The following is a 55,324-nucleotide window of genomic DNA, read 5'->3' as shown; positions in this document are numbered from 1 at the left end:
TATTTACCAAGTTAAAAGACGTGTATGCTAAATATATGGAATAAATTAGTATTATTTACTAAGGATATGTTTAAACATATTATGGTCGATTAAATCTATTTTTGATATTATAAAATGAATTGAAATTTGATTTCCTAAAAGTTGGCCGTTAAATTTAGATAATATATTATAATCGTGGCATATTTTAAGGAGTAGATGCGTTTCAGTTATGATAATTATGGTATAAGATATTGTATTTAAAATTGAACGCAAAAGTCAATCATTAAATATAAAGTATGATGTAATTGTAGCAAATTTTAGGGGTGGATCGGTCTGATTTATGTTTGATTAAAGATAATTATGTTATTTGATCATGTATTTAAAATTAAATATATAAAACAAAACCATAAATTGTAGATTGTATGATATAATCTCACAATTCAAGTCTAACAAAAAGTTGATAAATTCAAACAAAACAATTTATTAGATAATTATACATTTTTTATTATATTCTTTTATTATTTTATATCGTATTAAATATATATTATTATATAAAAAATGAATATTGTTTTTGGGGACGAAGGTAGAAACAAATGAAAATAATTTGCTATTTCATTTGAAATACATTAAGTAATTTACATCAGTGAAATTGTATACAAATGGGGTCAAAATATATGAAATGAATATGTGTTGGTATATATGTAGGCATTTTGATGGCCTAATGGCTAATAATCCTCAAGGCCGAATCATGGCCTACTTATGGCCCAATTTTACAAATTGGGCCGAAGCCTTTCTAATGGGTATTATCTTGAAGCCCAATAATTTTCCTTGGTCCATAAATATGTTCCCAATTGGCCTAAAAAGGCCCACAACAACTTAGTCAAGTAAATAACCCAACAAGCATCCATACCCAATAGAAAGACCCAAGTGAAATTAGGGTTCCACATGAAATAACGATTATGGTTAAGTGTTTCTTACTTAACCGATTAAGGACTTAATCGGTTAAGTACATCACTCTACTAGATAAGTCATATGGTGATTAGGTGTAATTTATAATCTCATTCCAATGGTCCAAATGTGGGTCCCGATAAGTCCAAGGCCTATAAATCTAATATTAGGGTTTTCTAAACCCTAATTATTAGCCCAATAGGCCCAATAGCTAGGTCTTTTGATAAATTAAGGTTCATTAAGCCCATTAGGGTTTTAGTCCATTTGCCTAAACATCCCAAATGAGTCACAATACAAATGAGGCACACCGCCCCCGACACGGCAGTCGGTGGTGGCAGCCACCACTCATGGTGGTGGTTAGAGTTTCTTTTCATTATTCACATTTATAATTACATTTTACAATGTTAATCTCCAAAATAACAAACACATACACAGTCACCCTTGTGGTGGCTGGCGGTGGCACCTGGTGGCAGCCATCATGGCTGGCGGCCATAGTGGTTTTCTTCTCCATTTTCCGGCCAACAAAACACATACATACACTTCATGTGACAATATACACTCTAGCCACCCACCTGGTGACCCACGACGGCGTCAACAATGGTTTTGGGATGGCAACCACCACCTGTCGGTGGTGGTGGTGGCTTTTTTCGGTTCCCCGTCAAGCAGCAACACACCCCGCCAAGTCTTTGCTCGAAATCTGGACGCAACCACCCCCGGTGGTGCACGGCGACAGCAGCAGCATCACCAACGACGATAGCAGCGACTCTTACGGCAGCAGCAACGGCGGCGTCGATGTAACGGTACCAGTGGCAACAGCCACGGTTAGCGGCGACATTCGACGACCCTAGCGACATCAGTGGCGTTGGCTGAAGGCGGAGCAGGAGAAGAAAGAGGAAAAGGAGCATCTAAGAACGCTATTACACCACCCTAAAGTCACTCTCGGTGGTTTCTTCGTTCGTGCAAGGCGTCTGGCAGCAAGGTGTGACGGCATCTCGATGGCAAGGCAGCAGGCGGCGGTCGTCGGAGCTCCATCTGGTCGGAATACATGAGAGAAAATCGGGTGATGGCAGCTGGTGAACTTGAGTGGCGGTTGTTCATATTAGGGTTAGGGTTAGGAGGAGATGACGAGTTTATAGTCCCCTAACCAATCAAACTTTTTTCCATGTTTACGAGTTCGACCCCTCTTCCACCAAAACTTTTCAAGTTAATTCCAAAACTTACCACACAGACCCTGCCCTCATAAATCTTTTCATACTAAGTCCATAATTTACCAAATATACCCTGATTCCTAACATCCTTTTCAAATTCAACCCATAAATTACTAAACAGCCCTCGACATTAAAATCCATTGCAATTTAGGTAAAATATTTTCCAATTACACCCTTGCCTTCATAAATACTTACAAAGCCAACCTGGAACTTACACTATTAACCCCCAACTTCTAAATTACATCAGATAAATCCTCGAAATCAACACCTTGCTATATAATTATTGATTTTAATAAACGGGGTGTTACACGCCGTTATAGGAAGTACCAGTTATATCCAAAAACTAGAAAAATAAACTTGTACATTTTCTACCCTTCATACAATTAATGAAAAAGAATGTTGATTACAAAAGAAAAAAATAAGAAGACAACACTACCCTTGTAATTGACATGCATTATATAAGTAAAGACATAATATCTCAAACAAAATTGGCATGCATTACAGTGAAATAGTGAATCAGTTCAATAGAATATGCTTCAAATTTCGTAGTTTTTGGATATGAAAATCCCACCAAAGAGATTAAATAAACTTCCACAAAATATCTCAGACCAAAGTAAAAATTCATCTTGGCATATCTCTGATGTTAGTTTCTTCCGACATCTTCAGTTCAAACGTTATGTTGGTTAAATCGGTTAAAATCAAAACATTTACTGCAAATAAAATAATAATTTATGAACGGTGTTAATTACTTAAATTTATATTACTTTAAGGAGAAAATATTAAAAAATATATATATATACTACTTACTTGGTCAAATGAACCAACTTTTTTCGAAAAGCATATATTATATACTTTCTCTTCAACGCATAATAGAGCATCACAATTTGGTGGCATGTGCGCTGCCGTTATATGTAGCTTAACCTTTATTATATTCGCACTGTGTATTAACAAATAGGGTCAAAATATGTAAATGAATATGTGTTGGTAAATAACTAAATATATGTTTTATGTGCATATATAAAACTTACGATCTGTCTTGGAGAAAGAAAGTGAACGAAGTTAATGTTCTTGGATGGCCAAACATACGCGAGTAGTTTAGTTTTTTCCCAACGATTTTTCCAACAACATTTAAAAATCAAGTTTTTTCCAACAAAGTGAACAAAGTTAATGTCATTGGATAACAAAGTTAACTTTTTTATTTTTAGAATATAGAATATGCTTATAAAAAAATTGGTAATAAAATATACCAATCATAATTTTTCTTGATGTCCTATCCTCTTGTAAAGATTTGATGTTGGAAATCAATGGATAAACCGGAAACCATAAATTAGTAGTACTAGAACACCGATTAAACTGTGTGCTAGTGCTTATTCGGGTAATCCAAAGGTCACAGCTAAAGCTGTATCCTTGATATATCGGAAACTGATAGTATGTTGGTTTAATTTGGAAATGGGCAAACAGAACACACCTTCCAATAAATGGTCTTCATTGAAAAAATGCATCAATTTTGGAGTAACAACTGCCACTATCTTATCTATCTAATAGAACGCCACTATCTTTACATTTCTGTCGATAAGGGTTATGATCAATTGAGTCGATCTAACTTCTCTCCAACAGAACTCCACTTGCACGGTTCTTAATGTATACCATAAATGAGGGCTTTGAAGGAATGAAAAATCAGTGATGCAAGTGTGTCCATCCACGATTATAAGAAAACCAATATTTTTTATGATATTATATAATGAAGTTGTAGTAGGAAGATAACGAAACGTGGTTGCTTACACATTTTCCCATAGAGTGGGAGCAATATAATCATTTTCTCTATATATGTAGCATTTGAAGATAAAGTAGTTTCTTATATAACCTTTCAAGTAATTTCAGTTACGTAGATAAGATGATTTACAAACTACGTAATCATTCAAAACAAAAAGGATTGATTATCTGTTGTAATAAATGTTGGCAAATTAATCTTTGAATGATGAATTTGATGATGTAAACTCAATCTCGCAAGAAAAAAAATACAGTTGAAGTAACAACAGAAACATGAATATTACAACTATAGAATTGATAAGTTGTGAAAGAGGATGATACCTGCAGAAACGACAAGTACCAAGTGAAATAACATTAACATCTTTGTGATTCACCTACAAAATAGGACTTAATTGATCCAGGGAAGATCAATTTAACACTTAATACAATTCAGATTTTCAGAATTGGCTACTATATGAATTAAAAGGAGTTCGTTTCAAGCTTATAGAACAATTGCATAAAGAAACAATCACAATCGATTGTATTTCAGCCGGTTGAAACCTAGAAATCAAAGGAAGAATAGACAGAGATGAAGCAGTCATTATACAAAATCAAGAAAGAAGACATATGAGAAATAGAACTGAATTGGTTTGGGGAAGATAAATTTAACACATAATACAATTCCGATTTTCAGAATTGACTAATACATGGATTAAAAGGAGTTCGTTTCAAATTTATAGATCAATTGCATAAAGAAACAATCACAATCGATTGTATTTCAGACGGCTGGAAAATCAAAAGAAATAGTAACAGAACACAAACATCAATGAGAATTTGACGTTGCTTACTCGATTTTTAAGAGAAATTAATAACATTTGATTACCGTAAATATCAAATCCATGAAGTAGCAACAGAACACGAACATCAATGAGTTATTTAATTTGGAAAGACGATGATACCTGCAGAACCACCATCGACTTTTCAATCGAATTTCTGAGACAACGATAGTATAAGGGAGAGATAAATGTTAGAACGATATATAAGGTCACGATAATGATAGTAACAAAGACGTATTTTTAATTCCTTTTTGTTATGATGACATCAGCGAAAGAGATCCAATAGTTTAAAATAATCAATGAAAAACATTTAGGGGTCATATTGTTTTAGGTGATGTAATTAATTAATATATATATATATATATATATATATATATATATATATATATATATATATATATATATATATATATATAGAGAGAGAGAGAGAGAGAGATATGCTTATTTTGGTTTTGTTAATTGTACTATGGTCCTTAGGAGTGGTTGCGGATAGGACAAGAGAGGATGAAAAAAGAGAATATGTAAATAGGGATAACAATGGAGTTTAAAGATTTTTTTATTTCAATGGATACTTATCTAGTTCATAAAAGAATTGAGAATTTTATATCATTTATTAAAATTACAAGTTATATGTATTTTATCTAATGCATGATATTTTAGTCATTTCCAACTAAGTCATATGTTCATTTGGCCGTACCAAACAACAAGCATTATATTCCAATATAGTAACCAAACATAACAAATAAGTAGTCTAACGATCTTTTTTCATTATGTTACTAGGCTTATTCTACTTTCGACCAAACATACCATGAATGATTGAAGATACGTATTACTAATAAAATAAACGATAAATAAATAAATATGAAGCCGTTATTCATTGTTTAGACTATTCTGTTTTCATTTTACTAACCAAAATCGATCTTAAATCTAAAATAATAATTTGGTTTGATCAAAACCAATCCGAATATCCAAACCATATTATCCGATCCAGATCCAAATCCAAATCCAAATCACCCAGTTACCGCTACTCAAGATCACTATTTAACTGCTACTGGATGTGCTCGTGGAGGATGACGAATCAGATGTAGTGGATGTGGAGGATGATGAGTCAGATGTAGTGGATGTGCTCGTGGAGGATGATGCATCAGATGTAGAGCTGCTCAACTGCAAAGGAAGAGTGTTTGAAATCACTTGTCATGATTTGTTCAATATCAATGTAACTTCAAATTTAATCACAGTAGTAATCAAATATATAAATACATCATCATCTGTCATATGATTCACCAAATTGAGTGGAAAATTCAGGTACGAAACAGAAATTAGGTCTTTGTTCCAACAGTTGCTTTATGAGAATGGCACTACACAAGAGAAGACAAGACAAGTGGTAAGAAAAAAAAAAATTTACACAGAAAGGGCAAGGCAGCAAGGAATAATCCAACGCACCTCGCACCCTCCAAGTGACCATTATATGCTATATCTTCATCATTCGATATGTCCTGTGTTGAAGAGACACATGATAAATATTATTCAGTTTGAAGAATTTGGAAAAAAGAAATTACATAAACTAATTCAAAAAAAAAAAAAAAAAGACGCACAAGATGCTTTAGGAGCCTGAACTTTCCTGCAAGAAGAGCTTTCATCAACTTCTTAACCTCCACCTGCCCATGAGACCATGACACGTGTGTTAGGGGATAGGGATGAAAGATATAGACAAAAAAGTTATTTTAAAAATAAAAAAAAAAGGACAAATATTCTTACTTTTTTGAGTCTTGAACAGTTGCGTAAAATCATCACCTCCAAACTATTTCCATCACCTTTGCTGCCATGGAAAACTACGTAAGTAAGGTAGGAAAAAAATATATATAACAATGAATAGAAAATAATCAAATATCGCCAGTGAAGGAGAAGATGGAGATAAATTAATACGAGTTGAAGGTTTTTCTCACTTTAAAAAGGAACCAGAGAAGAAACAAGATGTTGAAAAGTCGACATATTTCAACTCGTGAAACCCCTGCAGCATAATAAGAAAGACATGAGCAAATAATTGTGTTTGTTTATATGGTAAGAATCAAATAACAGAGACACGTGTAGATGAATACCTTCAACAGCTTGTGAGCATTGTAATCACTCAATCTACATCCTTTCAGTGCCAAAGTGGTTATCTTAGGGCAATTAAGCACAAGTTCTTTGCATGCGGAGTTTCCTATAAAATTTCCTTCACCTGCATTACAGATCTCACTAAAATGATACTACGCCCTTTCCAAATATTAAGAAAAAATCATCAACCAAATTTAGACAGAACCATCAAAAAGGCGACGCTTTAACATGAGATAATGTCTACCCATGGAGTCCTTTGACTTTGAAAGGTCAAAGACAAAACGCTCTATCAAGCAACAATGTCTACTCACAAACTTCAGTGTAGGACTCGCATCAACATCCCTATTTGTCAAGAAAGGTTTTTAGTACTTGACAATAAACAAGTGCATTGAAGGAAGTGATATCAGCTTATTTAATGAGTAATGACCATGATGCAAACTGACAATGATGCAAAAAGAACTTACAAACCCACAATTTCGAGATCAACGAGAGAGGGGCAAACTGACAATGATGCAAAAAGTGCTGTGTTATCCATCATTTTGATATTGTGAAGATGCAACCTTCTCAAGTGAGACCTTGAAATTACAATATAGAGTGGAGTCAATAGATACTCTATACTTGTACAATAATAATTCATTCATTCCAAAAGAATGAAAACATACCCAGGTACACCACCATTGGCACCCAAAGAACCCAAGCAAGACCTTGTCAAGATAGATGATTTCTTTCCTTGCTTGTTTAATGATGGCTGAGGTGGTAGTTCAACAAGCTTAATAGACCTAAAGTTGGCGTATATGTAAGTTTGTGCATATTGTAGTGCATTATTGGTACTAATGAAAGTTTAATGTCATCAGTTGTATGATCCTATACACATTAAACCCAATTCATAGATATCTTTAACCTTTAAGCTTTAAAAAGAAGGTGCTACTTAACACACTTACAAGTTCATTGTGGAATAAGCATGTATGCAAATTGTAAATCATACATTATAGTTTGAGAGCCAATGGAGTAAGTGCTTTTCCCTACAAAGTAAAATAATGTTTTCTTGCCCTCTCTCTTACTGCAACATGCAAGCAAATTTTGATGAATTTATATTCTTCATCATATTTACTCCTTATAGTTATCGGCATTGATGTTATTTTATAATTACAGAGGGCGAGTGAAATGGGATTTCTGAAGATACTTAGAAACCCTAATTTATTCAAATCGGCATAAAATTGGGATGGTTTTACCCAACCAACATAACTCTACCAAAAATTACAAGTAAACAGCACCCCATACTACATTCAGGAGGAAAGAGATATTACCGAAGCGCATTTCTAGCTCGTTGAATCATTGTAGTTACCACAACAACATTGACCTTGGGTATAGCCAACTCAATATTAGCAAAACACAAAGGATCTTTAGCACAATTCTGAAAAAACAAGCATGTAGCCGAGGCAGAGCAAACGCTTGGCGTATCAAGCATGGAAAAAACCTACAAATCATCATTCACAAGTATGAACAAGCATAAGGAATCCATTGTGCCTAACAACTTCAGTTGAGCGTTAATTAATCAAAAATCAACAGACCACGATAGAAATAGAAATACCTTGATTGTGAGGTCAGGAGGGAGAGGCCAGAAGGATGCATTATGGATGGAAGAAAGTTTACGACCATATCTCTTGCCAGCTTCGAGCAGGACGGATCCGATATGGAGAGCACGTTGTATAAATTCGTTTTGATCGGAATAGGCAGACCTAGATTCAACGAGGCCATCGAATGAGGCCTCGATTAAAGCGGAATCGGAGACAGCAAGCAAGGACTCCAACAGCGAATCGATATTTAAGTGATAGTAATCACGCTTTGAAACCCTAAGGGAATGATCGGAAAGGCAAGAGCGTTTAGCCATGGAAGAGCAGTGATGAGACGGATGGTGCGTGGGAGAGAAAAAATTTACACTATCCTATGCTATATAATTTACAAAGACCTTATGAACAGTTGCATTTTTCCATTTTATTTTATAGTATTATATTTTGGCAGATTTAATCCCTTCAACAAAAAATTTATATTTTTGAAGATTTAGTTCTTTCTACAAATGTTTTATATTTTGGCAGATTTAGTCCTTTCAACAAAAGGTTTTATATTTTGACGGATTTAGTTTCGCAACAAAAGTCTTACATACAAATAAAGGTTTTACATTTTGATAGATTTAGTCCCTACAATAAAGGTTTTACATTTTAGCAGATTTAGTTCCTGCAAAAAAAAATTTCATTTTGGCAAATTTAGTCCCTACAACAAAGGTTTTACATTTTGATAATTTTAATCCCTTCAATTTACTCCATGCAACAAAGATTTTATATTTAAACTAATTTAGTCCTTGTAATTATTTAGTTTACAAAAAAGGTCCTTATAAAGTTTCTACGTAAAAGGGGGAATTTCTATTGAAATTTAATACAAATTTAAATTTTATATTAAAAGCAAAATTCACAATTATATATATGGTTACTGGTGGTTAGTGAAAAACTAATGTTAAAATCTCGGCATTTCAAATTCATCAAGTTTTAATTTGGATTGTAATAACTAATAAGCTTGTATTGCAATTATGGGAGGCCATCAGGGCCAGGGCCATTGTGCCAAGTGCGGGAGGACCCATGAGGGAGGATGACAGGAGACAGGTTGGAGATGTTTCAGTTGTTGTCAGATGGGTCATTTAGTAGAGATTATCCCTATGGATCATTTCCAATGTGTTTTCACTACAACTAGGTGGGCCACAAGAAGGACAATTGTCCGATGTTGAGGGATGGAGCAGTGAGTGCACCTGTTCCGGTTACTTTGAGGATGACTGACGGTCGTGAGGGTTAAGCAGGAGCCCCGGCAACAAGGAGCCGAACATTGCAGTGTCAGTCAGGGGAGGCCATAGTTTCATCATATATGATATAGTGGGTACATTATATTTAGTTTTTTCATGCCTTATTTGTTGAGTTTTAATCATAACATCATTCCTATGATGTACATGCAACCCTGATTACTTTGAATCTAGGTTTTTCTAATTTGAACATACAACATTGAATACTAAAGCAATAACCCTATGACTAGCATACATATTTCGAAAATCACGTATGATTAGGGTTAGAATCTTTACCTCTCTTGTTATATAGAAATAACAAGTTTAATCTTCTTGATTTTAACTTCTGAAAGCCTAGTGCCCCAAGTGTTGCACCTCTAATGGAGTCACAAACACCCAATGCAAGAAGATGACTTATGAGAGAGGTGAAATCGGCTAGGGAAACTCAAAGAAGACATAGGGATGAATTCCACCTGCTAAGGAGTTTATTTATAGTTGAGGCTATTAGGATTTCAAGGTGGAAACCCTAATTTCATTGCTTAGGTCCTAAGCAATATATGGACTCCTATTAGACAAGCCTTGGACTAAATCTTTATGGACTCTCATAGAGATTTTGTCCACCATATACCAATGGGGTCTATAAGCCCAAACTATAATTATTACCGATTTACATAATCAGTCCTCATTTATTTAATCAATCTTTTTTTTATCGCTAAATTAGTTCCAAATTAATTTCTGATCAATACTAATTAAATAATAGGATTTCCAAATAATATATTAATAAAACCATTTTGAGTACTAATTTATTATTCATATAATAAATTCTACTCTCTCTCATCTCGTCATCCTATCAAGTTGCATGAGTGAAGCAACCTAAAAGGACCATGCTCATAATCGGGTCACGTACATACCAATAATAGTAATGGGCTTAGACACCTAATCCAACACTGTTATCCGCGAATATATGTGCTTTGGAATCATGTGTTGGTGTATAAGCATTATCTTTAGTTTAGTTATCTGTTTTTGTTTTGGTTGTTATTATCAAGGAATGTTATATGCTATTTTTGCATGCCGAGATTTATGAGTGGGATACGTGTTGTTGAGTTTGATCTAGATGGTAAGGTAGTTTGTTGTGGACCATTGGTGGAAACAATTCATGGTATCGCTTCAAAGATCAGTAGCTGGATTATCATGATTAGTCCATCAATGAATTCAAAGTTCAGAAATGTTGTGTCTCTAATGGGGGTGTCGATCGTTTATGAAAGGACTTTTGGATCCGATCGCTACCATTGCTAGGAAAGCAGCGGGAGCAAGAGGATGATGATGGTGGTCATGTGAGTTTGTTCAGACATTGGAAGTGACAAAGAAATTTCGAAATCGTATCGGTTGAAGATGGTTAGGATTGCATAAACCCTTCGGTAAGTGGGATGTTGGGTTGGTGATCAGCTAGTTCCGGCAAGGGAATTTATTATTCGCTATTTTTGGTAAGGTTGGAAAGGTGTGGTTATATCCAAGTGAGGGAAAACCGTTTTAATTTTCAAGAATAAAATCAGGTGCGGAACCAAGGAGAGTTCCCCGTCCTAGTCGAGAAGGAAGCCAGTTCAAGTGGCATTCATGATCGAGGTCACACAAGGTTGAGGATCATAAACTTTCAATGATAGGTTGGCGCATTCGTAATGATGCATGACAGACATGTGATTGGATCCTGGTTGAGGGTTGTGTTAGAGCCTCTCTGCTTGATCTTGTCTAATGAAGGCTTTGGGGTTCGAAGCATAACTCGGACACCTGAATGGGGTATAGTTGAGTCGTTGCAGCCCAAGCCCATGATATTTTAGGGTTTCCTTCGTATTTAAGAATATCTCACCTCATTTTTGGGTTTCACATCAACCCCAAACCCTCTTTCACCTCAGAAAACCCTAGTCTTCATCCTTGCTTGATCTTTGGCCATTTTGGAGCTTTTCTTGGTTTGGTAGAAGGAGAAAACAATAAGAAGAAGGTGATCTTTTGTGGAGGCTTCTGGACCATTGTAATTGTTAAAGTTTCTGGTTACTTTCTTGGAGCTCACAACATAAGATAAGCTTTCTCACGTCGCGAGGTATGCTCTGTTGACTTTTCTTGACTGAGTTTGCTAGGGTGAGTCAGGATAAGTTGGAATTGGACCGAGTGAAATCTCACGACATGACCAAGGACTGGTCACGACGTGATGATGGATAAGTTGACACTGGATTGTTGATTTTGACCGTTAACTTTTGGATTAGTTTGAATTTTGGTCAAAGTTCTATTATTAGAAGGTAGACTTAGGGGTTAACTTGTGTGGATTGATAGGAGGTGTCGAGCACTGTCTTTTGGCAGGAGAACAGTTAGCTAAAGTCAGCTTTTGTGATTCAGGTGAGTCTCCTCACTGTACCCGTGGGTCGAAGGCACCAATGCCGACCCACTAAGATATGTTATATTAGTTGCCATTGTGACTCTTGCATGGTATGTTGGGCTAGTCTCATTGTATGATGAGCTAGGCCCATTGTATGATGGGTTAGACCTATTTTTTATGTTGGTCTAGGCCCATGCAGGGGCGGAGGCAGTACAGGGACTACCAGGTGTGCTGCCCCCTCCAACATTTTTCATTTTACTTATATACTATTAGTTATAATTATAAACACTATTAATTACTTTTAGCCCAAAATAAAACTAATCCCAAGTCTAGCGCCCCCTAAGCCCAATTTCCTTAATATTGTTGTTGGACAATTATAATTTGCATATTTAATAACAAATATATCAATTACAATTTGACCGCAGTTAAAAATCATCGACAATTGGCAAAGGGACTATATTGCAAATTACATTTGACTCACTTTCTTTTACAAACTTCAAGTTCAAGAAAATATAATTTCTATTTATTACTTTACTATTTAATACATAACGTTATATTTACTTATGATTAACATTTTTTAGCAATATAATTTGTAATTAATGACTATTATGATTAGTTGATTAGTTTCAAAATTCTTATAATGATAGGGTAAACCATGTGTAAAAAAATAATTATTGAATTTTTTTCAATTGAAAAAGAAAAATAATTATTGAATTCTTGAAAAAATCGATGTAGTTCCTATTTATTCTATTTTCTCTTTATCATTGTCTCATTCAATTTTACAAAGTTGATTATGTTATTTGAATAATTTTTTTTAATATATATAAGCCCCCGTTATCCTAAAATCATAGCTCCGCCCCTAGGCCCATGGATTAGGAATGGCTAGGCACGTTGTATGCTATGTAGGGTGTTAGTTGTCTTTGTGACTCTTGCATTTATATGGTGGGCTAGGCCCATTATGGTGGGTTGGGCCCAATGTGCGGGATAGGCCCAATGATACGTATGATATGTGGTCTTTTGGGGAACTCGCTAAACTTTGTGGCTATGGTTTTATGGTTATGGTTTCATGTACTTCTAGTTCGAAAGGGAAGGGCCCGACTTGATTGCAACACATCCACCCATGTTTCTACAACTTGATGATTTTGGGATTGTACTTTAATAATTATTACTGTTAAATGTTTGGAAAAAGACAATTGGTGTTTCTGGTTGAATTAAAAATGAAATTCTTACCTTATAAATTTTATGATGTTTCATTTTCTCTTCCTTTTGCATTCCAAACTTCCATTTAATATGTAATTGAACATTTCAAAGCATATTAAGTATCATACATCTTAAAATATAATACTTTTACTCAAATATATTAAGATAATGACCTAAAATACATAGTTAAATAAAGACATATTTCTTTGAGCCATGGATTTGGTGATCATGTTACTGGTTAAATTGACATTGATGGGAAGCTTTAGACCTAAGTTGAATTTCACGGATGTTGATTCACCATCTTGAAATCAAACAATAGGTTCTGTTTCAGTTCTACCAAGTGGTGGGGTGGTGGTTAATGGTGATGGTTGTGGTAGCAGGTGGTATGGTGGTGATGGTTGTGGGTAATAGTGATGGTTTTAGTGACAAGTGGTATGGTGGTGGTGGCTATTGTCACACCCCCAAACCAAGGATGGCGGAAACGTCCGAGGGTGGATGACTTCATATAGAGTATCACAACAACGAGTATAATAGTGCTCAAAGTAAATACAACCATCACAAATATAATTGAAAAAGTTACATCAAAGTATATGTTTACATGATTCACATCAATTACATTATGATACAAAATGAATTGTTTGACGAATTATCATCCCATCCTCAAAACGTTGTTGATTTTCTGTTTCACTGAATTCCTGAGAATACAAGTAGTTTTGAAAAAAAGTGTCAACACAAAGGTTGGTGAGTCCATAAGAGATTTCGTTAGAGAAGTAAACCGTTTTCCTTGTAAAAGCGTTTGAATATGTATCCAGAAAAATCCGATATTTTCTTTAAAATCTGTGTAATGTAGTCTTATAACCGAAGATTAAAATGTATAAGTAACCTCTCTTACTGATAGAAAATGATATGTGTTTAAATCGACATAAACGCGCTTGAATTAAATGAAATCCCCGTAAATTCTTATGTTTGTTAATATTTTATGTATATGTAGTCCTAAATCCCAGGACCGAGAAATAACAAGTATTGGTCATACTTAAAGATATAAATGTGGTTTCAAATGATGTGTAGTCATAAATACCAAAACCGAAAGTGTACAGTAATATCTGTACTTATTGACATAAAAAGTGATTTTAAATCGACATAAAACCCATTTAGGTTTTATAAAAATCCCATAAACTTTATGTATTGTTATCTCCCTATGTGAGTCGCTATAATCATACTATGACTGAATGAACCTGTCACGACGTTTCTCAGGAGTCGCGAAACTGAAATGACATTTGTCACCCGTAGACCTGCAAGTCCCACTGTAGCTAGCAACAAGGTGTGGGGTGTCAAACCCAATATAGATCTATACACAACTATCACGTTCTCCCTCCAGGAGACTCTGATTATAACTATCAGAAATTAGATCCCGGACTCGGACGTACGGAAAGAGATTGTCTCACAATTTTGGGTTAACAAGTTTATGTGTGGTGTGCTTGAGTGTGAAAACTTTTTGTATGAATGTACCCTTTTTGTACGAGTGTGTTATGTGATGAATCATAAACTATACCTATTATAGTTTATCCAAAACGTTCGTAATATATAAGAACTCTTTTATGAAAATGCATTAGTGTTATGAATCCATTAAACTATGCTTATTATAGCTTAATATTCGTGTTCTAAATGAATAAATAATCTTATCATTAATGACTAAGTTTCAGTTTATGATGATAAACTAACAAGGAAACACATTCAATATTTAGAACTTATTGTTATACACTTTGCTCAACATAATACAATTTGTTATGAAATTTATATGTTGTTAACTAACTTTAACCTTTATGCGCTGTTTTAGAAAAGTCATAGAAAAATCATACGAAGTCGAAACCTAAATCCGTAAATTCTAAGAGTTAGAAAAATGTGTCTAGTTTACTCATAATTTTTATCGTGATTTTTAATGACCTCCAACTTGGGTGAAAAAGTCCATAATCACAGACTGGTCCAGATTGGTGTTTGAAATGATAAGCAGTTTTGTAAAAATCACCATAAATTGTAGAAAAATCGTATGGAGATGTGCAAGTATTCATTTTAAAGCTAAGAACTTGAGCTACTTGCACCTTGTACAGTTTTGAAAACAAAAATGTTTAAGTTTCCCAAAACAGTCCGTGAATGGAGTTGAACTTTTCTGATGAAGGCTGTTAGAAAAGTTTAGTTATGTTCTTAGTGTTTTAACTTGTATTCCCCACCTAAAAACTCGAGAAAACATTAAAATGTAGGGGTATGAACTCACCTTAAGTGATTTTAGTGGATGAATGTTGGATTAGGGAAGTGTTCAACTCAAGAACACTTGAAGATGCCTTGAAGATTTTCGAGAATCTAACACCAAAATGATGTAATTTGTCTAAGCAATCTATGATTGGAGTAGAAGGAAGTGAAATAATCATAGAGAGGATGAATTATACTTACCAAGAGTGTGAGAAAGCTTGATAATCAGCCTTGAATCTCGAATTTGATAGAGAAAGTTTGAGAGAAAAATGGAGTTGGATCCTTGGTGAAATGAGAGCAAATGAGAGAAGTGAGGAGAGAGGATGGATGTTCCATCTCTTAGAACGTGGGAAATGGCTGGAAATAATGAGAAAGGACTTATGAAGTGACTAGGGATGGGCTGATAGTGAATAGTGACATGGAGTGGGTATGAGAGTGGTTGCTTGTGTCATAAGGTAAAGTAAAGTCAACACTCCACCTTAATTATTTATCCACTAGATTTTATTATTTAAATAAGGATTTTCATTAAAATATGATTTAATTATGAATATTTAGGGTTTATTATGTTAAAATACGAGTTTGGGTGAAAATCCCGCGTTAAAATCTCGAGAAACGAGCTTAAAATGATAAAAATATCAAAAATGGGTGAAAAGTGTCACATTTCCGAAGTCTGGCCGAGGTCTCGGCCTCTGATGCTTGGAACCGAGACTAGAAGTGCAGACAAAGAGGTGGAGAGAAGAGACCGAGAGTGCGAGAGGAGAGACCGAGAGTGCGAAGAAGAAGGAACCGAGAGGAGAGATTTGGGAGAGATTTCACATTCTTGGAGAGATTTCTCATACAAAGAGAGATGTAGGAGTGATTTCACATTCTTGGAGAGATTTCTCATACACAGAGGGATTTGGGAGAGATTTCACATTCTTGGAGAGATTTCTCATACAAAGAGATTTTTGGGAGAGATTTCACATTCTTGGAGAGATTTCTCATACAGAGAGAGATTTGGGAGAGATTTCACATTTTTGGAGAGATTTCTCATACAAAGAGAGTTTTGGGAGAGATTTCACATACGTAGAGAGATTTGGGAGAGATATGACATACGTGGAGAGATTTCTCATACAAAGAGAGTTTTAGGAGAGATTTCACATACTTAGAGAGATTTCGGAGAGATTTGACATTCTTGGAGAGATTTCTCATACAGAGAGAGATTTGGGAGAGATTCTAAATAGAGAGAGATAGAGTGAATACGATTGAGAGAGGTTTTGTGTGTGGCATTTGTGAGTGTCCGGCTTCGCCACGCAAGGTCCGTAAACTCTGTTAAGCCTTGTTTAAGGATCTTACACACTCCCGATGAGTATGCAACATTGTTTTATCGGTTTGGCTCGCCACGTACCCACGGGCAAAATAAGTCGAACGTTTTGACTTGTTGACTTCGGTTGACTTTGACTTGACCGGAAATTGACGGTTGTCACATCTATTGGAACAGTGATTGCAGCAGGTTGTGGTGGGCGGTGGTAGTAGGTGGTGGTGGTAGGTGGTGGCATTAGGTGTGTAACGACGTAAATTTTCAACAAAAATTTTCATTTTTAAAACATATAAAACTCATATATTATTTTTTGGTGAAAATCGTAAGTGTCTCAATGTCAACATAAATCCACAACAAAAGTCAATTCATAGAATCCTTAACATAATCTCGAACAGGTGTGTACAATCATGTCGGTGCCTTCTCGCGATCCTCAGAAGTACCTGAAACACATAACACATAACATGGTAAGCATAAAGCTTAGTGAGTTCCCCAAAATACCATGCATAAATAATTAGTGGGACCCTCCAGTCCTACGGCTCGTTGGACCCTCTAGTCCGGTCTAAGTGAGGACCATCCGGCCTCGTAGTTCGTTGGACCCTCCTGTCTGGTCTAAATATCACATAATATAGCATAAATATTACACAACAAAATGCATAACTCAAGTAAGCACATACGACCCTCTGGTCACACATAAATACCACTCTAGGTAATGTATAGTGGGAAGACTCGCCTCGAAGCAAGCAAGCTAATACACCTCGTATACGAATCACCGATCTAGCCTCTGCCTAATGCGTGTGGTGATTATCTCTAATTAGATCACAATTCTAATAAATTCATATTAACCCCTTTTAACTCTTGGTAAGGGTAAAAGACCATTTTACCCCTCCATAATCTCAGTTACTCATATTTGGTCAAGACTCTAAAAGTCAACCGAAGTCAAACTTGAGTCAACAGTCCATGGTGACCCAACTCGACAAATGCATTAGCAGGACTTGTCGAGTCCCCTCGTTTCCTCAGAGGCCTTCTGAAAACCAACTCTACTCATCGAGTTGACCCGCTAACTCGATGAGTTACAGCATGCTCAAACTTATCGGAATAAACCATAAGCGACTCGTCGAGTCAGCTCATGGACTCGGAAAGTTCATCCAGTCCATACTCCCATTCAGATGTTTTAGGGTAGATCTATCACTCCAAATACTAGATCTAGACTCCCTAGGCTTAAATGTCACGTAAAGCTTCGATCTTTACGATCATGCATGGCATATTTGCTCCATAATGCCAATACATGCTCCAAGAAAGGTTAAATGCACATGAGCTTGCCTCTAGCTCAATAAAGCTCGAATCTTTGGACTCTCAAGGCCTTATCTAGTCCAGATCTGAGGTTCTAACCTCAAACCATGCTCAAATAACTCAAGGACACAAGGTGATTGGAAGAAAACGCCAAAAAAACTCCCAAAAATGAGATCTAACGAATGTATGGCCAAGATGAGAGCTTTTTACCTCTGAATAAAAGCTAATGACAGAAGAATACTATATCCACAGCCTTTCCTCAGTTGGATCCACCAAGCTCCTCCAATCCTTCCTCCAAAATGTACAAGAATGCTCAAAATGGTCTCTCTCTCTCTCTCTCTCTCTCTCTATATATATATATATATATATATATATATATATATATATATATATATATATATATATATATATATATATATATATATATATATATATATATGATGAAAGGGGCAGGTTAGGGTCTCTCTCTGTGAAGAGTGTCTGCACAAGGAGGCTATAAGTGCCTTTATATAGGTCCCAAACCCGGGGATTTAGGGTTTCTCATTCCAGCGCCTACTCGACGAGTAGTCTCTTGGACTCGTCGAGTAGGTCACTAAAACCTTGTGACCACGCGCGAATCGACTCGACGAGTCATAGCATCAACTCGTCGAGTCGCTCTATAAACCTCAAAAGTAAATAATCAAAATGATGTACACGGGATTCCGGATGTTACAAGGTGTGTGCTCTTGAATGTGTGTATATATTTTGTTTTTTGTATAAAGAATTAAAATAATAAAAACAAAAGGTATTTTCATCATTTCACAAACACATAACAAATTATGTTAACAAAAATAGTCATGCGGACCATTTGTCTACAATGTTAAGACCATTCATACAAAAAAGATTTCGTAATGACTATTTTAAGGACAAACTGAAAAGTTTAATGGGCCATATGTGAAACTTTGATTGTTAAATTAGGCAACTCTAGTGGTATTTAGTTGATTAAATATAAACAAGTATAATTTTAAAATTAATTCAAATTTTTTCTCATAGCAAAATTATTATAACAAGAAAAGGGACACTAGGGGTGTGTGTGATACAATTGGGATGTGTTTGATAAAATAAAATGTAGAGTTGCTGAAGGATGAAATGGAATATGTTATTTTTATTTATGTAAAAATATTTAGCAAAAAGTAGCTGTAATACTTTAAATATTTAAAATTACATAAAATTGCTAAAAAGTCATAAAACCTAAAAACATTTGAAAATTATCGAAACATTCATTAAGATGATGCTTGTTTCTTCAGAGACACAATGTTTGTAGTTTGCGGACAACATCTACAAACCTCTGCAGAAGAAGAGATAGACTAAACGTTTGCACTATTCAAAAAAGAAACTACTTGTTTTTTAACGTCTTCAAACTATTAAAATAAACTGAAAGTTAAATACATTAATTTTACAATCTTAAAATAGTTTAACACGATTAATTTGTAAACAAACTCTATAGGCAAGAGACAATGTGATATATTATAAAGAGTTATTATTTTTTTTTTCTTCTGAGAGGTTGTAAAAATAGTTATTTTAATGAAATATAACAAAATACTTATTTGAATGACTCATATCATTTTTACATAATTAGTCGAGCCACAAACTATTTTTATTTTGTTTTATCTTAAAGATAACTTGCACTTCAAAACTCAAAACAATTTTTTCTTTTAATTTGAACTAGGGAAGAGCCCCGCTTTGTGGGGTTGGATCCGCCAGAAAACCTGTCTAGGTTCAAGATGAACAAAGCAATAACACAAAAAGAAATAAACAAAAAACACAAACGGAAAACCATTTCTTTTTCAACTAAATACAAACTTGAATTCCACATAAAATGTAGACCCTCATTTTCATCCATGCATATAATCTAAACTTTTGGAGACACTTTATGTTGGTGTAGTCTTGATCTTTGACATATATACCATTGGAGACATGGTTATACTATTGACTCATTTAAGATCATTGTTTATTGAAATGATCATTAACCCTAGTGTAATAGTACATATAAAATGTTTACAATATGAGGTTTATATTATCAAAAGGAAAGGAACAAAGAATATAGATAAACGAATAAACTTTTATACTCTTGGAGGCTTTTATTTTTATAAAGTTTTTTATCCCCAAAAAAAACATTCCCTGTTTAGAAAATGCTGCAGCAAAACAACTCCAATGAGATTTTTTGTGACTTTGTTCAAGTTTATTAAAGCATCTTAATTTTATTTGTACCTAACATTGGGTAGGTGTTTGAAGTTGAATGTCTTAATAAGAAAAAATATGAAAAGTACAATGTTATTATTAGGTAGGGTTTTCAAAGTACATTGTTTTAATAAGAAAAAAATAAAAGTGTAACGTTGTAATAGAGAGAAATTAAAGTAAGATGCTATAACAAACAAACAAATGAAAGTCTGTTGCTATTTTTTGCATTTACCCAACTTTTAAAAGCTTACATTAGGATGAACATATGCAGAAATCAATCCAATGATCCGTATATAGTAATCAAACCCAGATCTACAATCTCACTTGTGCAACAGAGGGGGGTTTGGTTTAACAGGATCATTATACCCTACAAAGCCATAAAAAAGTTTAGCCTCTACCCGATGATGAAGTATCCATAAAATTGCAGTGTAGTTTTTAATAACAACCAAAACAAATGTAAGATATGAGACAATAAGCGGAATATTACCTTTCTTCACTGGTAGTGCCCAAGTAGTCTTTCCTAAGGTAATGACTCATGTTCAAATCTTCCAAAGGAGATTGAAATAGAGTGCATGAGTTCAGGTTGTGTAATTGAAGAAGCCAGACATCAAAATCCTTTCATTTGAACAAATCAATTGAAACTTTTTACATTCCACCTTCAGGATCGCAAATTACAAATCGAAAAATAATGGAATTGAGGTGATTATATAAACAAACCATATATTCATAAAATTTTCTTCAAAGGTCTATTTTTAACATGAACTGTAAGAACCCACACCTGCAGTTGAGGTGATTATATAAGTCAAAACTTATAATTAAACCAAGATAAAAAATAAAAAAAAAAAATAAAAAAAAAATGGTAAATAGGAAAAAAAAAACACTCAGTTTATACCAAAATTCTAATTTGACATTGTGTGTTTTTTTTTTTTTTTTTTTCAAATTTGACACTTTGTTTTCCAGTTTGTTATAATTCTCACCACTTGATCGGTCAACCAAGTTACATGCTGATGTGGCATGATGACATGTCAGTTTTGATGATGTGGCATGTTGACATGATATGCTGATGTGTCAAAATCGATTTTTCTTTCCACAAAAAACAATAAGTTCTCATTTTTTTTTTCGATTTTGACACTAAGTTTAATTTTTCTTTCAATTTTGACACTTTGTTTTTTTGTTCCAACTCGAACATCGTTTTTTCCAATTTTGTTCAATGTTGACAATTTTTTATTTGAAACCGTATAAATATTTTTTTAACACATTTAAACCGTATAAATGTTTTTTCCAATTAAAAACCATAGTTCTGTATAAACACAAGGTTTTTTTTTTTGTTTTTTTATTTTTTTATTTTTTATTTTTAATATACATTCAAACCATAATTTTATATATAAATATGTATTAGTTATATAAAAACCATATTTTATATTAAATACGCAACTTTAAAAAAGTATGGAAACATATAACCGAGCAAAACCCGGATGTCAAGTTTGCAACCCATGAAATTGTTATGATTAGTTTGATTCTCATGATACAAGTAATACATATTTATACATTATGTCTTGAATGAAAAAAAATACATTGTATTTAAATAAAAACATGGTTTTTAAACAATATATATATATATATATATATATATATATATATATATATATATATATATATATATATCTTTACTACTTATAAAAGAAATCTAACTATTTCTATAAATAGATTGAATATAATAATATTATTTTTTTAAAACGTCCAAACTATTAAGCTTGAAGTACAACCCATTTATAATATAATAATATAAAACTTTAACCCTATCTTTTATCCCCTAAAAATCTCGTATCAAATTAATAGAATAAATCATTTGCAAATTGAACCCGTCAATCTCAACACTTCAGCCATTTGAAGCGGTCAATGTCAACAATTTATAGAGGATCTCTTCTCTCACATTGGTAATAAGCCATCTCATAATATCTATCTTCGTAATCCCTTCAAAATAAGAAATATACGCACATTCTCTCGAAGAACCATAACCAGTAACCAAGATAGTATAACCACCACCACTACAGCCGCTCGGCCTCCTTCCGCCTTCAACCAACCACTATCACGACTACCGCCCTTCCTCTCACCCACGACATGAACTTTCTTTTGGAACATAACATTTTTCTTTAAAAACTATCGTTGAAAGAAGCTATTTGTCCCCGCCGCTGTGCGCGGGTAACGGCTAGTATATATGTATAATTTAAAATATAATAAAAAAAATATATTTATACGGTTTCAAATGGAAAATTGTCAAAATTAAACAAAAATTGATAAATGATTTGATTTGGAACAAAAAAAACATAGTATCAAAATTGAAATAAATAGTAAACTTTGTGTCAAAATCGAAAAAAGTGAAAACTTAGTGTTTTTTGTGGAAAAAAATTCAATTTTGACACGTCATCATATAATGTCAACATGATACATCATCAAAACTGACACATCATAATTCCACGTCAGCATGTAACTTGATTGACCGGTCAAGTGGTCTGAATTTCAACAAACTGTAAAACACAGTGTCAAATTAGAATTTTGGTGTAAACTGAGTGTTTTTTTTGCTATTTACCCATAAAAAAAAAACTAAAAAACAGACAAAAATTGAAAAGTATAACTAATAAAACAACTAAATAAGATTAGAGAGGCATGACAATACATACTTATTGGAGCTAAATTTTCAAGAACCAAACATGATATTCAATTTCAATCATATAAATGAAATCGAAAGTGAAAAAAATCGTTTTTTCTATTACTTTGAGCTTCACCTTTTGTTCTTATTTTCTGATGTGATTCCCACTGGAAGAAAACAATCTTGGGCGTCTGCCATGGTTTTCACCTGATGCAAGTAAAGCACAACAGATGTTCAAAACAGTCCAAAATGGATTTTTTTATCATTATTATTAACAAAGAGGGGGAAAATGTTATAACAGATCCTTCCGAAGCCAGGAAAGTCAGCATGGAAAACAACCATCCTACATTCACTTGCTCGTTGGGAGCTTGGTCCCAACACTGATCCAACAACAATGTCTCCAACTTCAGCTGGATTAATAGTTGTTTTTTTTTTTTTCTATCAATGCCTTATAATTTACAACAAAACAATGTAAAAGTTGTACAATTTTTTTCAAATGAACAGTAAAACACAAGTTGAAAGGATTTACCTTCAAAACTGGGGCAAGTATATTATCAAGATAAGTATTCTTGAGCCCACCACTCTTTCATTCAGGGTTGAAGTTCTTTAAGATGTAAAGGTGAAAAAAAAACAAACAATGGGGTGGAGATTAATTCTAAATCCAAGAATGTTGATGACAATAAGAGTAATTCCACTAAAATTGTTGCTAATTTTTACAATGAAAAAGCTTTTTTCTGAAGTTGTTGCAGGATCATCTTCTACAACTTATGGGGTTTATCTACTTCAATTAAAAAAGAAAACTTTATTAAGTTTGGGAAATGTTAATAAAGAAAAGAACAATCGAGAAACACCACACAAGATTCAAGAATCTAAAAAAGTTGGGAATGTGTCTTCTGTTCATGATGATGGAAGCGGAAACACTAATGGAAATCCGTTTCTACAAAAGGGTAGTTTTGGTAATTTGTAAAACATAAATGGTAGGGAGAACTTTTCATCTTCAAGTTCTTCGGGATACTAAATCAGTTAATCGAATTAATACCGATGAATACAATTTAATCAATAAAGACGTGAAAAATAGTAGAAAGAGGAAACGTACAGGAAGAAACTCATTAGAGAACTGAACTTATTAGCACCTGTAAAAAAAAAAAAAAACCAAAATTGAATGAAAAATATCAACTGACCTCATCCTTGTAACCCATCTCGTAACCCATAAAACCCGTATTTGACACAAAAAAGAAACGTAAGGTTTCATGTGCAATCTGTACATGGGATTCACTTGGCTATGACTGAATTAAGGGCATGTGCATATCACCTTCTATACATATGATTGATTAGGTATGTGAAATTCCTCCACAACAGAAGCCTTTTCTTCCGACATAGCTTACCAGAATACTGCATCAACACAATACATTTGAAGTTGGACAGTGTCAACAAAAAACAATGACAACATATGTAAAAAAACATACAATTGGAAAAAAATTACTATCCTTGAAATTGTTTGACCCCTGATGGAATAGACAACAAATTGGTGGAAAGGTTTTAAAAAAACCTAATCACACATCAGACCGTGTACCTTGGGCTTATCGGATTCCGCCATTGATCGATGCGGCTGTAGACGTACGACTGGTGACATTCGTGAAGCAGAAGAGAGATGGTAGGCGGGCGAGTAGAAGGAGCGGGATAATCATAAGTTCACTCACCTAATATAGAACATATATGAAGTACATAAAAAATAGAAGAGTATCCAAAGCCACATAACCTTAAAGTTGTTTGGATTTTACCATTGAACAACCACCAAAAAAACTAATTTACATATTGGTAACACATCACAAAAGGAACGAACCTTAAGACACCATTTCAGAGAACCTGGTAGCACAGGCTCTTGACAATTGCTTAAGAAACGAAGATAAGTGACAAAACAAATCAAAATAACTCAATTTCACATTAGAGTTTCTAAAAACCTAAATTTCAATATGATGGAATAAAACTAAAACCATAAATCTTGAGAAATCACCCCAAAAGTGTGACGGAGGACCTTTAAAGATGGTCGACAATCTAATTGGAAAACGAAGGCAGCGACTCGATGATGTAATCTCAACACGTGTTTCGACATTGTCATTAAGTAAAGAAAGCAACAGTTGGCGGTGACTGTTGGAGATGATGGGGAATGGCCAGGATATTGTGGGTGGTGATGCGTCCGCAAAGCACAGAGCAGTGGAGAAGCCAAAATGCAAAGCTTTGAAGCGAGTTCTTCCATTGGTGTCGATATTGAAAAGAGAAATTGGAGGAGGAAGTAAGCGGTGCAGATATGAAGGTGGGGAGCTATGGAGTCGGAAGAGAAAACCGACGAAGTGGTGGCTATAGGAGGGAGATTCCATGAAGCATGAACGATGGAATAAGAAAAATAGGATGAATCGATTAGGTGAAAGGTAATTGGATGTGCGAGGCGGTGAGAAGATGAGGAAGATAGATGAAGAAGTGAACACATGTTAAAGCAGTGGACAAAGGAAACACCATGTAACACAAACAATAATCCAGACATCGACCATATAGAAAAAAATTACTGCATAAATGGATAAAAAAAATTAGAAATGGTCCAACAGGAAGCAAGTGTTGTTCATGGGTACTTGTGTATATATATATATATATATATATATATATATATATATATATATATATATATATAATTACTGAAGTGCAATCTACTATGGTTGTCAAAATCGTGATCCCGATCATAAGATCGTACGGTCCTATGATGCTATGATTCTAAATATGAAAAACGAGCTGAATCGTAAACAAATCGTATTTAGGGTAGAATCGCAAATAGGATCGGGATCCGATGAGATCCTACCTTCCATTAATTTTTTTTTTCAAATGAGTTTTTTTTTTTTTTTTTTTTTTCCGTTTTATATCTTTTACCCTTTATCAATTTATCGTTTATAATTTTGTGTTGTGACTTATGACTAATATTTGAAAGTTTTTATAACTTTTGAACTTAAAATTGAATGTTTGAAATATTTTTCATGTTTTAAAATTAATTAAAGTTAAATTTAATTTTGTGGGATCTTAAGATTTTGATCTTGGAAATGCAAAAACAATACTAAATATCTCGATCTTGACAACCTCAGTTGTTAAAATCAATAGTATTTAACAAATTTTTATTATTTATTATTTTTAATTTTTAACTAGATAAGTGCCCTCGCTTTGCGGGGCTTGGAAGCCTTCGGTAAAAAGTGAATTTGTATTGTTGCAAGTATTATCCAATTTACAAAGCATTATTACCATTCTAACTATGTACATATAGTTCAAGACTTGAAGCTTGTTTGAGCCACAGAACAAAAGTCTATGGTTAATATATTCACCAAACAAAATATAACATTTCTTTGTGGTGAGAAATGTGGTTTTATTTCAACTTTCAAATCCACACCTTAAGGTTATTTTACACAATATAATACCTCAGGTAGGAAGGTAAGCATATCAACACGATTCATTGCCTCTGGTTGAGCAATTCTTTTTCTAAATGTATGAGTCATTTTTTTTGCCTACAACACAAGGGTGTTTTAGGCAAAACAACAAATAATCATATACAATTTTCTAAAAAATGTACGAAAAGAGAGCATAATAAAATAGCTTTTCAAAAAGTAACCTTGGGTTACAAATCACTGTATTTGGACACAATAACACAAATTGCATTAAATATAGAGGAAGGCAGAAGATAATGTAATTGCTTTTCTAATTTTTTTGCTAATCCTGGTGTAATCGTGCAGTTCCTCCGGCTAAGACAATAATGTTCAACCAATTAAGACTACTTTCACTGTAGACCTAAGACAATACCGTCTAACGGACTTTATTTTAATTATAAAGTATACATCAGGACATCGGGTGGTTGGGTAAACAACTTATTATTTTTTGTTTTATTTCAAAAAATTCTATAATAAAATACGACAATAGGTTGACCCAAAATAAAATCCCAAGGGTAACATCAACTGAAATTGCAATGAATATGATTACACCAACAACCAAGAAGCAGGGGTATATTTGTCCGAAATACCCATAAATGAACATAAGCATCTAATACACCTCCAGTTAGACCCTCTTTGACCCTCTGATTGTGTAAATGAAGACTATTGATCCATCAAACTATTTTTCTACTACAACATAACATTTAGAAAGTAACACAGAGGAAAATTTTTGAAAAACCTACCAGATGTGGTATTGAGCGGGGAAAATGCGGATATATTGTCCTTTGTTAGCTCAACCTGAAAAAGAAGGAAACAAAATACTCATATAAACAACTAAAATTTAAACATGGGTATTTCCTTGTCGATTAATTTGGAAATTTGATTTTATGGTTCAGTCAAACAAATATGATTTAATAGGTTAATACAGTAACCCTTTACCTTTTTTCCCCCCTCTCAATTAATGAATATTAGAAATTAAAATTTTACTTTTATTCAAACAGTTTATTCTACAGAAGAAACAAAACTTCTGTATACATAAATCATTACACCCAAATAGGAAAATGCACGTACCGAATGACACAGTTTTCAGCATTGTCGTTTGAAATTTGAAGATTTTTTCCTCAATTTGATATCAAAAAATAATAAACTAACCTAATTTTGACTATAAGGCGAAAACACCCTCATCGTATATAATCCAATACCTTAGTCATTTTGACTTTAGTAGCTTTTGGCACAAATATTTTCCAAAGAGAACTCAAACTTGGTTTTCCGAAAATGCCCTTTTGCTTTTGTCAATGTCTAGTTTCTGAAAACGAATATTAGTTTCTCTTAACCTGGCACCAGACCTATGAAAAAGAAATTTCTTTAGTTCTTCCAATCATGGTTTGGATTACCATTTCTGATATAACATAGTATAGATTAAAAAAAAAGCTCACTTGGTAATTGATTTGATAGTCTGTTTAAAAAATGATGCTAATCAAGTCCATAAAATCTGCAACTTTGTCACCACTATAGACTACAACATAAGATGAAATGATTTAATCATATAATAAAAATTAATAAAAGAAACTCAATATCATTAGTATAAAAGCACTTACATCTTGGATCTCTTGTCATGTTGAGATGCCATGTATTGAAACGCACCCATCAGCAACCACTGATCTTTCGGGTGACAACCGAGAGCTGGAAATTACAGCGGTGGTGGTGGAGGAAGAGACTGGATCAAATCTTTGACATGAAACCTTAGTTTCCATTGTTGACAAACAGATATTTCGTACACAAAAATATATACCCTTCTTCAAGAAATCCATAACATATGCAAATGTAATAAAACATACCAGAAAATTGTCCAAAAAGTTGACTATTTTTAGTACCTTAGGTGTTGATGATACCCGAAAAAAGAAACATGAAATCAATCAAATATAAAACATGATTTGTAAGCAAACATCGATGAAATCATTCTTATCAACCCTAAAACAAACGAAGTATAACCTTGATAATATCTTATGACAAAGCAGGAAGCACTTAAGTGTAAGATTGGGAGGGCAAGACATCAGAGGAAACACAAACGCTATCATATACACCAGTGTCAATCCTTTTCATCAGTGTACACCCAGCCCAACCGGAAACCTAAAACCACTCTTGGCTTGTCGTGCGTTGGCGACGATGAGACAGCTGCCAGACAGAGTTGCCGATGACAATGTTAGAAGGTCAAATAAACGGACAAAAAAGTTTTGATTAGGTATTAGATAAAAAAGTACAACAAAATTAAGCAGCTAACATCATGTGTCAAAATGTCGCTAGAGTCGAGTTTAAAAAAAAGATACATGAATCGATTGAGACACACAGATAAAATGGAAATAAGCACCTGATAGCGTCGAAGGCTTTCCAGAGCAAGAACGAAAGCCGATTAGTTTTAAAAGTTACGTACGGCGGTGAAAACTTCAACCATTTGTAGCGATGAAGGAGGCGGTGGAGAGGGGATACGCTGAACGGAGAAAGTAGTGTGACGAAGGCCACCGGTCGAAGGCCTGATATGGGAGTCGACGATAAACGGCAGAGACCAGGGGAGGAGTCGCTTACCCCGGTTCCTCTTGAAAATCCCTAAAAGGAACACGAATCAACCAGACACGATTGAGGGGTCACCTGGCTTATGCAGGTGTGACGGTGAGCAATGGAAGAGCCATGATAGGCTGATGGTGGGTGGGGTGGATAACCGGTGGTTGGATTTTGGGTTCGATAGTGTTCCTAGGGAGGAAGACATCGGTGAGATGTGGAGAAGGAGAAGTCTGTGAGGTAGCAGAGTTGGTGAGATGTTGTGGCAAAAGTGAGAAGCAGAAATCGTATTGAGGTGTTGTCCGTATGTAATTGGAAGCAGTGGGAGGTGGGGTATGTATTAGCTTACAAAGACGGTGAAGTACAAATACAAAGAAGACAAAGAAGATGTATACAACTTCAATTTCAAAAATTATCTAAAAGGGCTCCTGAAGAAAAAAAAAAAAAAAAAAAAAAGAAATTGACCATATACAAATAACTTGGGACCAATTTTGTCGATCCCTTGGCCATTTTACTTAGGTGGAGAATTTTAATATATATTATAACTAACACCCCATTTCCGAGTTGTAGCAAAGAAAAGAAGAGAAAAGAAAAGAAAGTAAGAAGAGAAAAGAAAAAAAGTAAGGGAAAAGAAATTTATCTTTTGTGTTCCCGAGTTAGAAAGAAATTGAAGGAAAGTTACATATTTTGTTCTTTCTCTCCAAATCCTTCCAAATCGGAAGGAAAATTAAGAGGGAAAGTGATCCCTCCATTTCCTTCCACTTTCCTCCTTTAATGAAACTCGAAAATACCAATTTCTTTTACTTTCCTTTCACTTATATCCATTTCCTTTCTTTTATCCATTTTCTTTCTTTTCTTCCTTAAATTGAAGGCTGGAAAATTTTAATATACAGTACAATTCGAATATTACTTAAATGCGTTTTACGTTCTCAAAATCTATATTCCGCCGACCAGTTCAATTTCACCCACCGTCGCTAGAAGAGAGAGGGCGACAGCGAGAGCGAGAGAGATGACAACAATTCGAAGATTTTGCTGCGATGATCTTCTACGATTCTCTTCTGTAAATCTCGATCATCTCACAGAAACTGTAAGTATTATAATTATCTTCCTCTGATTTGGGATAGCGATTGGAAAACAGACCACCACTCATTCCATGTAAAATCAAAGAGGAGAAAGCTCAATTGATTCGAGGCGAAATGGAGTATTGGTTCAAGTATATATATTATATTATCTGTTTATTTTACGATTCTCACTGGATATGATTTTGATCAATGCACAGTTTAACATGTCATTCTATATGACCTACTTGGCACGCTGGCCTGATTATTTCCATGTCGCCGAAGCTCCAGGAAACAGAGTTATGGGATACAGTAAATTCTCCATCCTTCTACTTTTCCAGTTTTTTAATTTACAGGGGAACTTCTATAAAGAAAGATCGAGTTTCATTTAGAATTCCTTTTCTGGTTAGGGTTTCGTTTCATCTATTAAACTCGGTAACTGAGATATCATAAAGTTCATTATGCTATTTATCTCCTATTTGTTTCATTGAAAACAATAAGTGTTTATCAATTCTGGCCACATTCACTATGGTTTCGTGATGATATCCATTATCCATATACATGTTTCATCTATTTCAATTGCATTATATATGGATATAAGGTGTTTACTTTTACTGCAGTTATGGGTAAAGTTGAAGGGCAAGGTGAGTCATGGCATGGTCATGTCACAGCAGTTACAGTAGCTCCAGAATTCCGCAGGCAGCAGTTGGCTAAGAAACTAATGAACCTACTAGAAGACATAAGTGACAAGATGTGAGTTGATTCTTACTTATTAATCTGAATACATACTCTGTATATGTGCATCTACTTTGTTACATTTTGAGTGAATTAATCTAGGAAATATATCCTAGATTAGAGTAATGATGCAATACGGTCACCTAAGCATATAAACTTTATGTTTATTCTTTTCTTCATCATTTCAAAGCTTCCACATTTGTAACTCTTTTATGTAGCTGTTTTTTGCTGAGTTTGTAGTTTCTCATCAATTTGTTGACATATTGATCTACTTGCTTCTCAAGTGTATCAATTTTTTAAGCTTAAGGACTGATACCTAAAAAAATTGAAATACCACAACATTTGACTACTACATAGGGATGTTTGATCATCAGTCATTTGAATAAAGTACCCTCCACTAAGGTTAAAATAGGAGTATCTTGTGTGCTAAAACTTATACATTAATAAGTTGTAATATATCAGTGTGCAAATAAAGTGAGTCTTGTGTACTAAAACATATAGCATCAATAAGGTCTAGAATAAGTTACATTTTTCATCCCTGTGGTTAGGTACTTTTTATGAATGCAGTCCAGCTTCTTAATTTTTTACGTAATTGTCCTTGCAAAGTTTATTTGTCACGTTTTCTGTTCCTTAGCCGTTTAACTTAATTGCTGGGATTTTAATTCCATGTAAAACGACAAATATGCCCTTATCATCTTCATTTGTCACCCCCTTCATATTTATGTTCATGAAACCCTAAACCCAATCAAATCTAAAATTAAAACAACACTAAATCAAAAAAAAAAAAAAAAAAATGTAAAAGCTCAAATCAGTTTATATCTCAAAGCAATTGGTCCCACAGATTCTGTTGAATCCTTGAAATAGGTTTGTCAAAATGTTTCTATGGTTTTGAAGTTGCAGGAGATATATGTGTCACATGGTAAGATGAAGAGGGTAAAAATGTAAAATGGTCATTTTTAGCATTTAACGCCTGGATTATTAAGTAGATTGCTCAGGGACTGGAGTGTGACAAAAAATCTTTGTAGGGACCATGAACGTTACAAAACAAAAAAACTGGACTTAATCCATAAAAACACCAAACCACAGGGACGAAACTTGTAATTTACACTAAGTTGTATTATAACAGTGAGCATATTGATAACTGTGTGTAAATTAGTTTATTATCATCCTAAGTTTTTATGGTATGTTTTTTAATTTATCTGTTAATGTCTTATGAAAAAAAAATATTTTTTTGAAAATACTTTTCTGGCAGTGACAAGGCCTACTTTGTGGACCTGTTTGTAAGAGCATCAAATACACCAGCTATAAAGATGTATGAAAAGGTAATGCTTGAAAGTTAAACGTCTAACAATATTTTTTGAGTAAATTACAATTGTGTTACCTGGGTATAGCTGATTTTTCATTTTTGGCCTTTATTTGAGGTTTTTGTAACATTTTTGGTCCATGAATATAGCTGATTTTTTCAATTTTGTCTCCAAAAAGTTCTCTTGCAAATTTGGTCCTTATTTGAGGTTTTTGTTCTTGTTTCAAGTAAAATGACTATATTTTGGGACCAGAATCGCAAAGATCATCTGTACCCGGGGACCAAAAACAGTCATTTTACTTGGAACATAGTACGGTGACCAAAAACTTAACAAAAACCTCAAATAAGGACCAGAATTGCAAAAGAAAACTTTTTGGGAAAAAAGATGGCTATACTCGAGGACCAAAGATGTAAATTTAGTCAAAAACTTAATATTAGTATCATAGATTAGTGGGTATTCTGATTATTTCAACCTGTTTGTTGCAGCTTGAGTACGTGATTTATAGACGTGTGTTACGTTACTATTCTGGGGAAGAAGATGGGTTAGGTAAGCCTTCTCATATCCACCTGGCGTGTTCTGCTTCATTGCTCTTTAAATGTTTTTTTTTGTTGTTGTTGAAATATGTAGATATGAGGAAAGCTTTATCTCGGGATGTAGAAAAGAAGTCTATAATCCCACTCAAGAGGCCAGTTACCCCTGATGAACTCGAGTATGACTAGGTTGGGTTCTAATTTAAATTTGCTAATTTGTGCTTGATGGTAACTTTTATTATGATTCTCAATTCGAGTCTTTGAACATGCATGAAAATACCGCAATGCTTGAATTCAGTTCCTTTTTTTTTTTTTTTGGTGGAATGCCATGATACCCCAAGGTTGAAGCCAATGGGATTTGAAACTGGGTCAACTACATTTTGGAGTGTAAAGTGTTTCATACCAAGTAATCACCACTAGGCCACCGTAATGGTGGTAATGGATGCTGTTAGTTTTTGGCTGTTAAATGCATGTAATATTACCGTTTTACCCCTTACTGTATTCTGGGTTTTGATTTCCACTTCCCACTGGATCTCTGTGAGTTTAAAACTCACTTCAAAGTTTCATCCCATCGTCTCCAACTCTCATAAAATCTTAGTTTATCATCTTAAAGACAAGCTTTGGTTGGGCTAATATGTGATGGATTTTTTGATGGAAAGACCTGATGACCCTCTGGTTTGAAGAAAGCAACATCTAAAACATTTGTGATTGTGTATTTTGATATAATTCATTCTGATTTTGGTAACTGAAGGCCTAATTGAAGTCCTGGAGTCCACTCTATAAGTGGATCACAGTTGGTGTATAACTCCACTTTGTCGCTGATTTTGACGGAAGGGGAGGAGATAGGAGATAGCTGAACGATTTAATGAGTTTTTCTTTTTACCAAAATATAAGTTTTGAAAAAAATAATTACCTAAATGCGATTTTTTTATTATTTTTATTTTTATTTTTAATGATCTTTTAACATCCTTCAAACCCCTAACTCGAACGAAGATAGTTAAGTTTTGAAAAAAATAATTACCTAAATGCGATTTTTTTATTATTTTTATTTTTAATGATCTTTTAACATCCTTCAAACCCCCTAACTCGAACGAAGATAGTTCGGGTGATTCTAAACCCACGAACTCAATTCCAATTGCTCGAATAATTGATTGAATTGACATGTGATATGTATCACGTAATTAATAGATGATGTTGTAGACACTTCACTCAATTAAAAATTTATTATTATGTCTATTTAAAGTTATAATTAACTCATCATTGATATTAATAAAAGCTTTTAGTTATATTGTGTTTTGAAAAAAATAATTTTCTCTCTCTTACTTTTCTGTCTTCTCTCTCTTTTTATATATATATATATATATATATATATATATATATATATATATATATATATATATATATATATATATATATATATATATATTCAAAAACTAAAAAAAAAGTATAAACAAGTTGACATATCTAAAACCGGAAAAAAAAAGTTATACAGATAATAAGTTTTTGAATTTTTTTTTGTTCAAATCATTAATTTTTTTAAAAACTTTATTATTGTTTTGTTATATTCAATTAAATTTTACTAACTTTATTATTTTCTAAATTTTCTTTTAAAGCTTCTTACATATCATAGATTATAATTACCAAAATTAAAAAAAAAAACATTAAAAAGTAAAACTAAAAAAAAAAAAAAAAAACTATTTTTTTTTTGTTACAGCAAACAACACAGTAGAAAACTTCATCATAACATTAAAAAAGCATAACATAAAATAAAAAAAAAACATATTAAAACGTGTTTGTCATTTAATGTGTTTTAAGAAAATTTGGTTGTATTTTTAGAAGCCCATAATTATAATGTTAATAAACACGTATATTAATAAAATTATTATAAAAATAAATTTAAGACATATTTGCAAAATAAAATAATAATAACTACTAAATAAAAAAATCTGAATATATCATTTCAAAAAGAAAGTATTAAAACTATTATTAAAAATCATATAAACATTTTCTATTCATTTACATAGTATATAACCTAATAATAAATACATTTCTATTATATAACTTAAGTCTATTTTTTTTTTCTAATGTATGCGTTTTATTATTAATAAAAGAAAGTTAAGTTTTCGAAATTTTGTCAAAAAAACGTGCAGTAATAAAATTGTTTGAAAACTCAGTAAAAAGTTATATATATGGAAACAAAATAAAATAGTAAAATATGACTATCTTATTGTAATAAATAGCAAAATAAAAAAAAATAAAAAAAGATGTGCAATATTAAAAACAAAAAGATGAGTTGAAGTCTTTAATGTAATAGAAGGTAACTAATAAAATTCAATCAAAAGATGATTAGTCTAGGTCAAAATAGAATGGAGTGTGATAGAATAAAGTGCATAAATAAAAAGGTATTGTTATACCTACCCCATATTTTATAATCCTACCCCTGCAATTATTACTTTTTAGTTAGATAACAAAAATCTAAACATAGTATTCCATACAAATCAATCATTATTCAAATATCCCTCCAATCGTATATACCTTTTTGTTCCCTCCTCTGCTATAAAGTCCATTTTTAAATTCATGTTTTCATAATAAAAATGTCAAAAATCATACTTTGCTAATATGTTACAATTTCTCATCTATTATCGATTATCATCATGTATTTCAACATTTGGATGAATTATTGTCAAAAAAGATAATGTTGAGGTGACACAATCTCATAGGTTTTTCTTGTTTTCACGTTTTCGCAAATTATTTGCATTTTCGCATGAACCCTCCTATATATATATATATACATATATATATATATATATATATATATATATATATATATATATATATATCGTGACATTCCCAATTTCACGGTCAAAAGACCGATTTTGTTTATGCTTATTTGAAAATCAGAGTAATATTTTACATAAAAGTGTAGCGGAATTTGTTCAAAAAAAAAAAGATTTATCAAAGCATTTCCGTAGAAATGTATTTTATTAAAAAGCCTCGGGATGTCATGTTTGATACAGATCAAAAGCATAAACAGTACATTATAAGCCTTACAACAGTTATTTACAACTAGTGGCCTATAATCCAAAAAGCCCTCATCATCATCCAAATTATGCTCTGGGTCCAGTACTTGTAAAACAGAAAGCTGAGTGGGTCAGGCTTTGGAATCTGGTGAGCATATACAGTTTTCAACCCACAAATAATAATAAATCGATTAATTTCATCGATCAAAAATAAATTTATTAATTTTATCAAACCAACAATAACCCTGATTACCTATTCCCGTTATCCTCACGTTACGTCCCTAAACACCTATACAAGGGACCTAGTCTAAGGATTTTATCATCGGGATGGACTTTACTGCTAAGGGGATTCCTTAGCCAAATATATCCGTAAGGCAACCATTGGGGGGGGGGGGGGGATGGAGTACACCGGTGAACATCAAGCCCACAAACACCTACAGGTTGCAAGCCTGCTAGCGTTCCACTAGACTGTCTAGAAGAGTTCGTGGTCGTCATCTATACTCCGCTAGATGAATGGAACAACAACAACATCGAGGCCTCTCATCATTTTAACACACATCAACTATTTCGTCTACCCATGTTTACCCAACATATTTGTAGATAAAATACATATACAGTTTATAACTTGTATAAAACATTTATTCAACAGTCATCTCAAATAAGCAATCAATATAATTACACGTAGCACGTATTTTATAAAAAAATACTTCATATCTATGTGTAAGATGAAAGTGACTATACACTCATTTGATTTGATGATAATCGGGCAGCAATTCGTTCTCTAAAATAATCGTTTATGATAAAACCGGGAGTTTTATTGAGAAACCGGGCTCTGCGAGGGTTGGAGCTTCAAACCAGAAAAGATAAAATTTTCCGGGTCATTGGGCACTTCGGGACGTATTCCGGGTTTTAAAAATGATATCGGGACTTCGAGAAAAGTCAAAATAGTCAAAATATGGAGAGAGGGGCAAAAAATGGCAATTTTCTAATTCTAGTCGGCAAATCTCGCAACCCCCTATTTATAGGGTGCGAGACCGAGGACTGATTGGCTGAGAAGACTCCACGTAGCGGTTGCGAGGCTCGGACACGGAGGGGAGACGTGGCTCGGATGCGAGAGGGACAGGTTGTTGGTGTGAGGCGAGATATGGAGGCGAGGCGCGTCAGAAAATGCGAAGGCCACGAGGCAGCCTCTGATTGGCCGAGGCTTCGGTCCGAGGAGAATGTGACACGCATCAGATCCGGACTTGGCCACAACTCGGTGACGCAGCAGCTTCGGACACAAGGCGAGGGTGACTTGGCCGACTCCTCTTCATGCGATTTTTTCGAAAATTGCACCAAAAACTTCTAAATTTCATAACTTTCGCATACGAGCTCCGTTTTTGATGTTCTTTATATGCACGCATAGGCGGGAATATGTTCTACAACTTTCGTTTAGACTTCGTCGGCTAATTTTGACTTTAATTTTAATATTATTATTTTTAACAGACCGGGATAGGAAAATCCGTTAAAAATTCATAACTTCTTCATCCGACGTCCGTTTTCGTTAGTCTTTTTATCGTTGTACTGCTATTAACGAGACCTTCGATTCTCGTTTAGGTTGTGTCGGCTAAAAAGCACTTTGTCGTAAATTCACTTTTTACGCTTCCCGGTGCCGTGCCGGTTCCGTCGCGAAACTTTGACAATTCATAACTTCTTCGTTATAACTCGGATTTCGGCGTTCTTTATATCTCCGGAATCCTTGTTTCGGCCACTACAACTTTCTTAAAAGATATCGGCTTTTTCCAATATTTATTTTCAATGCTTATTTTCATTATTAATTAATTAAATCATAATAATTAAGCAAATAAGCATATAATTCACATGATATTCACATGATTCCTTTTTATTACTTCAAAATGAGTTACAAAAGTTGACATAGACTATTACAACATTATTACTACTTTTATCTCATAAACACAGGCGTTACAATTCTCTACCCCTTAAGGTTTATAAGGTCAACAAAGATTACGTTGATGTGTGGAGTAAGATAGTATATATTGATGTGTAAAAAAAATTGCCAAAATAAAGCATTTCAAACTAACTATAGGTCATCCATAAGTTGTTTTATATTATTATTATTATTATTTTGCCAAAAAGTACATACTAGACACAAATTTTGGATTATATATAAAAAAAACTATTTCTGAATTTTAAGAATAAATCCAAAGTTCGTTAGAAAATCTGAAATTTCAAAAGATACTTGTTTTTTATTGTTGAATTCTAACAAAAAAAAAAAAAGGGGAGAATTTCATATATGCCCTTCTTAAACATCAAAATATCATATTTATCCAACTTAATTTCTAAATATCATATTTACCCTTCATAAAATTTCAAAATATCATATATGTCCTTTTTAAACATCATAATATCATATATGCCCTTCTTAAGTATCAAAATATCGTATATGCACTTTTTAAACATCAAAATATCAATGATAATATCTAAAATATCCTTCATCTACAATATAATCAACAAAAAAAAATCTACACAATCAAAATATACATTCCATAGAGAATATTGAAGATGAACATTTTTGTTTGTCAAGAGGATGACATTCCAACAATTTAGAAGTTTATCATAAACGTAAGGATAATATCGTTAAATTTTTTAATTATTATAGTAATTTTAAGTTATAAAAAATGATTATAAAATATTAAAAACATTATAAAAAAGGATTTGGGCAAATATGATATTTTGAATGTTTATAAAGAGTAAATATGATATTAAAAAATTAAGCTGGGTAAATATGATATTTTGAGGTTTAAGAGGGGCATATATGAAATTCTCCAAAAAAAAAAAATGATACAAAGGGATTAAAATATGACATTTGATTTGAAAAATCTGTAATATAGACATTTCAAAATTATCATTTTGAAAATGATAAAGAGATTTTTTGAATTTTTTTTGTAGCAAATAAGAAGAAAATACATCATATATATATATATATATATATATATATATATATATATATATATATATATATATATATATATATATATATATATATAAACAAACCCCTTATTCATTCAAATTCATTCAAACCTAGATGGTGTTTGGAATTGCTCATTTAACTCGACAAATATTTTTTCCGATACAAGTGTTTCTTAGCTTATACAATGATAAAAGTTTTTTTTTGAAAAAATATTTGGATTAGTTTGTGATGTTAAAAGTTTATAAGTTGATACACTATTTTTCAATATATATATATATATATATATATATATATATATATATATATATATATATATATATATATATATATATATATATATATATATGGGAAAAGGGAATATACATTACAACCCCACCTAAGTTTAGGTACTAAACCTCTTGAAAATACATTGTTTTACTATATAAAGATTACGGTTAATGGATTCACGATTAATACTTCAAGATGTAAATTCAAGATCGATACAATAGGGTTTAGGGTTTAGGGTCTAGGGTTTAGATTTAGGGTTTAGTGTTTAGCTTTAATGTTTAGGGTTTAAATTTAGGGTTTAGGATTTAGTAATGTTCATTTGGATGAAGTAATAAATGATAATTGAGGAAAGAAAACGTAGATGATAAAACAATAATAAAAGAAATAAATGTTATGGAGAATGATATATTTACCAAGTGAAACCAAATCGGGTATATTTAGCATGTTAAAACGACATATTTTAAAGGTTTAGTACCTAAGCTTAGGTGAGACTGTAATGTATATTCCATATCCCCTATATATATTATTGTCTTTTTAATCCATTTTAGGTTATTTTAAGAAGATATAAAAACTTGAATTAAAAAAAATGACTTTTAAAGATAAAAATAATTATTAGCTTTCTATATATATATTTTAATCTTTTAAACTTTTTAAAAATCTAATAAATCAATAAAAAAGTTTCGAAATAAATCCCACACACCAATAGTGGTCTTAGATTAAATACATTTTTCTGTATTTTGTAAATATCCCTTTTAGAATCTACCAGAAAATTGTTAGCTTTTTAGAACGGATAGGAAACAATATTACTCTCTCGAAAACGAAAAAGCATCGGTGGTTGAATCAACTGTTCTCCTCCCTGTCGCACCAGACAAAGTGGTTGTAATTGAGCCACTCGGCAGCAATGGCTGTTCACCTATCAGGTGTATTTTTCAGTAAAGCCTCAATTTCACCACCTATTATTCAACATCGAAGGAGACCGCCATTAACGGTGGTTGCAGCCGCCTCCGCCGCGCCTCCTCCTTCACTCCCACCCACTATTCAGGCAAGTTATCTATTTGCTTCTAGGCAGTTCTTAATCGCTGAACTTTGTTCTTACTGACTAGACTAAATCTCCTTCACGCGATTTTGAAGAAATTCAGTTGTGAAAATGTCGGCCATTTGAGGGATTTTGCAATTTAAGGGTTTTGTGACGGAAAATGAAAATGAATTAGACGTTATCTAAATACGAGTACATGTTGCCAACCTGCCATAGAAAGGGTTAGCAAACAGGTCAATTGAGATACATAGAGCTTAATTTTGCTTTGTTTCCTCGAAGTCATAGTTTATATTTGTTATCACAAATGGAAATTTAAGCAATTGGACATCAAAGACATAGTTCAGTCAAAGAAGAATCCAAGTCAAGTTTGTAGTTGAAAAAATAATCCGTTTTTTAACACATCTAAAACCAAATTCTCTTTTGTTCGGAATGGAGAAACTCTGAAAACTACCCCTCTTTATGGTCTATTCTTACAAGTTACAAAACCAAAATTAATGCAGACTGTTGGTGGGAAAAGTGCAAGTTGGTATGGAAACAGTGACATGAATTCTAGTAATTCAATGGTCTCTTTTGAAGAGGAGTATGATTGGGCTGATCTTGAGACCGATCTTTACCACTGGACAAAATCATTGCGTCCTGTTCAGGTACTCTTAAGGTCTGGGCTTCCCTTACAATTGATTTTACATTGATTGAAAACTATCATAATTTTAAAATTGACATATTAGTATCTATAATATTCCTCAGTGGTACCCAGGCCATATTGGAAAAACAGAAAGAGAACTCAAAGAACAGCTCAAGTTGATGGATGTTGTCATAGAAGTAAGAGATGGTAGGATCCCAATGTCCACAAGCCACCCTCTGGTAATCTTCTTTTTTATGTTAATTCATATCCTTATACTTTCATTTATGTCAATTTAAGTCCTTATACTCTTAAGCTTACATGAACAATCAGATGGATTCATGGCTCGGTAATAGAAAAAGAATCTTGGTATTGAACAGAGAAGACATGATATCAACTGCTGACCGGAATGCTTGGGCAGATTATTATGGCAGACAAGGAATAAAGGTTGTCTTCTCCAATGGACAGCTTGGGATGGTATACTATTACTATCATATATTCATATTCACTTCATCTTATTTGTTTAAAAAAAACAAGAAAACAAGAATTAATGGCTGTTTTTTATGGAAAGTACAGGGAAGCATGAAGTTAGGAAGATTAGCAAAATCAGTAGCTGCAGAGGTGAATATGAAGCGTAGAGCAAGAGGACTGCTTCCTCGTGCAGTGAGTTTTACTTAACCTCAAATGTCTTACTTTTTTCTACCAATATCAGCGATGTACTTTGTTTTTAAGCGTATTTACATTTTTACCCATAAAATGGTTACAAATTTCATGTTTCCATATTGCTATTTTTGTAAAGACATATAAGTACATAGCTTATATTGGTAAAAAGAGTAAAGTAGATTGCTATTTCCTGCAAATTTTAGGTTCGAGCTGGAATAGTTGGTTACCCAAATGTTGGAAAGTCTTCTTTGATCAATCGTCTACTGAAGCGTCGTATGTGCCCAGCTGCTCCAAGACCAGGTGTAACACGATCATTAAAGTATGTTGCTTATTTAAATTTATTATTTTTGTTTGAGTAAATTACTGAAATCGTCCCTATGGTTTGGTTAAAATTGCACGTTTTGGTCCCTAACTTTTCTTTTGCACTCGGATCGTCCCTGTGGTTTGATTTTGTTGCATTTTTCGTCCCTATGGTTTGATTTTGTTGCGTTTTTCGTCCCTTACATATATAAAGTTAGGGACCAAACATGCAATTTTGACCAAACCACAGGGACGAAAAATGCAACAAAATCAAACCACAGGGATGATCCGAGTGCAAAAGAAAAGTTAGGGACCAAATATGCAATTTTAACCAAACCACATGGACGATTTCAGTAATTTACTCTTTTTGTTTTTATAAAATCATGGTCATCTTATTTTAATATTTTATTGATTTTGGTAAAAGATGGGTTCGTTTTGGAAGTGATCTAGAGTTGTTGGATTCTCCTGGAATAATCCCAATGAGGATGAGTGATCAATCAGCAGCTATAAAGCTTGCTATTTGTGATGACATTGGGGAAAAATCGTATGATTTTACAGATGTTGCGGGTGTTTTTGTACAAATGCTCTCGAAGCTTCCGGAAGCAAGTATGATCTTTTTTTCTTTGTTTACTTATATGTTTTGTTAAAAAAAATGGAAACATTGTTGCATAAATTGGTAAAAAGGAGTGAATTTTTTTTTGCATGAACAAGCATTTAATTGGTCTTTTAGGGCTATTTCTTCTTATCCCTATCAAGTTCTTTATGTGTAAGGAGGCTGAATGGGTAATGATGTCTTTTATTCATATAGTTTGTTTCTTATTTAGACTTAATAACCATCGGACCATTTTATCCTTACATTCCATTAAACAAATTTCAAAATATTCATCGATTTTAACGTGAGATGAGTTGTTGGGAGGAAAAAAGAAGGGCAAATAGGTAAAAGGTTAGCGTCTTAATACATTAAGCCAAGATTTTTGGCTTAAGTCGTTATGTTACAAATGTTGCATATATATGGGCCTTAAAGTGTCTAGAAAACAAAGTAGTTGAATAAATCGGGAACATGTGAAACATTGTTGTATAGATGCACACATTTAAGTATTTAACCCTATAGTTTAAGTGAAGTGAAGTGTAGAAAAATTTCCGGGTATCTAAAAGGTCAAATTGCCCTGTCCAAAATACCCTCATTAAATACAAATAAACAAATGTTTCTTCCCCAAATCAAAACCATCGAGTTGTTTGTACTTTGTAATATTGACCAAGGACAATTGTTGATTTACATTTGGAATCGTTTCCAAAAATTAAACCTTTGCAATATTCATAAGACATTGATTGACTAAAATTTTATCTTGACCACTTTTTTTACTTAGTATCTAACAATCAACTTCCATTCTTGTTTGTGGTAGATAACAATGTTCTTTGGGAGCGTTACAAGATTGACACTGATGGTCGATGTGGTAGAACGTACGTTACAAATGTCTTTTTTTTTTTTTTTTTAACCCAAATCTATCCACCATATGGCTTTTAGGGCGCGTTTGTTTGTTTTTCAGGACAGGACATGACAAAACAGACTGTACTGTGTTTGACCGGACTAGGACCGGAATTGAGATTAATGTCAGTGGTACAAAAGTTGCTACTTTTTGTCCTTATCTTCGTCATCAAAAATAATCCTACGAAAAAGACATAAATGCCCTCAATATCTCGTCTGTGCAAAAGACATGAATGTCCTCCTTATCCTCATCATCGAAAATAGCCCCACAAAGCTTGTATAGTCTACGACTTAATATGTGTTCTCTTTGTATATTCATAGATTTGTCCACAAGCTTGCAATCGAGTTGTTCAATGGAGATGAACATCAAGCGGCCTTTCGGATCTTGTCAGACTTTAGAAAAGGGCGATTAGGTAAAATTGCACTCGAGAGACCTCCTGTTCAATCCCGTGTTATATAACCTGGTGAAAAAAATACTTCAAGCTGGAGACTATAGTTGCAAAAACAAAAGATATTAGGATTTAGCTGTTTGTATAAAATACTGAAAAAGTGAATCCCTAAGAAATTATGAGGAAATTTATTTGCTTAGTTTATCAGAAGTGTAGCAACTTGTAGTTTACTTATGAAATGTAAATTTTCATTTTCACTATCTTTACTTTCTTCCTTGTTTCAATTCAAGCTCACAATATTAGAAATTACCAAATGTCTTTTATTTATTTTTTCGGGTGTCACAGGGATTCCATTCAATATATTAACTATCTAAAAAATTCACAAAAACCACACAAAATAATAATAATTGTTGGTCAACTCAACTGGAACCCCTTGTGACTCTTTCAACTCGTCTATTTCGTCCATGTTTACGATTTGCTATTATTTCATTTTGGTGTGGTAATTTTTGGCAAATTGCTAACTCGTCAAGCATTTAAATACTCAACTCTAATTATTGGTTTGATGTCAATTTAATGGATGATTACCAGTACGCTTTTTGTTTTTATTATTATTATTATTATTATTATTATTATTATTATTTTCTAAAATCTATCCATTTTTCAGATATACAGGTGTTTGGGATAACTTTTAAAAAAAAGTTTATTAGCTGTTTAAAAAGTTAATAAGCTAAAAAAGTATTTGTCTATTTAAAAAGCGTTTTTTAAAATAACTTTTTGGATAGGAAAAAAATAAAGCTTTCAAAAAGCAGGAAAATCCTAATTTTTTAGCTTTTTAACTATTTTATTCCTGAAAAAACAGTTTTTCGCATCCAAACACTTTTTAAAACCAGCTTTTCCTAAAAGTCATAAGCTAATAAGCATTTTTCTTAAAAATCACTTTTGACATAAAAAAGTTAACCCAAACATACCCACAATGTTTGTTCCAAGAGTTTGCTTTGTAATCGATATTTTTGAGTAGAGATGAAAGTGGGTCTAAATTCGGATCGGATGGATCCGGACCCAGAAAACCCGGAACCGGCTAACGGGATTTTTTAGAACCGGAAACCGGACCGGTATATAGGAATCGATTCCGGTTCGGTTCCAGGTAAAGTGAGTCTAGAACCGGAAAACCCGGAAACATCAAAATGGGTAGGTTGGAACCGGATAAAATGGGTTTAGAACCAGAAAACCCTGAAAAACCGGAATTTTTTGGTAATTACTTACTACTTAGTGGGTTGAACTTTGAAAATTTTCATATTGATATCGTGACTTTGAGGGACTGTAACTCATTGAATATAAAACCAAAATTAACAAAATTATAGTCTTAAATCATGTACAAACTCTAAAATACACTCTGGAAAAAACCGCATGTTAATCGATTTTAAACAAATAAGATATGCATGCATTAATATTTTCACAGAATACAAAGCACAAAAATAAATAGCTAAAAAGTTGAAAATTTTCAGTTTTGATATCCCGACTTCGGAGGACTGTAAATCATTGAATATTAAACCAAAAATGACAAAATTATAGTCTAAACTCATTTACAAACTGTAAACCACAAGTTAAAAAAAATCCACATGTCAATCCGATTGACATGCCGTTTTTTCCAACATGTAGTTTAGAGTTTGTACATTATTTTAAACTATAAAATTGACATTTTTAGTTCTATATTCATTGACTTACAGCCCCCCAAAGTCGAGATATTAAAACGAATAAGATATACATCTTTTAAACGTTTCACAAAAACTGATTTCGACCCTAAAAGTGGTTCCGGTTCCTAACACCGATTTACCCGGACCCGATGGACCCAAACCCGGATTACCCGGAACCCGGATAAAACCAATTTAAACCCGGAACCAGAACCGGTTCTAAATATTCCGGTTCTAACGGTTCCGGTTCCGATCCGATTTTCCGGTTCTAAATCTCATCCCTAGTTTTAAGTATTGTTCACATGCAATTTATATTTTATGCGGTGAGATTATTTAGTCATTTGGTTCAAAATTTGTTTGATAGAATTTTAATATAAGATAGAGATAAAAGTATTAGCGGTTAGGTATTTACCCAATGTACAAAACCCATATGGACTCTAAAATCATAGCAAAATTTTATTATTATTGGACTCTAAAATCATAACAAATTATTATTATTATTTTTATAGTGAACTATAATAAACTATAAGACTTTCTTGTATACACATCATGATCGTGGTTCATTGCAAACCATGATCGTTCACACCACCCCTATGCATCGTGGTGGTTGTGGCGTGGTTGATTGTGGTCATGACCACAAAAGATGACGATTAATAAGAGATGAGCAACCTTGAGTCATGTAGCCAAGGTAGTTTGATCTTTGAAACATTTTTATTTATTTTTAATTAAAAAAAATGATGTGTAGTTGTGGTATAACAAGTTCATTTGGTGTTTGTGTGATGACGAGTTATTGAGATGATACTGAAATAAAAGGATAACTTGCTCCAAACATATTTGTTGTAATGGTATGTACAACATATAACTTTTCCATCATATTTGTTGTAGTCGTATGTATAACGGATAACTTGTTCCAACCATCTTTTGAATTAACATTATAATATTTTCCTATTATAAATGGTCTAATATCTTTTCATTTGCATTAGCGTCTCTTTTCACGAATGAGTAAAACAAAAGCAAATATTTAACGGAAAAAAGATACTCATCATTTTTTAAGATTGTAGTGATCATATCGTCTAGGATTAAATATATTTAGCGGCCAAAACGATTATATATATATATATATATATATATATATATATATATATATATATATATATATATATATATATATATATATATATATATATATATATAGACACACAAGCTATTGGATGAAAAAATTGATTTCATGTTTGGGATAAATATAAAAACAAATATATAAATTTATAAGATTAACAGATGTTTAATTAATATTTTTATAGAGATTTAATATATATATTGTTGGATTAGTGTTTAAGTCCATAACTATTTTGGTATGTACTTGACCCGATGGTGCATGGTTCTTTTGGGTTGCCTTCACCAAAGCAACTTGATTGGAGAAATAAATAAAGAGAGATGTGTTATTATGATTTATTAATATGTTATAAGAATAATATATTAAAGGCGAAATCATATTTGTTTAATTAATATTGGTCAATAATTAATTAGGAATTAATTTTGTGATCAAGTGTAATTAATTAAACTAGAGGGGCTGATTTGTAATTATGTGATAGTTACAAAATAAGGTAAGGATTATCTTATTATTAGGGTGAACGAATTTAAGGTGATAAGGCCTTAGAATTCGACTATGATAAGGATTCAAGGATTATCTTATGGGTTGCTTTGTGGATAAGCAACTAGATGAGGATAATGACTGAAACCCTATCTCTACACCTATATAAACACCCCTTGGCTCATGAATTCGTGTATCCTTTCCCAAGGAGTCCTAAGGACGAATTCTAACCTCTCTCCTCTCTCTTTATACCTTCTCCATTTGCTCTTGGTGTTTGTAAGCCATTAGAGGAGTGACACTTGTAACTCTAAGCATTCCAAAGTCAATTCAAGGAGATTTGGGATTGTTATTGCTACATAACAATCAAGGTAACATTATAAACTCATTCATATGTTAATATCAATTTCATATACTAGAATTAGGGTTTATAGTTTTGGATTCAAAGCATGTACGATAGAGAAACCTAGATCCAAGCATTAGGGTTTGTATGAGCACATAGGATGTCTTATGACCAAAACCCATCAGTGGTATCAGAGCCTAGATTGGTTTCAATTGTATTGATGCATTATATATCTGAAAAATTCGTTTTTTGGTGTTCTAGAGGCTGGACTCGCCGAGTCCATAGCTGAACTCGCCGAGTCCATAGCTGAACTCGCCGAGTCCGGGCTTGACTCGACGAGTCAACTCGTCAGATAGTTCTTATCTCGGGATTTCTTGCTGTTTTTGCATTAGGATAGTTACCTTATCATGTTAGATCAATATAAATCCGATTTTATGATATATATGACTATATCCTTGATCTAATTAAAGATAATTATCAATTAATAAAATATTTGTTTCCTTATATGATAATTGATTGATTATTTTGATTAAATTGATAAATTGTTTTGCAAGAAATCATTAAATAAATCAAATATAGATAATTATGTGATTAAATGTTAATTTAGATTATTTGTTATTTGATCATTGTTGTTATGAAAAGTTTCATATTTTACCATTTAGGTTTTATAGTTTAAATTTGAACACAAAAGTTTTGTTGTTTTGAAATTTAAATAGTTAAAACCCTAATGTTTTGAAAAAGGTTTCAAAACTTGCCCTCAAGTTTTGGAATTTAAATTTGATTAAAAAGTTTAATTTTGATGTATATTTAAATTCTAACCCTGATGTCTTGAAATGTTTCAAAACTTGCCCTCAAGTTTTGGAATTTAAAAGTTGATTAAAAGTTAATTAGGAATGTTAAATTCTAAAACCCTAGAAATGTTTTGAAAAGTTCAAATACACCCTTATGGTTCTATTAATTAATTAAGGAGTATAATTAAAAGAGATTTAATAAATCCATAAAAGTTTAGGTTAACCATTTAATTGAATTAAAAGTGTAATTGTTAAAGTTAACCACATAATATTTTAAAAGTATAAAATGCACCCTATACTATATATATAACATTAAAAGTCTAACATTATATATATGTATGAGTAAAAGTCAGTCTTACCGTTAGTAGGCCTCATTCACGAAGCTGGTCTATAAGGGGTGTTTAAGGAAATTGCCTATAAAATGGCGATTGAATGGGTATCCACTCTTACCCACCGCACTCTTGACTAGTGGAGGGTCGTTAGCCGAACGGGTAGGATAGGACGAAACCTTCCATTATAAGTATAATGAATTACTAAAGTAACTAAATGTTTTTCAAAATTCCCAATCTTAGTTACTTAGGAAAAGTGAATTGATGTAATTCCATGAAATTACACTTTGTGCCCTTGCGAAGACGTTAGTGGAGCGTGTGTGGTTAACCGACACACTAAATGGTTCTAAGCAAAGGTAGCAAAGGGTGACCTAATGTTTGTCATAGTTCGGTGGACCGTGTGTGGTTTACCGGCACATCGAATAGGTGACTGTAACATGTGAGGGAACCATGTAAGTTTGCATGGTTATTCACACCCGCTTTGTGATCCTCGGCATCCCAGTCACAAACAAGAGGGGCATATCGAGATTTAAACATGCCATTGAAAGTTCAATGAATCTCAAAGGATCTAGGAGTTTTCGTAGATTTAAAACTTAAATTTCTTTTTCGTTTTTCGTGGTGGAAATTAGTGAATCGTCATTCACTTACCTTCAAATATTCTGCAATTAGGGTTACGGCATCCCTCTCCCGAGTTGTAGAATATTGTGTTGGGTCCTAGCCTTAGTATTTCATTTGGGTGATTTACTAAGGACTCAATCTATCAACTAACTTGAATTCGTTTTTCTCCCGTTTTGTGGATGTCAAAGTTCGACAACTATGGTCTTCCCAAATCCCGTGGAACAAGCATTCCACATGAAAATGATATTCCACGATTCGATCGAGGAACAAGAGATCATGCTTCACTTCCTCCTCCTCCTCCAATTATTCTCCCTAACCCACAAGTTCAAAGGCTTGAAAAGTTCAAGATCACTCAAGCCCTTTTGGCAAGTGAACATAAAGAAGGAAAGTTGGTGTGTGCACACGTCCTAGGGATGAAGTCACACATTGATAGGTTAAGAATGTTGGGATCCGTTGTCTGTGAGGAAATGGCTGTTGATTGGGTTCTTCAGTCACTTTCTAAATCATATAGTGAGTTCGTAAGAGAGTACTATCTGATGAACCGCGACGTGACCCTTATGCTTATTGCTGCTGAATCAGCAATGGTTTGGCGCAATAGAAAAGCAAAGTTGATTGGTGAATCTGCCTTCGAGACCTCTATGGATATAGACAATGGCAACGAAAGACATGCTATGATTGAAAAGATTGATCATAAGAGAAAGGCGATGTCTGAAGTAGTTCCATGTCCTGTTCCAAAAAGAATCAATTTGCTTTTATTGCCAAGAGAAGGGGCATTGGAGACGAAGCTGCCCTATTTACCTAAGAGATATAAGAGATGGGAGAGTCGAAACGTATGGCTCTAATATAGGTAAAAATCCATTAACTAACTCTTTTAAGCTTCTATTCTAGATTCTTAATACATAATGTGATAAGATTACAATTGATGTCTTGTAAGATCGAAGAAAAGAAAGGAAGCTTAAGGGAAGAAGTGAGCAGAATCTAACCGTGAAGGAATGGATTTCGATCACGTTTCTCGAAGATTAGATTCTTGAGCTACTACTTAGAGTTAGAATTAGAATGCTAAGAAAGATGTATTAGCATAAGTTTTTCAATGAGTTGCATTGTGAAGGACAAATTTTTCCGCAATAAAATAAATTTTGATTTTAAATTTTATTTATTTATCCTTACAATGGCGTGTATGAAAAATTGATGTTAAAATTATTAGCAATAATGGATTTGTATCTTATTGTGTTATGGAAAGTCAAGAATTTACCAAATAAGGAGAGTTTCTCATCGCCCAAGTTTCAATTGGACAGAAACTTGGAATCATGCAACTTGGTTGCACGATGAATGAGAAATTTCATATTTTGGAAATTAGACTAATTCATTGACAAAGTGTCAAGTGAAGGACTAGGAGATCAAGTACACAAAGTTGCGTGTTGATCAAAGTCCACCATAAGAGTAACAAAGACATTCGTCATGATTTACTAAAGGTTTAGTAGATATGATTAAGTGTAATTCTGAATTGATTGAAAATGTTTAAATCAATAGCAAAACGAATAAGAAGAGTCAAGTAGGCAGAAAGATAAAAGTTTCTCCATTCTAAGAAGAAGGGAGAGTACCTTTTATGCTTTATGATAGGTATTTATGATTAAGAACCATATCTTAATTGATCCTCTAAGTGAGTCTTAGTACAATTGCATGTCTAAGTAGAGGAATCAAGAATTGAAGAAATGGTTAAATCAAGAAGTCAATCATACTTCGTTCCAATAACAAGTCTTAAAGTTAAGATTGTGACAATGAGTGAAAAGTATTAAAGGTTTATAACATTCATCAAATGTGGAAAGTTGTGATGTCTTGGATAAGACAAAGACCAACTAGGACCAATTTATGAAGTGTTTTGATACAAGCTACACTAACTCTTGAAAATTTGGTTGTCAAGAAATGTTTATTGACAAGAGAATCTTATATGTCAATGAGTCAGTGGGAGTCTTAATGGTCTGGAAAGGTTTCAAGAACAAATAAAATAAACCTTATCGATCATCACTAGCACACGAGTTGAGGTTTACAACCTATCGTGTTGACAATATTTTGATTCTGTGTTGTTCCAATTAAGTTAATTATGCATGTGAGTCCTATGAGTTCTCATTTTGAACGCATAAAAGGCAAGGTACCTTAATCAATGACAGGTACATTGATAGGAAAATGTGAGCTGCTTAACTACTAGGAAGACGTGGTGGGCAGCTGTACTACCATAAGGCAAGAAATCAAGATTAAGAAAGTTCGGTCCATATGAGTTTGAATTTGTCTTAAACTTTGGTTTTAACAAATTCACATGGATAGGAACATATACACCATTAAAATCTAAGTGTCATAAGATTTCCTCCTTCATGAAAATTTTTGTGAGGAAATGCTTTCACTAAGAAAGATTTTAAGAAGATAGTGATTGTAAAGTTGCATTCTCGAATTCAATCATGGTTATGGTATCCCTTTCTATAATTTGAATTGTGAGGTTTGGCAATTAGTCTTAATTGTTGAGACACACATATGAACTATCTAAAGGCAAAGGTGTATAAGTTCAAGAAGCCTTGATAAAAGATTATCAAAGCATTAAGTATTAGAAACATGGACTTAAGAAATTCAATAGGTATTGTTTTCTGAAAGTTAAGATGTTTATGAATACATGTCAAAGCTAGTGGGAGCATAAGTGTTATGTTTTATAATAATCATCATGATATTGGGAGCATAAATGTTATGATTGTATGATTATTAAGGCACGTATTGCAAAGTTGGCAATATTAATTATAGAAAACAAGAGTTAAACCTTGCAAAGTGATAGCTTCATTTTAATTACTTCTTTTTATAGTTTATTTTAGCATATTTCATTCATAATTTAGATAATTTCCATGCATATTTTCCTTTTTGTTATTTTATGACTATTTCGGGTACTCTCGAATCTTGTGAGCATAATTGCAGGTTTTCGGGTCTAGCGGAGCGGGAGTGTTCGGGACATATAGGAGGCGATGAGATTTGGTAGACAAAAATGATGTTGGGCTTGATGGGTAGTGGCGATGATGCATGGAGTGATCTTGATGATTATTTGAAGACTTGGAGAGAAATAAACTTTAAATTTGCAAGATGCGGGGGAATATTCAAGCGTACGTAAATTATTAATTGGGCGAATTCACGAGCTTTGGAGGATTTGGAGAGGTCAAATTGGGCTTAAAATGAAGAAAAACTTGAAGAAAATGGGCTAGGAGGTGATTGGATTCGATCTGGGCCAAGTGGGCTAAGCTATGGAGGCCCAAAACCTCAAAGATGCTACATCCAGGGACCACCCGCGCAACCCACCCGCGCAAGAGCACGCGGGTCGCGCAACCTCCTGCAGGGGCAATTTCGGAAATTCTTCTTTTGAGTTATTTGAGGAAGGTTGGTGCCCATCTTTTGCATACTCTTGGACACCCGATTTTTGAAGATTCTATCTGGAGTTTTGGAGACTTTTGAAGGCCAAGAACCCTTGAAGAACATCATATTTTTACCTCTTGATTCTTGCTTAATGTTTGGTACAAATTTCTCTAACTTTGTTTCTTTGGGTTTAGCCATGCTTGGCTAAGCTAATCTTGGTTGACTTTTGGTTAATCCTTTGAACTTTTGTTGAATGTTGAAGAATCCATGAACATGTTCTTGAATCTTTATGGAAATGTTTTGTGTTTTAACATCTTATCATTACTTGTATGTTTTAGTTCATGAGTTTAAATGTGTTTGTGGTGATTAGTTGGCTAATTTCTTGATTAAGTAAAGGATCCTCAAATTAGCAAGCAACAGATGATTTTTGTGTTGTTTTTGCTTCACACAATCATAAAAACATTTCCTCCAACATGGTGGTGAAAGCATTTGACCCCTCTTGGATTTGGTGACTTTTTGGTTCTTAATGCTAGTTGACTTTCACTAATTACATGCTATTCGGAATTAGTGACTTTGACTAAGGAAATTGTTATGAGCTTCTCTAGCCATTTCAACAATTAAGAAAAGTCTAGGTAATCTCAAGCTCCTTGGATTACTATAGCCAAATTGAGGATTTAAAACAAGTATTGCACCATTGAATTCTAATGATATGTTCATCAAAAGTCAAAGTGAGAAAACTTTAAGTCAACCATCTTTCCCTTATTGATTTTACATCAAATTCTTATTTTTGGTTGCAATTGTCTATTTAAATCATAGTTAATTCTAGTTTGTTTCAAGTATTTCAAAACATCAAAACCCCCATTTTTAATTTATTGTCATATTCCAAGTATTTTACAAAGAGATTTTTCATAGAGTTATCAAATTGAACCAGTCTCTGTGGATTCGATCCCTTTACCACTATACACTATTTTAGTGTGTAATAATTAGGGTTATTATTTGTGTTGGCCTCGACAACCACCAAATTTTTGGCGCCGTTGCCGGGGATTGGTTTATTTTTAATCAATTTGTTTCTCTATGCCCAGATCTCAGCGTACAGGTGACTTGATTTACAATCCAGAAATCGAAAAAGAAGCAAGGCGTTTGGCGAAGGAAAAGCGAATTGAACGTGGTCAAACTTCTAATCCTCACGGGGATCCGGAGGTCGAAACCGCTTCATTAAGCGACAGAGAGCCCGATTCTAGTCCCGACCTTCGCCAAGAAATTCCCGAAACACCACCCCTACAACAAAATCCACCCATTATTGAACCAATTGAAATGGCGGACGGAGGAGAAGTTCCCGAAAGAACTTTGAGGCAAATGATGGAGACCGATGTTACACAAACTCCAACCGGTATCAATTACCCGGTTTTGGAAGGAGGCTCGGAGTTGAAGTCAAGTTTAGTCCATCACCTACCGACTTTCCATGGATTGGAGAATGAAGACCCTCATAAGCATTTGAAGATGTTCCACATTATTTGCACTAGCATGAAGCCACAAGGGTCAACCGATGACCAAATCAAGCTAAGGGCATTCCCCTTTTCATTGGCCGATAGAGTAAAAGATTGGTTATTCTATCTTCCACCGGGGTCGATCAACTCATGGACCGACATGGCAAGAGCTTTCCTTGACAAGTTTTATCCCGCCTCAAGAGTCTCAAGTCTTCGAAATGAGATTTGTGGAATCCGCCAAGGTCAAAATGAGACTTTCCATGATTATTGGGAGAGGTTCAACAACTTGTGCTATAGTTGCCCACAACACCAAATTCCAGAACAACTCCTCATTCAACACTTCTATGAGGGATTGTTGCCAATGGAGAGAAGACTAGTTGATGCCTCAAGTGGTGGAGATGTCTTTAGTAAAACCCCACAACAAACAATACAACTTTTCAACACCATAGCCGCAAATTCACAACATTTTGGCCCTCGCCAAGACATGAAGAGAGACACACAACACAAAGTTAATGAAGTGGGAACATCGAATCTTAATAAAAGATCTAACATCCGTCGTCCAAAAGCTAGCCATGGGACAAATTCCACAAGTGATGGTTTGTGGAATATGTGCAACCATGGGACATCCTACGAATATGTGTCCCATCCTTCAAGAAGATGCGGAGCATGTGAATGCCACGGGAGAATTCCAAAACTACCACAACAAACCATCCGGGTACCAAAATGCATATAATTCAAGTTGGAAACCAAATCCCAACGGAAGCTACAACCCAAGACCATTGCCTCACAATGCATTGGTTAGACCGTCCTATCCACCACCACAACCTCAATACCAACATCAACAACCACACTATCAATCCAAAACGCACCCTCCACATCATCATCAACAATCTCCTCAATCTCAACCAAGTAGCTCCGGAATGTCTCTTGAAGACATTGTCAAATCTCTAGCCACTAGTACCCAATAATTCCAAAAAGAGACAAGGACTAGTATCTCCAACCTTGAAGCACAAATGGGAGATATAGTTACATCCATAAGCAAGTTGGAATCCCGTGGTAAACTCCCTTCTCAAACCGAAAAGAACCCAAATGTCAATGTGGTGACCTTGAGAAGTGGCAAGCAAGTCGGAGAAAGTAGTTCAAAGAAGAAGCCAAGGGAAGAAGAGGAAGAAATAGAGATCATTCCCATTGAAGAACCTACAGTCAAGAACGATGCACAAGCCGGAGTTCCAAAGAAGTCCATCCCTCTAGTAACACCAATAGCCACTCAACCACCGTTCCCCTCTCGACTTGCAACTTCAAAGAAGAATATGGAGGAGAAAGAGATTTTGGACACCTTCCGAAAGGTGGAAGTAAACATACCTCTACTCGATGCAATCAAGCAAATCCCGAGATATGCAAAGTTCTTGAAAGAACTTTGTACCAACAAGAGGAAGTTGAAGGGAAATAAGAAAATTTTGATGAATGAAAACGCATCCGCGGTTTTACAAAGGAAACTTCCACCCAAATGCAAAGATCCCGGAATGTTCACGGTTCCTTGCAAGATTGGAGATGTCACTTTTAGTAGTGCTATGCTTGATCTTGGTGCTTCTATCAATGTCATGCCCTATTCAGTGTATGAATCATTAAATGTCGGACCCTTAAGTGAAACCGGTGTCATAATCTCTCTTGCGGATAAATCAAGTGTCTTTCCTAGAGGTGTTTTAGAAGATGTCCTAGTGCAAGTGAACCAATTAGTCTTCCCGGCGGATTTCTATGTGATTGATCTAGATGAGCAAG

At 33.6% G+C, this 55,324-nt stretch overlaps 3 protein-coding genes and 1 long non-coding RNA gene across 24 annotated transcripts; 2 read left to right on the top strand and 2 right to left on the bottom strand.

Moving 5' to 3' along the window:
- Window positions 1–5,406: 5,406 nt before the first annotated feature.
- LOC145008415 (F-box protein At4g02760-like) lies at window positions 5,407–8,755 on the bottom strand. The gene is made up of 12 exons (XM_078967041.1): window positions 8,409–8,755; window positions 8,125–8,294; window positions 7,480–7,596; window positions 7,282–7,392; window positions 7,023–7,159; window positions 6,820–6,941; window positions 6,667–6,731; window positions 6,479–6,539; window positions 6,316–6,378; window positions 6,164–6,216; window positions 5,981–6,078; window positions 5,407–5,884 (listed from the first exon to the last, which is right to left on the bottom strand). Exons 1-11 carry the CDS (start codon window positions 8,706–8,708, stop codon window positions 5,985–5,987), a joined length of 1,293 nt encoding a protein of 430 aa, XP_078823167.1. The 5' UTR covers window positions 8,709–8,755; the 3' UTR covers window positions 5,407–5,884; window positions 5,981–5,984.
- An 11,680-nt stretch (window positions 8,756–20,435) lies between these two features.
- On the bottom strand, window positions 20,436–29,275 carry LOC145008408 (uncharacterized). Of its 18 annotated transcripts, XR_013663403.1 has the most exons (14): window positions 28,749–29,275; window positions 27,979–28,555; window positions 27,817–27,896; window positions 27,583–27,726; window positions 27,124–27,178; window positions 24,493–24,619; window positions 24,232–24,311; window positions 24,016–24,052; window positions 23,449–23,523; window positions 23,219–23,329; window positions 23,056–23,126; window positions 20,987–21,047; window positions 20,757–20,884; window positions 20,436–20,636 (listed from the first exon to the last, which is right to left on the bottom strand). It is a non-coding gene; the product is annotated as an uncharacterized LOC145008408 (long non-coding RNA). The 18 variants fall into 18 exon arrangements; XR_013663401.1 differs by having other exon boundaries at window positions 23,056–23,329; XR_013663400.1 differs by lacking the exon at window positions 23,219–23,329 and having other exon boundaries at window positions 20,439–20,636; window positions 28,749–29,273.
- Window positions 29,276–29,858: 583 nt separating this feature from the next.
- On the top strand, window positions 29,859–33,052 carry LOC145012283 (Acyl-CoA N-acyltransferases (NAT) superfamily protein). 2 transcript variants are annotated; one of them, XM_078971077.1, is made up of 7 exons: window positions 29,859–30,023; window positions 30,216–30,306; window positions 30,615–30,747; window positions 31,982–32,051; window positions 32,519–32,579; window positions 32,661–32,752; window positions 32,905–33,052. In XM_078971077.1, exons 1-6 carry the CDS (start codon window positions 29,946–29,948, stop codon window positions 32,750–32,752), a joined length of 525 nt encoding a protein of 174 aa, XP_078827203.1. In that variant the 5' UTR covers window positions 29,859–29,945; the 3' UTR covers window positions 32,905–33,052. The 2 variants fall into 2 exon arrangements, with proteins under 2 accessions (XP_078827203.1, XP_078827202.1); XM_078971076.1 differs by having other exon boundaries at window positions 29,860–30,023; window positions 32,661–33,052.
- A 6,514-nt stretch (window positions 33,053–39,566) lies between these two features.
- Window positions 39,567–43,574, top strand: EMB3129 (GTP-binding family protein). Of its 3 annotated transcripts, none has more exons than XM_078971328.1 (10): window positions 39,567–39,863; window positions 40,358–40,501; window positions 40,602–40,718; window positions 40,810–40,953; window positions 41,053–41,139; window positions 41,343–41,458; window positions 41,864–42,045; window positions 42,843–42,900; window positions 42,987–43,050; window positions 43,247–43,574. In XM_078971328.1, exons 1-10 carry the CDS (start codon window positions 39,723–39,725, stop codon window positions 43,286–43,288), a joined length of 1,095 nt encoding a protein of 364 aa, XP_078827454.1. In that variant the 5' UTR covers window positions 39,567–39,722; the 3' UTR covers window positions 43,289–43,574. The 3 variants fall into 3 exon arrangements, with proteins under 3 accessions (XP_078827454.1, XP_078827452.1, XP_078827453.1); XM_078971326.1 differs by having other exon boundaries at window positions 42,987–43,057; XM_078971327.1 differs by lacking the exon at window positions 42,987–43,050 and having other exon boundaries at window positions 39,569–39,863.
- Window positions 43,575–55,324: the final 11,750 nt, after the last annotated feature.

Source organism: Lactuca saligna, chromosome 8 (assembly GCF_052625555.1).
Source record: "Lactuca saligna cultivar CGN05327 chromosome 8, ASM5262555v1, whole genome shotgun sequence".
Taxonomy (NCBI): domain Eukaryota; kingdom Viridiplantae; phylum Streptophyta; class Magnoliopsida; order Asterales; family Asteraceae; genus Lactuca; species Lactuca saligna.
Note: the sequence above shows the minus strand (reverse complement) of the source record. Positions and strands in the feature narration are given on the sequence as shown.

Bases quoted from the DNA above. Each gene is read 5' to 3' on its own strand.
- LOC145008415 (XM_078967041.1), bottom strand. From the start codon at position 8,708: ATGGCTAAACGCTCTTGCCTTTCCGATCATTCCCTTAGGGTTTCAAAG. The intron at 7,597-8,124 runs GTAATATCTCTT...CGCCAACTTTAG, and splicing joins CGAGCTAGAAATGCGCTTCG to GTCTATTAAGCTTGTTGAAC. The intron at 7,160-7,281 runs GTAAGTTCTTTT...CTTGACAAATAG, and splicing joins GATCTCGAAATTGTGGGTTT to GGATGTTGATGCGAGTCCTA.
- LOC145012283 (XM_078971077.1), top strand. From the start codon at position 29,946: ATGACAACAATTCGAAGATTTTGCTGCGATGATCTTCTACGATTCTCT. The intron at 30,748-31,981 runs GTGAGTTGATTC...CTTTTCTGGCAG, and splicing joins GAAGACATAAGTGACAAGAT to TGACAAGGCCTACTTTGTGG. The intron at 32,580-32,660 runs GTAAGCCTTCTC...TGAAATATGTAG, and splicing joins TGGGGAAGAAGATGGGTTAG to ATATGAGGAAAGCTTTATCT.
- EMB3129 (XM_078971326.1), top strand. From the start codon at position 39,723: ATGGCTGTTCACCTATCAGGTGTATTTTTCAGTAAAGCCTCAATTTCA. The intron at 40,719-40,809 runs GTAATCTTCTTT...ATGAACAATCAG, and splicing joins TGTCCACAAGCCACCCTCTG to ATGGATTCATGGCTCGGTAA. The intron at 41,140-41,342 runs GTGAGTTTTACT...TGCAAATTTTAG, and splicing joins GAGGACTGCTTCCTCGTGCA to GTTCGAGCTGGAATAGTTGG.